Source organism: Nymphaea colorata, chromosome 5, assembly GCF_008831285.2.
Source record: "Nymphaea colorata isolate Beijing-Zhang1983 chromosome 5, ASM883128v2, whole genome shotgun sequence".
In the NCBI taxonomy this organism is placed as follows: Eukaryota; Viridiplantae; Streptophyta; class Magnoliopsida; order Nymphaeales; family Nymphaeaceae; genus Nymphaea; species Nymphaea colorata.
In genome coordinates, this window is record NC_045142.1 from 11,319,740 (window position 1) to 11,391,828 (window position 72,089).

The 72,089-nt window shown below is 36.8% G+C and overlaps 3 protein-coding genes across 5 annotated transcripts; 1 reads left to right on the plus strand and 2 right to left on the minus strand.

Annotated features, from left to right (window-relative positions):
- The first annotated feature begins 22,958 nt into the window (after positions 1–22,958).
- LOC116254993 (dehydration-responsive element-binding protein 2C-like) lies at positions 22,959–26,272 on the plus strand. 2 transcript variants are annotated; one of them, XM_031630681.2, is made up of 3 exons: positions 22,959–23,298; positions 23,546–23,594; positions 24,851–26,272. In XM_031630681.2, exon 3 carries the CDS (start codon positions 24,999–25,001, stop codon positions 25,983–25,985), a length of 987 nt encoding a protein of 328 aa, XP_031486541.1. In that variant the 5' UTR covers positions 22,959–23,298; positions 23,546–23,594; positions 24,851–24,998; the 3' UTR covers positions 25,986–26,272. The 2 variants fall into 2 exon arrangements, with proteins under 2 accessions (XP_031486541.1, XP_031486540.1); XM_031630680.2 differs by lacking the exon at positions 23,546–23,594 and having other exon boundaries at positions 23,107–23,298.
- A 2,561-nt stretch (positions 26,273–28,833) lies between these two features.
- Positions 28,834–32,843, minus strand: LOC116253856 (uncharacterized). 2 transcript variants are annotated; one of them, XR_004172558.2, is made up of 3 exons: positions 31,951–32,843; positions 30,675–30,726; positions 28,834–29,233 (listed from the first exon to the last, which is right to left on the minus strand). XR_004172558.2 is itself a non-coding variant. In XM_031628819.2 (2 exons), the coding sequence occupies exon 1, from the start codon at positions 32,754–32,756 to the stop codon at positions 31,959–31,961; it is 798 nt and encodes a 265-aa protein (XP_031484679.1). In that variant the 5' UTR covers positions 32,757–32,843; the 3' UTR covers positions 28,834–29,233; positions 31,951–31,958. The 2 variants fall into 2 exon arrangements, 1 of the variants encoding a protein (XP_031484679.1); XM_031628819.2 differs by lacking the exon at positions 30,675–30,726.
- A 24,606-nt stretch (positions 32,844–57,449) lies between these two features.
- On the minus strand, positions 57,450–66,783 carry LOC116255160 (rhodanese-like domain-containing protein 6). Its single transcript, XM_031630927.2, has 9 exons — positions 66,502–66,783; positions 66,039–66,200; positions 65,455–65,560; positions 65,122–65,308; positions 61,099–61,180; positions 60,380–60,462; positions 60,155–60,287; positions 59,788–59,980; positions 57,450–58,271 (listed from the first exon to the last, which is right to left on the minus strand). Exons 1-9 carry the CDS (start codon positions 66,664–66,666, stop codon positions 57,490–57,492), a joined length of 1,893 nt encoding a protein of 630 aa, XP_031486787.1. The 5' UTR covers positions 66,667–66,783; the 3' UTR covers positions 57,450–57,489.
- Between the last annotated feature and the right edge of the window lie 5,306 nt (positions 66,784–72,089).

Below are 72,089 nucleotides of genomic sequence, written 5' to 3' on the forward strand. Positions count from 1 at the left end.
AAAGATTTATGGCATAATAAGATAATGAGAGGACAAATGTATGAGATAATGCTAAAAATAAGTATGAGATAATGTTTATAAGATAACAAAAAATTTATTGAGACAACAGACAAATGCATGAGATAATGCTAAATATATATGTATGAGATAATGTTTATGAGATAGTAAAATAATTTATGAGATAATGGACGAACGAATGTATGAGATAACGCCAAACATAAGTATGAGATAATATTTACGAGATAACAAAAAATTTATCAGATAATGAGATAACGGACGGATGCATGATATAAAGTTAAAACATAAGTATAAGATAATGTTTATGAGATAATAAAACATTTATACGATAATGAGATGATAGATGGATGTATGTATGAGATAACACTAAATACAAATATGAGATAACAAAATATTTATGAGATAATAAGATGAAGCTATAAGCAAGACAAAACAAAAACATTTTTTTACTGCTTAAAGAGGTATATTGGTCATATATATATATACATATATATTGACAAATTTTATGTTTATCGAATCCTCAAATCTTTTTTTTGTTGTTTTCGATTTTATCCTTATAAAAAGCTCCCTTTTGTGTTAATCATGAGTTTTTTTTTTATCATACTTAAAATGGTGCACAAAATTACATACACAGAGGTGGCATATAAAACCAGCTTTGCTAGTACCACTAAGCTTGGGCATTGGGCTGGCCTGACATCTAAAACTCAGCCCTAGGCCCAGCCCGGCTTAGAAAACTTGAGCTCGAGCCCGGCCCGGTCCCGGCCCAATTACATTAAAAAATATTTTTTTAATATAAAATAATATATATAAATAATTAATTGTAATTAAATAGTATAAATATATATAAATTAATAAAAGGTTAAAAAAATAATTATGATCCCATCCGGGCCACCCCGAGTCTCATTTTTTCGGGCCTGGGCCCAGGCCCAAGTCGGCCCAGGTACCGGGTACCCGGCAGCGGCCCAGCCCAGTGCTGAGGCTTAAGTGCCATTAAAACAGCTTCAGCTAGGTCTTGTACCACCAGAAAACGTGAAGTTTTTTTTTTTTTTTCAGGGTGAGTGGTTATCTTCACCACCTCAAAGAAAAGAAACTGCCTTCTCCCTGTGCCCATCACCCACAGGTTTCATACGTTAACCAACATCGGGACTTGTTAACAGCAACCACGGGATTTGAACCTCAGGCCCCATTGAAGTGGACTGTCTTGCCACCCAGTGCACTGGAACCCTCCAGGGTAAACTTGAAGCTTTCGTGTGAAAAGAAATAATTGCAAGCATTTCAAGCCACACTTTTTCACTGTTCATGCGACAAGCCCCTTGACTCCCTCTTCTGGCTCACATCAACCACTCTGTCAGTGTCTTTCTCTTTCTCTCATCTCCCTCGCTCTCTTTATCCCTCTCTTCTTCTTCCCCTGGGTGGTGCTTTTTCCAGCCATCTTGGCACCTATGGTAGTTTTTGCTAGTACTAAAATAATGCCTTTACATTTTTCTTCTCGCCTTTCTCGTTAGTTAATAAGCCATCATAAAAGCAACGATAAAGGTTTTAGCTTACAATGAAAAACAAAGAGATAGGCTTTATCCATAATAGACTTCCCAAGAGGCCATATTGTTTCAGTTGATTCAGCGTTAGATTTTCAAGTTTTTTAAATGCATTCCCTACTTTAGCCTCACAATCAGGGGTGCAGGTAGGTGGGGGCTTCGCCCAACGGAGCCTATTCTCTGAAAGGTTAATTTAATAGTTAAATTTAGGTGGATATGGGTCCTGTTACATATGACAGCCCCACCAGACTTAGGATACTGCTTTATGACCAATTGAAAATGTTTAGTGTCTCATGAAAAAAAAATCTGGGGGTGAACAAGGACTCATCTTTGATGCATAGGACTTCTAATTGAACAATAGAAACTGTGAAATTTGGCCAACAAAAAGCCTTTATTTAAGATAAGTTTTAAATGAACTTAGAAAAGTGGACATGTATGTCATACATAAGGCATTTGGTGAAGACCACTTTGAACATATGAAATGACGAAAGACTGACGAAAAAAAGCATCAATAAATGCCCAGAAAAGTCAATAAGCCTATGTTGGATGGAGGTGAAGCAAAAGAAAGAAAAATATTAATAGAGGGTTGTTTGGATGGAGAGAAAGAGTGGACGGAAAGGAAAATTCGAATTTATTGCATGCTTGGTTGGAAAGATGTGGCGGGAAGGGGAAGGAAATGAAGGGAAAATTAAACCTTTCTTCAATCCCTCCAAAGCTGAAAGGAAATGCATGGAAATGAGAGGAAATAATGAGAAATGACATATATGCCCTCTCTCTCTTTCTTGTATTTCCTTCCATTCACCATTACATTATTGCTTTCCTCCCTTTCAATGTTTTAATTGTTATTTATGTTGGTTAAATATTATATTAAATAATTAAATAAGAATGTTTCGGTCATAATATTTATTTAAAACTTTCAGGTAAATGGATGTAACAAATAACTATTAGTTCACTTGCCAACATATATTACTAATGTGTGCAATAATAAAAATTGATAATGAGTGTTGAGGGCATTATTGTAATCAAAAATAAATATTTTCTTCTTCTTTCCTTTATACAACTAAACAAACACGATTTTTGACATCTTGTTTCGTTCTTATCCAAAGTGGTCTCGATAACAGTTCATTTCATTTCATTTTCTCTTCTTTCCTTTTTTTTCTTTTGCTTTCTCATCATTTTTGCTTCATTTTTTTTTTCCTTTCCGTCCATTAGAATCATTTCCAAAAAGTTTTACTAATATTTCACGCCTAACGTCAATTGTGATATTGTTAGTAGAAGTATTACTTACGATTTTGTGCAACCGTCAATGTAGCCACACCTGTACTGACACATAAAGGGAATATCAATGGAAACTTGTCTTTTCTGGCATTATATTTTTGTTAGTGAAAGTCACACCTTTCTGACGTGTGCCAACTTCAGTTTGCCTTCTTTTCTGAAGTTTAGAGTTCAGTCGGTGAAACACGCTTTACTGTCATAAGTTGAATGCATGTAGATACTTATTTTTACTGACGTTTTTTACTAAATTCATGTCATTGAATGTAGACTCTTGCTGACGTGAATCTTCCCTCAGGTCAATAAAAGATTACTTTTTTGTAGTGGACAAAACAAGCTGACTTGTAGCTGCCACGGCTTCAGCGGATGTGTTGATAAGTGTGCAATATATATTATGATTGGGTGAGCGAGTATTTCAACTTACTACTAAACAAAAGGGTCAAAACCAACACCGTTCCCCCCAACCTTCCAAGTATAGCTTCGGTGCCTCTGGTTAGGTGTCTTCACTATACTTCAACTTACAGATCAATTCTCCCCTTTTACAGCACAATAAGTTAATGCACCAAAGATTTATCAGCATTGTAAGTTAGAAAATTACGGTTATTGGTTACCTATCCATTTTATTAAAACCTGTTTTTTTTTTGTGAACAAAAGGTTTATCCCTACTACTCGAAAGAAGCTCGATGGTCCTTTCATTCCCCCTACTTCTGAGGTCCTAGGCTGCATCAGCATCTGGGATGGTAGTGATATATCTCTCAACTTTGATGTTGTGTCTCACCACCTTAAAATGCAAGAACATAAGGCCCACGAGAATCAAACTAGAAACCTGCTATTAACAGCATCTTAATCCAACCAGCTACGGTATGCTCCTTGAGACAGAAAATTTTTTATTTAATACTGTTTTTTTAAGTCACCAATACACTTGGGGATCTAAGTCAGAGAGATGCAGCAAAATGAGATAGGTCAAAATGGTTGTCATATCTGTGTCAACATTTCAACATGTGGATGCTGGTATTGAGACGCACTTGAACATGCTTTTTAGGAAATGCATATTAGATTTTAGATTTTTCATATTGGTTTTAAAGTTTTGAATATTATTTTTGCAAATAAATTCTTCAATATATATATTTTTTTTACCAGTTTCGCATTTTTCTTACATATTTTGCACTAATTTTTTATATTCTTTATGGAATTATGCACACACACACATATAGATATACAGAGCTTGCCGTGTCTCCAAATCCACCATTTCTAAAATTGTTCTTCTCTCTCCCTCTCTTTTTCTTGTTCATTTTTCTTTTATTTGAGTCAATATTTTATTGAAAACTTAAAGAACCACTTTTCTTAAGCTAGAATACAAGATGCAGACCAAGCAAAGGAGATCCAAATACACGCGTAGAGAAACATACCTCTAGAGGAAGGCTAACGGGCCCTTTACGAAAATAGTGAATGTTTCAATGACTCTCCGCCCGCTTTCTAATTTCTTCCCACATGTAGTTGCAAATCCAAAAATTTGAAAACAAAAAAACAAATTTCTAAAAATGTATATATCACTTTTATGTTTTTGCAGAAAACCTACTTACCTAACTACTTTATCCGCTGCAAACCTGCCGGGGGAAGCTCCCATCATATTACTGAAAAAAGAAAAGAATAAGAAACATTTACAGTAACCTTACAAAAATAGCGTAATAGAAAGATGCCTAGCAAGGGCCACTACGTTAGCAGCAAGGTTACAGTGGGAAATGTGAAAAAAACTATGACGCATGTGCAATATAGTGTTGATGTAAATAGTTCAGAGAATCATCTTCTCCTAAACGCAGTGGATGTCCATTTGTTGATTCTTCCTCGAAGATCGAGGTGGTTGTCCATGGTTATGTCGGATTTACAGCAAAAAAAATTTCAAACCTGTTTAGAAAACCGACAGTGAGTAAATATGTGTTCACAGCTTTCCTCCTCCCTCTGACAAAGGACACAATGGTTGGTCAGCTGAACTCCAAAACTTTGAAGCGTTCTAGAGTCGTTAGGCGTTGTGCAACTACTAGATACAAAAACCAATTAGAGCTAGGAGGTTCTCTATTGTTCCACAAATTTTTCCTCCAACTTTCCTTCAGACCTTTCCTTCTAATCTTGTAGATATCGTGACTGCTAAAAGGGAGGTAGTATCACCTCCCATGAGAGAATATGTTCGCCCTCAATGGGAGTATTTTGTTTGAGCAAAAGAATCCACGAGGAACTGGTGCACATTCTAACATGATCTCTCATAACCATGGTTTGATAATAAGAAAGGTGCATGAATTTTTCCACCTTACCATAATGCTCACCAAAAGAGGAGTAAACTTATGATACTCATTGCTCAAGAATCATTCCAGAAACGTGTTTGTTGTCCATCGCCAATCTTCCATGAGATTAGGTGGCTGACTTCCTCCCAACCCCATCGAATTTCTTTCCAGGTAGCTGAGTCTTTGTCATTATATCTGGAAGTCCAAAGGCTACTGTGAGCCAAGTATTTGGTTCGAACTAAAGAGGTCTAGGTCGACTCATCTATGAACACCTTAATAGCCCATTGGATCATGTGCGTGCAGTTTATGAAAGAGATATCTTTCAGATTTGCTCATCCCTCTTCATGCGGAAGACAAAGTGTATCCCAATTACCGAGGTGGCAATGATGATCATGATCATCATCCCTCCACAGAAAGTTACACATTAAACTCTTGATTTTTCACAAAGTACAATTGGGAATCTTGAAATCTCTCACCCAATAATTGAAAGCCGGTAAGTAACTGATTGTATAAGGTAGAGTCAGCCTGCATACGAGAGAAGTTTCTTCCAACACCCGTTTAACTTTGAAGTCATCTTTCAAAGAAGGGGGTCACAAAGGTCCTCAGTCAATTGTCCTGAGAAGAGTGGCAGTCCAAGATAAGTGAGGGATAAGTGTTTGACCTCTCAACTTAAAATTCTTTGAATCTCCTCTGCGATGCAGTCTCTAGTACGAAAGAAGGTGAGTGAAGATTTATTGTGGTTAATCCTCAAACCAGCCCTTCCTTCAATCTCCACAAGGATAGCTGCAATGTGCCTAATATTCCTCTTATTTGCCTGAAGACAAAGGATAAGATCATCAGCATAAGCAAATACTGGGGACATGTGGCCAAGTCCTCAATGTTTGGGCCACTGGATGTGGCCTAGAACTTTCTATAGCATAAAATTTTGAATGATCATTTTCATCACCACTAGAAATAGGTAAGTGAATAGAGGATCATCTTGTCTCCAGCCCCTATGTTCGGCACAAAACCTACCTTCACAACCATTGACAATAACTACATATGTGGTAGTGGAAACACATGTCATAACTATGTCTATCAATATCTAAGAGAACCCTAAAGCGGCTAGAGCATTCTTCAATTTTTGAAAAGTCAAGTTTCATAATCACACACGCTCCATTGTGGTACTCTATAGTATGAGCTAGCTCATGAGCGATAAGAACCTGATCATCAATAAGGCGCAAAGGAAAGAAAGCACCTTGTTCTGTGCCTAATCGTCGGCCAAGGATATCCTCATACAATTGATCATCACTTTAGTAATGTTTTTAAAAATACTATTGCATAAAGTAATTGGGCAAAAGTCGCTTATATTGGTATCTCCGATAAATTTCAAAATAAGGACAAGATGTTCCCTATTGATTTTTTTAACAAGTCTACTCGATCTGAAAAAATCTTTGATAGTCTGAGTCACATCATTGCCCACAATGTCTCAATATGTTTTCAATAAACCATTAGTGATGCCGTCCGGCCTTGGTGCTTTGTCACTGCAAGACTCAAAAACAGCTCTACGGATCTCCTCAGTTGTAATGGGGTGGTCTAAGAATAGATTATCTTCTAGAGACACTTTGGGTCCCAAGGTACAAATTGTAACCCCCCATCATAGCCCCATCCGATTGATCATGCTGGTAAAACTCCACAAAGAAACTAGAAGCAACCTTCAAAATCTCTGCATGGTCAGTAGCTGCGATACCATTTTTTACCAGAAGAGAGGAGATTGTGTTCTTGGTCTTCCTATAGTTAGCTTGAGCTTGGAAGAATCTTGTATTTTTTATCCCCCTCCTGTAATCACTTTATTTTAGATTTCTGCTTCCATAAAAAATAGTCTTCTTTCAAAGTTTGTTCAAGTTCTAACTGAAGATTAAGTTTTAAGAGTCCATTAGTTTAAGACCTGCCGCTTGTCTGAGTAGAAGCCCCATCAGCTCTTTCCTTAAGCTAGTGATATGTTGCTTAGTATTCCCAAAAACATTTGTGTTCTAGTGAGCTACTTATCTTTTAGTAGTCTTTACTTTATTAATCAGTTGTATCATTCTACAACTCGGAGAAGACACCGCCCAAGCTAATGCCACAACATGTTTGCATCATTCCCGAGGGGTCCAACAGTTATAGAGCTTGGAAAGTCTTTCCCTCCCTTGTAATCTCCGACAACCATTGATACAAACCAGCAATGGGTTGTGGTCGGAGGTTGTTCTCAGGAGAACTTTGAGCTTGAAATTGAACTACGAACCACTGCTGGATCACCACGGCCCAATCAAGACAACATTGGATGTGGGCCTCTCCCAGCCGATTATTGCACCAAGTAAAACTGCGATTATCATTTTCAACCACTATGAAACCATGATTATTGATGAACTGATTAAACATATGACAACCCTATCTGTTTGGAGGCCTTCCAGTTTTGTCCTTCGCTTCTCTCATTGAACTCATCTCGCCCATAAGACAAACCGGCCCATCAAGGGTGCTCAACCACCAGTGACAATTAGAGGATCAAGGTGTCTTGTAGACCAGTCCAGCTGTAGACAGATTCCACACAAGATTAAGGGAAAAACAGTTTGTTTATGTTGGCATGTGACCCCAATCCACGTAGAAGTGATCCGAATTGGTCAAACACTTAGGGGTTTCCAACTGAAAAGAATGATGGTTAATGGCACACACATATGATAAGGATGTCAGCATCATGGTAAGGATCATTTGGAAAGGATCATGGCAAAAATCAAGATGATGGATTATGGAAACAGTTACAGCAAAATCAAGGAACGGTTTTGTTGATAATAAATATCTTGTAACAGCTCCTTAAAATAAGAAGTTATCTCAGCTGTAATGCCTATATAAGAGATTGACATACTTTGTCAATTTTAAGGCCGACGGCCTTCCGTCTATGATACCTGGGTGCGCCCAATTTGGACCCGCACCCGTGTCGACGCGGTGCGGGTGCGGATTCGGGTGCGGGTGCCCACCCAAAAGGGTCAACGTGAGTCAGGTGCGGTCAACGCACCTGACTGAAATCGTCCATTTTTGGACGCGCACCCGACTCGTGTCAAACACGCGTCGGGTGCGGTCAAACAGCACCTGCCCATTTCCGTCCAAATTTTGGGCGTTTTTTAATTTTTACTTTTTAACTTAGGGGTTAGGGCATGCTCAGCTTACCCGTTCTCTCCCTCTCACCGTCTCAACTTTCACGCAGCCGCAGCCACGATCGGCTTCTCTGTTCTTTCCCTCTCACAGTCTCACGCAGTCCTCTCGGCCTCTCTCTGCTCCGGTGCTCCGTGCTCCCTCTCTCTGTGCTGCAGCTGCTGCTCCCTCACCCAGAACTCGCTACTCCCTCTCTTTGCGACGCCGCTCCTTCTCTGCGCGCTGCTCCCTCACCAAAACCATGGTTTTAGTTGTGTTATGCTGCCGCCATGTTTTCAACCGCCGAAGGATGAGAAATTGAGAATGAGTTTTGTTCATGTTATACTTATACCTTTGCTGAAACCCATCAGCCATTTTTTTCTTCTTTTCTTTAAGTTTTTTAAATTTTATATACAAAAAAAAAAAGACATGCCGGAGGCGTAAGAGGCGCATCTGGGGAGCTCGGCTGTAGGAGTAAGTTGGGTTACTTACAGGTTACAGCTATCTATTTTGTGATTGCAATATCCCACAATTTAATAAGGCATTTGATGAGAAAAATACGTTATTTTAAAAGCATATTCCTATTCCTAACACACATGTTCTAAAAGTAAGACAACATAATATATATCGATCATTTTAAAATCGATTCATAGATGCTTCAGATTTCGATTTCATTCAATCAATTCTCAACGAATGCTTTAGCAATTAGCAGGCGACTTCGACTTAGAAAACAGGTTTTAATGGGCTTGTAACTACAGTACTAAATAATTAGAGCAACTGCCCAACAAGTTTGGTTAGATCTTGGATTTGAGGCAATTTGAGAACCTAACGTCCTTAGTCATATGAATTTGAATGAACTGAATGAGATTTTCACTAAATTGGTGGCTGAGAGACATCATAAACTACGGTTTGAATGTTGAATTGATGATATATATTTGTTGTTGAATTTTGAATTGATGATTGATAATGATATCATGATTAGCAAATTGCAATTTTGATCTTGTTGTTTAATAATTTTGTGGTTTATATTATTATATTTTAAAAATATAAAATACTCTAACCGCACCGCCGCACCTAAACTTTTTGAGATGTGCCGCACCGGCACCCGCACCCCGCACTCAGGTGACATAGCCTTCTGTGGGTAAAGAAAATATGTTCCACGTTAATCCCCTAAGCTTTTTTTCTGTTATTGCTTTATGTTTTTCAACATGGTATCAGAGCAGGATGCTTGAAGAAGAAGATCAATGCCTAAAGATGGCTTGCAGACGACCAAAGAGATCATTGCCTTCTTCACCAAAGCGAGGACTCGATCCTGTGAACAAAATCTTCAAGAATCAAGCTTGAGATTCTGAATTGCTGCCAAAGCATGATCTGCCTCCATAAAATCTCCATGGCAAATTTGGACTTTGTGAGACGCCATCCAATTTGAGGGAAGATGAAAAGAATGATGGTTAATGGCACACACATATGATAAGGATGCCAGCATCATGATAAGGATCGTTTGGAAAGGATCAAGGCAAAAATCAAGACGATGGAGTATAAAAACAGTTACAGCCAAATCAAGGAACGGTTTTGTTGATAATGAATATCTTGTAACAGCTCCTTAAAATAAGAAGTTATCTCAGTTGTAATGCCTATATAAGAGATTGGCATACTTTGTCAATTTTAAGGCCGATGGCCTTCCATGGGTAAAGAAAATATGCTCCACGTTAATCTCCTAAGCTTTTTTTCTGTTATTGCTTTATGTTTTTCAACACCAACAAAAGGATACTCGAGCAATACCGTCAAAGTGGTCAGACTCCAAATATCCCAACTCCTCATATTGAGCAGAGTGTCTATTAAAAAACATGCATCTAACAGTTGTTTATTTAGAATCATACTGAGATCATTGCGAGCAGAATATCTCCCTAAACCTTTAACATTCCATGAAAGAAATTTCATAAAGACTAAACCAAAGAAGCCAATAGAAGACCACAAGAGCGACGAATCTTCACTCGAATGAGTCATTTGGACCTCTATTCCTTGCTGGACAGTACTGTAAGCTGCCTCGAGCTCCCCCACTGTCTGCTCCTCTAACATCTATGTATCAATAAGATTGTAAGAGCCTCCTCTGACATTGTAGATGGTCTAAGAGTGTCCCCAACTGCCACATCATATTGAGGCGGAGTGTCATTTCCTTCAGAATATGTCTCACTTAACATAACTGCACAATTGCGAAGTCCCCACATACCCTGTCCGGCCTCCACTTGGGTGATAAGGGTAATATTATTCTGCTGGCGACCTGCACAGCCTTGCCTGGGCTCCCCGGCGTAGTTCATAATTTCAGGTGAGAAAGAATTTCTTATCTCTTGGAGCGGTTGCCTGCAATCTGAGGTATGTTCCCTTGAGGAGGTGCGGCATCAAGTTTGATTTTTGCTCAAAGAGGTTTGTGGTCGGCACTGCCTGTAGCGAGCTTCCCATCCGCAGCCACCACAACTTCCAAATCATCTAAGAGGAATTTCTATGCCCCAAAGTTTCTGGAGGATGAGAGTGATCTTGCCTGGCACCAAAACCGAGGAATAATTGCTGCACCGGCGAGGGGGAAGGTTGCGGCTGAGGTTGATGAATGGACGTGCACGAGGTTACCTGCGGTTCTTCACTTTTCTCTTTACCTCCTCCTTCAGAGACTTCCGAAGGGAGCTGTGACTTGGTGTCAATACAGCGAATGGGTTGAAGTTTGTTCCAGTTTCAGTTGGGAAAACATCTTTCCCTACCGTCATACCTGGCCTTCATTGCCTCTTCAGAATATTCACTTTCGACCAACCGAAAGTGAGTTTAGATTGAGTTTGTTTCCTATCTAAGAGGAGCCTTCACAGGTTTGTAATTTTCTGTATAGTGAGAGCACGACATGCACACCACGCCAAATCGGAGATGTTCTTCGTAGTATACTTCCTGAGTAATGGTTTTATCTGCCCATTACACAAGTTCGACTGTGGATTTGAGGACAAATTTCAGTGGGACCAAAATTCTTATGTGGGCAAAAGTCAGTCTGAGCATGGTCTTGGTTAGGGCATCCACCTCCAGAAGTTCTCCGCCCAAAGATTTGGCGACTCCACTGAGAAACCTATGATTCCAGAAAAACGATGGAAGGTTCGGTAGTCTAATCAAGATAGGAGGCAAACTGAGTCTTCAACATTCAATTGTGTTCCTGGGAACCATCTACTGGCGATGAATATTTTTTCATCCAGCTTCCAAGCTCTCCATTTCACAGCACCACCACGAGTTCTTCTTGACAGTCCATTTGCACTAGAAAAAAGCCATGGCTTAGCATCGAGAACTTAGGCTTTGATACATCCACCGAAAGGTACTTCAAACTATAAAATTTAGAACGAGAGAAACAAAGAGGGAGAGCAAGAGAGAGAGAGCACACAAGAAGTTACGTGGTTCGGTCAAACTCGACCTACGTCCACGAAGCCTTTCCTTCTCTACAATTCTGAAAAAGGGAATACTCTCTTACAACCACTAAATCTTGATAGAAGAAAGAATACTAAATAGAAATTTCAGGTTGGTCTGTCAAGATTCAAAAATCTTGGATCTTGATTACAAATTTGATTTTCTTTCCCTTTGGAATAGATTTTGGCATCTTCATGTGTTGGAGCATTTGTTGCTTTCCTCTTTTCAGTGTCAATTGCATTTCTTCTATATTTGGCTTGAAATTCAAGATTTGATTTACCTTGCAAGATTGGTAAGGACGTTGGATCGGCAACCTTATCACTAACATGCCCCTTCGATCCAACCTCCATTTCAAGGACGTTTAACATTTCCTTGAGATAATGAAATCTTGGCCCTGGTAACGGCTTAGTGAAAATTTCAGCTAATTGCTTTTCTGATTGAATATATTTAATCTCAATCGTATTGTCTGCCACCTTCTCTCTCACGAAATGATAGTCAATTTCTATATGTTTTGTTCGTGCATGAAAAAGTGGATTTGCCGCCAAATATGTTGCTCCAATGTTGTCTCACCACAAAATTGTTTTTGTTTAGTCTGAATTCCCAGATCTTTCATCAAGTTATTTAACCATATGACTTCTGAAAGAGCTGCAATGGCCTTGTACTCTGCTTCTATGCTAGATTTTGCCACTATCTCTTCTGTGCTAGATTTTGCCACTATCTATCGTTTGGTGGATTTCCAAGATATGATATTGTGACCAATTTTTGTAACATAGCCACTAGTAGATCTTCGATCATCCGGACACCCAGCCCAATCGGCATCAGAGTAGGCAGATAAAGTAAAAGAACTAGATTTTGATATCTCAAAACCATGTTGTATGGTGCCTTTAAGATATCGTAAAATTCTTTTAACATAAGTCTAGTGAGTTGAAGTCGGCTGGTGCATGAACTGACAAGCTTTATTCACTGCATAAGTAATATATGGGCATGTTAAAGTGACATACTGAAGTGCTCCTACAATCTGACGATACTGAGTTTCATTTTTCAATTTTTCCCCGTCAAATTTGGATAGAGGGACATTTGAGCAGCAAGCGTGACACAAGATTTTGCATTCTCCATGTTTGCTCGCCTCAAAATATCTCTGATATATTTTCCCTACGAGAGAACAATTTTGTCTTTTTGAAGTGACACTTCAATGCTCAGGAAGAAATGTAATTTTCCAAGATCTTTTATGGAGAATGCTTGTCCAAAGCTTTGTATAATCTTTTGAATCTCCTGAGGATTATTGCCTGTAATAATTATATCACCAACATATATAAGAAGAAAGTGATTGTATCTTGGGTTTTTCTAGCTAAGAGTGAGGTGTCAACTAATGACTCCCTGAACCCATTTTGGAGAAGATATCCTTTGAGTCTTTCAAACCAGGCCTGGGGCGCTTGCTTTAAGCCATAAAGTTGTTTCTTGAGGTGACACACTTGGTGAGGTTTTGTTGTATTCTCAAAAGCTGGTGGTTGAGTCATGAAAACTTCTTCCTTTAGAATCCCATGAAGAAAGACATTATTGACATCCAATTGGTAAATACTCCAACCCTTGGTCACAACGATAGCCAGGACTGCTCATATAGTGATGGGTTTTATCACTGGACTATATGTGTCAAAATAATCAATTCCTTCCCTCTAGCTATAACATTTGGCCACAAGTCTGGCCTTATAGCGAGCGATAGTCTCATCTGAGCATCGTTTGAAAACCCACTTACATCTGACTAGATTAACTCCCTTAGGTGGTGTGACAAGGTCCCACGTTTGGTTTTTATAAAGTGCATCCATTTCCCTTTGCATGGCCTCGATCCATCGTGGGTCTTTTAAAGCCTCCTCAAGATTTTCTGGTTCTCTTTCTTCCAGAAATGTAGCAACCATATAAGTCTTGGGTCGCCTAGTTCCATCTTGAGACCTCGTGATCATGGGATGAGTCCTGCTTGAAGTTTCAATGGTGAGAGAAGGAGAAGATTGTTCAATGACATTTTCTTGAACCCCACGATTAGGACTTGCATCAACTGAATTGAGCGAATGAATGTTTGGAGTTGGATCTTCTTCCCATGAATGAGGACTGGGTAATAATACATATTGAGGTCGATTTGAACCAGATCTGGTTTGCTTGGAGTTGTTTCCTTTTTGTGTCTTAGCTGGAAGTACGTCAAGATAATTAAAAATCCATTTTCCAACGTCCTCTTCAGTGGTTGGGGAACCAGATCCTTGAAATAAGAAACTTGTCTCGTTGAAAACAACATGTCTGCTAATAAAGACCATGTTAGTGATTGGATCTAAACATATATATCCTTTATGACATGTCTCATATCCAAGGAAGACACATGCTTTGGATTTTGGAGAGAGTTTGGAGTCTCTATATGGCATAAGAAAAGGATAGCATGTACATCCAAGAACTCGAAAATAATCATATTGAGGGGCAGCGTTGAAAACAATTTCAAATGGAGATTTATTTCCGAGTTCTGGACTAGGCAATCGGTTGATGACGTGAACGGCTGTCCTAAATGAATCAACCCAAAAACGTTGAGGGAGAGAGGCGTCGATCATCATACTTAACCCTGTTTCAACAACATGGCGATGTTTTCTTTCCACAATGCCATTTTGTTGAGGTGTGTGGGGGCAAGAAAGCCATCTTTTTGTCCCATTTGTAGTGAGAAAATTTGAGAAATTATTGCTTAGAAACTCCCCACTAGAATCGCTATGAAAAATTTTTATCTCATATCCTCATTATTTTTCCACAAGCATCTTGAAATTTTGGAAGTATGATAACGTGTCAGATTTTCTAACAAGAGGAAAAATCCAACTAAAACGAAAGAAATCATCCACAATCAAGAGATAATATTTGTAGCCTTCTCTAGAACACGTTGGGGCAGGCCCCCAAAGATCCGCATGAAGTAACTGAAGAGGATGAGTGCTATTACTTAAACTGAAATCAAATGGCAGCCGATGCATCTTAGCCAAAACTCAACTAGATTAGAAATCAAATTTATTATCATCCAAAGGCACATAATTATTTTTCTTAAGCAAATTCAATGTCTTCAAGTGAGAGTGACCCTACCGTTGGTGCCAAAGATTGGCTGGAAGACTTCTAGAATGTTGCGTAATAAAAGTACGTTTGGATTCCTTGTTGTCTTCATCAGCCCATACGTATAGACCATCCTTAGTTTTCCCTTTCTGAAGAGCTGCCCCTGTCTGCAAGTCTCTAACAACAAACCCATTAGCATCAAAATCTACCGAGCAATTGTTGTCTTTTGTAAAACGAGAGATAGATATAAGATTTTGACTGATTGTTGGCACATGCATAGCATTCTTTAACCGAAAAAACGAGAGATTGAATTGAGAAATATATTACCAATATGAGAAATCGTATCCTTAGCACCATTGCCTACAAGAACACCTTTTCCACCTTGGTAATCGACTTTGTCTTCCATGGAATCATCACTATGAGTCACATGATGGGTTGCACTGCTATCAGGGTACCAAGCATTGTCGCGGCCACCATTCAAGGCCATGGCCATAAAAGCCTTTGGTATGTCATAACATGTCCGTGCAGTATGATTTCGACGCCCACAAAATTGACATATAACCTGCTGATTTTCAGAAGTCTTTTGACCTGAAGTGCTTCGTCCAGCAGGGTAAGAGTTCCTTCCGCGGCTACGACCACCACGACCATTTCGGCCACTATGAGCCCCACAACTGCCATAGTTTCCTCGACCACCAAAGCCTCCTCATTGAGTGAAAAAGGCTGTTGCTAAGGACTCAACTTGGGCAGGGATTTTAGGAGCAAGCAATTGAAGTCGACGCTCTTGATTGAGTAAGAGATCATGTAACTCAGAAAATATTGATAGTATTTTGGACATGGTGACTGTAGTAATAAAACTTTCATACTCACTCGATAAACCGTTGAGAGTATGCAAAACGAGATCTGAATCAGAAACAATTTCATTCACAGCTCGAAGAGAATCAACCAAAAACCTCATGTGGTTGAGATATTCTAACATACATTTGTCATTCTTTTTGGCATTTTGCAAATCTCTCTTTAACTGAAGAATATGAATATTTGAATGAGATGCATGGGCGTTAGCCAGGGCCACCCAGGCTTCCCGAGCTGTGTCATAAGAGATAATTTGAGTGAGTATAGACTCACTAACAGTTGACAATATCCAACTTAACGCAAGCTGGTCGGAGCATTTCCATTTGATGTACTCCGGATTAATTTCTGTGGAATTAGCATTCATTTTTTCTGGTGGAGGAGTAGAAGAGTCGTCAACATACCTCAATAAGTCCTGGCTATACATGGCACTGTGGAGTTGCGATTTCCAGAGAAGGTAGTTGTTTTCGTCCAACTTGACAGATACGAGGCTTGCAATAGCATTCCATTGAGGATTGACGGTTGCCATGGTAGATTGTTGAAATAATATCTCAGCAACGGATGCTCCAAAAATCTGAATGATCCTTAGATATAGACGATTCCAACGAGCCCTTGCTCCGGCGTTTTGTTTTGCGGCACTTCTAAAATGCCGGCTTCTCCCTCTGCGCCCAACCGGGCTCTGATACCATGTAAAATTTAGAACGAGAGAAACAAAGATGGAGAGCGAGAGAGAGCATACAAGAAGTTACGTGGTTCGATCAAACTCGATCTACGTCCACGAAGCCTTTCCTTCTCTACAATTCTGAAAAAGGGAATACTCTCTTACAACCACTAAATCTTGAGAGAGGAAAAAATACTAAATAGAAATTTCAGGCTGGTCTGTCAAGATCCAAAAATCTATTTTGGATCTTGATTACAAATTTGAATTTCTTTCCCTTTGGAATAGATTTTGGCATTTTCATGTGTTGGAGCATTTGTTGTTTTCCTCTTTTCAGCGTCAATTGCATTTCTTTTATATTTGGCTTGAAATTCAATATTTGATTTACCTTTCAAGATTGGTAAGGACGTTGGATCGGCAACCTTATCTCTAACACAAACCCCTCGTGATAAAACCAAAATCAAGATTGTATCTCCACCAATGAAACAGCCTATTGTTGTGAAAGTGAACGGGCGCTTCATCAACTCAATGTCTTCTGCAGGGATATACACTGTCGGTTGTCCGTTCTCATTGCTAACCTCTAGGGTTCACAGTAGGCCTCTAGGATATACACTTTTCTTTCTTTATAAAAATGTTTATGATAACTATAAAAACAAAAATCTTAAATGTATGTTGTGGTAGGAATGCATTAGATGAATGTTGTGGTATGAATGAGTCATTTTCTTCCAATCAATGCGTCCATGTATTCACCTTTACTTAATAGCACAAATGAGTACAATCACATCTCTAAAAAAACTTAAGCAAGATGAGATCGAGTTCTAACTAGATGGTAATTGAATTAGAGCAAAATCTCAAACCCACTTAAAGTCTTAAGAGAACACTAAACTGATTTCAAAATGATTTCTCAAGTTTTTCAAATGATATTTACAAAGACTTCCCAACTCTAGTTTTCCTCAAAATGTTTCACATTTTCAAGCAATTCTTCAAGAACCTTTTCAAAAAGTTTGAAACATCAAACTTTCAATATTCTTCCACACCGCATATGGAAAAGATGTTTAAGAAAAAATGAAATGCATCTATAATAAACATAGCTTTTGGAATGATTACCACCGGTAAAGGCACAGGGAACAGTCAATTCTCATACCGACGGGCGAGTCCCTTTCTTTTTTATTTTCAAAACAAAACTCATTTTTTCTGGAGCACTTCAAATACCAAAAATTTTGGGGATGCGGACAATCATGAAGTGTGTGTGTGCATTATATATATATATATATATATATATATATATATATATATATAATGGCTCCATGTTGTATTTGTTAGACTAGTAGAGAATTTCTCTTTTTGCAGTTGAAAATTGTTTAGTTTTCATTTAGAATTGTGCACCCGTGATAACTATAACTAACTACTGGTATTTACATCCAAATTATTGTTTTATGTTTTCTTATACTAATGTACAAATCAATATCAAAACCTTGGTTTTTCACATGTAGCTGTAAACTTTGACATGGGAAGCACTTTATAGGATACTTACATCCAAATTGTTGTACAGGTGAATGAATGATAATATATAACTATTTTCAATAAAAACAGAGGCAAAAATTGATTGTGTTACATAGAAATAATACAAAACTGCTTGTTTTAAGTAAGTAACATTTATTTTTTTGGTTTTGGAGTTTATAGATATATTTGTTTGTTGCATTTTAAGTTGTGATATTTGTATGCTCACTGTAATAGAAATTGAGCACCTTATCTGTTTAGGATAGATCGCGCTTGTGCTAATGACACAAGCAATTATTAAATGTGTCATAGGGCAGGTCACGCTTCATGTTCTTGACGTAGGCAATTATATAGGACATATGTCATTTCTATTATAATGTGGTTTACAAATATTATCTAAAGTATGTGAGTTTATACATACATACATTTATATATTATACATACATACATACATACATATATATATATATATATATATATGTATATATATATATATATATATATATATATATATATATATGTATAATATTATATATATAATGTATTATAGTTTGTTGGACCATTTGACCCACCCAAAAAAAAATCCTAGATCCGCCCATTCCCTTGAGGACTTATATATGAAATCTCTTAATTTTCTATTGCAGTTGTCTGTTTTGATGTCAAGACATTGAAGAAATGCCAAGCCAGCTTCTTTTATTTTGCTACCTAAATGTTTGGATATTTTTGTCTAAGTAAACAAGTTTGGGGGAGCAAGAGAAACGAACTTGGGTCATAGGCTATGACCACTTGAGCTTTTTGTGACAACATTCCGAAATTCACACAAGAAATGGAGAACAAACTAAGAAAATAAGTACGTGTTTTCTTTTGCTGGCTGTGTTTAAGAAGCTCACAAAAGCAGGAGTCTACCGACCCATCTCTCAAAAAAAAAAAAACTCAAGACTCCCCTAGTTTCCCTTGTTTTTGGGATCCGAAGTATCGGCATCAATGACAACAGAAATACATTTTTCAACTTGGATACCATGTTCCACCAATTAAAATACATAGGGATGACACTCCCGTCAGTTGAAGTAAGGGCGCCTTCTTCATGCACCCTTAGCCTAATCAACTATTATATGACCTTTGAGGCTAGTCTTCCTCTTATGTTCGTTATTCTCCAGTTCCTTCGTTTTTTTTTTTTTTTTTTTAAGTTTTCTAAATCACCATTCCAACAATTGGGTCAATTTTTTTAAGAGAGCTCTCGATCTCCATCTCTCTATTTACAGACACACACATATATATATATAAGACCACAATGCCCTAAAGATGGATGAATTAACTATATTTGATAAATCCAGATAATCTTTAATAGTTGCAAAAGATATTTAGGGGAAAAAACTTCTTAATATTAAAATACATAAACTGCAGTTGATATTATCTGGAAATATTAAAAAGTCTTCTTCCTCATTTCTTCGATGGCCATTGTTAAGCGAATTAATGCCCTCTTTGAAACTCGTCGCTCCATGAATACCAACAAGTTCTTGCAAATTTGTTTACGTTTTCAAAGGCCACTTGAATGCAAGCTTCGTGGTAGCTATTCTGACCACCAGTTCTGGTTCATTCCCGATATAATGGCCAATTATAATATCCTGACTTTTCCCGGAAAATGGCAGCTTCTGAACCTACCACATGTGCATGTTTGCTTGGTACCGAAGCAAGGAAATTCGACCGTATCACTTTATTCTTCTTATTCGTTTGAATTTACAATATAATTTTAATTACTTTAATTTTGATTTAAAATAAAAATATAAAAAGGGGGAAGTTATCGTATCGGTTAGATACTGGTGAGATACGTATCGGCTGATATCACGTGACACCACTTTCCTACCAGAAAGTCCACTTACCAGGCAAGTAGAGGCCCAACTAGCCGGGGAAAGAAAGAAAAGGCTTTTCGCTAGTTTGCCTCGTTCGTTCGGGCCCTGCTGGACCATTGGTCAAGTTGGCCTATGACCGGGTCCGTTTGTCAGGTTAGTCCAGGTCAGGCTCATTAAATTTTGCAATATTGCTAACCGGGTTGGGCTGGGCCAGGCCCTTCTGCGCTGATTTTGGTGGTGCACTCTTTCAACTTTATGGACCCAATCGAGCCTGGCCTGATCCGGCCTGGATGCTAAGCTTGATATCCAGCTAGCCCTGGCTAAACATGACTAGTTGAGTTATCTGAGCAGACATAATATTTAACAGCTTTAGGACGAGTAGGATGTTCAAGTAAAATTGGTCTCCAATTGAATGTTTAAAATAGTAAAATTAGTCTTGTAATCTAGTGATGTGGGGTGTAGCATAACTGAGCAGCAAATTGACTCATACTCAAACACAAGGAAGGAGCCAAGGGGGGCTCATACTCAAACACAAGGAAGGAGCCAAGGGGGGCTCTGGCTCCCCTAAAAAAAAAAAAAAATTATATGTAAGTTTTAAAAAGTTTTTTAAAAATAATATTTCGGCTCTTGTCAAAATTTAGAAACTTTAATTTACCTTCTCTCATAAAAAATTTTCGGTTTCACCCCTGCTTAAAAGATTCCATATTTGAATTTATTTCAACGTTAAAGTATACCGTAAGTCTTCTAAGTAAATATTAAAAAAATAATAATAATTGCTCCTTTCCCAATTACGGGGTGAAAGTATACGTAAGTCTTCTAAGTAAACATTAAAAAAATAATAATAACTGCTCGCTCCCCAATAACAGGGTGGCCGTTGTTTCGGTATATTCTTTTTAGCTCAAAAGAATATATATATACATATTCTTCTTCATGCTCATCCAAACCCTGTGAAAGAAAAGTGGTTACCATCTTCATCCTTATCTTTCACTCTACCAGCAAGCAGAAATGCATTTTTGAAATAAAATAATGTTCGTGACTGCGTAAATATGTTGTGCTACAAGCCCTGATTTTAAGGGCACGATTCAATCTGTGAGTCGCAATAAAACAATATTGACGGGCTTGGCGTATTGCCTGTCAGTCGACGTGTTTGTTTGAAACAACGAAAAGTTTTCACCCGGCCTTTTCGGAGCATTTGATCTCCCTAAATGTTCAACCTTGAAATGCTGCTTGTCCTACCATATTTCACCTTAAAATGAGGAGAAAATTTTTCCTTCCAAGAAAAAATGGAGACTATTTGTCACTATCCAAATGGAAGTTATCCAGGCGACGCTTGCCCCATTTCCCCTTCAATCAACTCCAAAATTTGGGGAACTAAAAGAAGGAAAGAAAGCCCAAATGAAGTTGATAATAAGATATGTCGCGAGTTATAGCCAGGTCAATCATTTGGTCAAGGCTTGCTTTATCAGATTCAAGTTTCTCAAAGTCAAACCCATAACGAGATTTGTGGAATGATGTCAACAAATCGGATTTGAACCACACGTATCCTTTATCATATCCAATTTATTGGACATTGTTCAAATTTGAATTCAAATGTAGAAAAAAGCTTCACATTTGAATCTATCGTTTATATTCACATTGTGAATCTTATGTGAATTTGAGTTTTTAGTTAACATTTAAATCCATATCTGACTTTTGAATAAACAACTGAATTTAAACCACATTAATTGATCTGTTAAGAATCAGGTTTTCAAAATTCATGGCAATTGGATAGATAGTTAGTTATAATTGGGTTAAACAACTTTAGACACATTAATGATGGTCCTAAGTGCTTCTTATAGGGATTGGTTCTTCATTTTTTGTTGTTGACATATAATCAAACAGCTTATCCAAAAAACTACTCATCACGTAAGAATGTATAACAAGGGAGACAAGTTCGACTCAAGCTTTATGACGTGACTTGAGCTTTATGAAGCAAGCTCGACCTGACTTTGTAAACTGAGCTTGCGCTCAAGCTTAACTTGTTTAAGCTCGTGTTACTTGATTCACATTTTTTTTTATTTAAATGAAAATGAAAACCACAAAAGTAGTGTTAAATGTCAAAAAAAAAATTATATGCCCCTAAAAATTAACAAACAGGGAAGACACTAGCCAAGTTGAGTCCGAGCTCTTGTAACGCAAACTCAACTCATTTATAACTTGATTTTAACTCCAACTCGAGCTCAACTCCTTTATAAAACGAGTCGACTTCAGGTGAAGCTTTCACAAACAAGCTACATCCCTAAAATCACGGCAACAATCCAACTTACAAATGAAAAACAGTGAACTTACATTTGGATTTAGAATTGTTTCTTAGATTTATATTCACCTTATAGATATATGGAATGGTTTTGGCATTTGGGTTATTAATCTTGGTTATGTAGATGTCAGAATAGTTTATACTATAATATTTTATCAATTTTTATACAAGGACTACCTTCGTTTTTGTTTCTACCTAACATGCTAACATATACCAAATTCATTTTATGGAATATGATTACAAATTTTTTCAGAAAACCATTTGTTTGGACACGATGTTGTCATCCAAACACGCCGTCATTTGTCTGGCTTTTCAATCTCTATTGGTGCGTTTGAGTGGTAATAACAAAACAATGCTTCGTGTAAAAAACAAGGGGAGTAGAGCTGGGTGACACGCTCTTCAAAAAGTGCTGACTTATTAAAATGGAGTTTTAAACAACCCCACTTTTGACTATATCACTCGTACCCATTTTGAACACTATTTTAAAGACAAACTAACGTTTTACCTTAAAAACAATCGTGAAATTCATTAGTTTATTGCATATTTATAAAAATATAAAACAAAAGAATGTGAGATGGGGAAACAAAAGAAAAGGGCGTATATGTGAACGAGAATGTAAATTTTATGACATTCTTCCTTCTCTTTTCTTAATTGGTTTGGAATAAAAAGCCACTAGCAAAGGCACATTAATCGGTTTTATAGACGGATTTATTCTTTATTTATATTTACATAGATAAAATCCACCGAAACTTTATTCTAAAGAGACGTCGATGTTGTCGTTGCTAAAAGAGGAAAGGTTGTGGTGGAGCAGGGGCTGGAGCTGGCGACACGAGCCGAGGAAGGTAATACTTGGTGGCGAAGCAACCGAGCTGTCTCGGAAGCACAACCGAGACCCTCAGCTGCCCAGAAGCTTCCTCGCCACGTCTCACCTGAAAAACGCTACGTGGCCCCTCTTGGCGTTTGCCACGTAGGCAAGCATGAGGTAGTCGTCTGGGTTTTACTCGAAGAGACGAGTCGCCTATAAATAGAGGAAGCCGAAGGGTTTATCTGGTTCCTTTGCGTAGCGAAGCAGCAAAACGCCTCTTGGATTATCTCTGCAATCAGAACACACAGGCTCTTCTTTCCTGCATCTCTCGTTTCCATTGTCTTTCCCTTTCCCTATCCGTCTCCACTGAGAAGAAGGGCTATCCAAGTTGCCCACGAGAAACTTACTTGCTGCCCAAGCACCAAGAAGGAGTGCAAAGAGAGGGGAGAGAAGAAGGAGAAGAATCTAGATATATAGAGAGAGCGAGGGTGCTTGTACGAACCCTTTTCATTACCTTGTTGAATCGAATCTTTCGGTCATGTCTTCGTCTTCAACCGGTCAAAGCAGCGCCACTCCAACGGACCCTCCTCAAAGGTACTCGACTCTCTCTCTCTCTCCCTCTCTCGGTCGTTCTGTGCTTCCATCTTTTATCTCTGTCTCTGTCTCTTTGTGTGTTGTGTTGGGTGAATTCGAAATGTTTTATGTCCTTTATGGCATTGTGGTGGTGCTTCTTGTGGGTGGGTGTTTGTTTGGAGGATCGTGGCTGGTTAATTTTCTGATGTGGTTTTCTTCTCCTGTGTTATTTGGTTTTCGTGTTTTTTCGCTGTCGATGAGGCGATAGAGGCGACCAGGCAAAGGGAGGAGGGGCCTTTCTGCTCGACGTCTGATGGGTAAGATGACTGTCGCTCTCGGGAGCCCGGTGTTGGTATCAAATCTTCTGGTTTTGCAGGGGAGTTAGGAATGGCGATTCTCCAGGCCTGCTCTCGTATATGCTCGTGAATGCAGAAGAATCAGTTCCCTGTGGCTTCTTTCCGTGTTGAAATTCTCTTGACGTGGTTCAATGGTCCAATTTGATCAGTCCTCGTCTCTTTCTTTCTCTCTCTGTCCCCCTCTCTGTCCCTCTCTCTCGTGGTGTTTTGAACACCATTTCTAATGCTTCTTCTGTATTTTCAAGCCATTATGCAGTATGGAAAGAGGCTGTTTCAGGTTCTTCTCCTGTTCCTTCCACTGCTGTTCTTAATCCCCGTATAAGGCGCCGGAGCTTTAATCCGCCGGTGTCCATTTCCGGTGCTGGTTCCGTTTCTTGGTCGTTTCATCATTGCCAATCCATTGTATAGGGGGAGAAAAGGGTGTAGGTTGTGCGTCTTGTTCTCCCCAATTCACTTAGCAACTATACTTTACGTTCTTGTTTGGAGTTTGAGTCGCCTTGTCTCTTCCACTTCTCCCCAATTCACGTAGCACCTATACTTCGTGTTCTTGTTTGGAGTTTGAGTTGGGAGCTAGGCTTGAGGGTACTTATCTTTGTTATATGTTCGGATACTTATCTTTGTTATATGTTCAGCATGCTGTTCTCTGTGCGTGGCAATGAGTTAGTTGCTTGTGTTTACATCCTCGCTTGGTTGATCTTGTGTCTCGAACGGGCCCCTGAAAGGCTGAAACCATTCAGTGTAAACGGTTTAAAGCTGTCAAACTCCGTGTTGACACTGATATGCTATGAGGTCATCGCGCTTGTTGCTTGTGGGATTATACAGCAAGAGAGAGAAGAAGAACCGGTCGTGTCTTAAACGAGCTATATTCTATGACATATGCATGGTGTGAAAGGAATTATCTTCCCAAAGTTCCTGTTGTGTGCCCTGATGTTTGTTGAATTGTTCTTGAGATGTATGAAGATTATTCTTGCCGACGCTTATGACCATGACATTCTCATGCAAGAATAATGTTTTCCAACTTCAACCATCTCATTTTTCTTTCCTTCCTTGCTAAGTTAATTTTCTGATTTAGGTTACCCCTCTTATGGATATACCCATTATCATAATGATTATGAAGCTTTGGACTTCTTCTAGGTTATTTGGTGATTCTGGATTTGAGTTGGTCTTTTGATTGGTTATTGTTGCATCTGCTGAACTGTTTTTCTACTGATCTTCAGGAGAAGAAGGACGCGCAGCAGGCGCCATTCGGGGGAGTCAGTGTCAGAGATTCTTGCCAAATGGAAGGAAAGAAACAGGATCGCGGAGACTTCGAAGGAAGGCAGACGGATTCGGAAGGCTCCTGCAAAGGGCTCCAAGAAAGGTTGCATGGCCGGCAAAGGAGGCCCTGAGAATCCCAACTGCATCTACAGGGGCGTGAGGCAACGCACTTGGGGAAAATGGGTTGCAGAGATCAGGGAGCCGGATAGAGGGAGCCGTCTCTGGCTAGGAACGTTCCCCACTGCCCTTGCTGCTGCTCGGGCATATGATGAAGCAGCACAGGCAATGTACGGTTCCTCTGCTCGCCTCAACCTTCGTGATTCAAGCGGTTCAAAGGATTCATCGTCTCTGACATCACAGACGCAAGGAGGGACGAGCATCTGCTACTCGGGGGAAGGCACCGTCTGCCACGAGGCTTCCTCCAGCCAGGAAGAGATTGGCAACAAGCTCGGCTCGTTGCTCCTCCGTTCTTCTATGAAAGACGGCAGAGTCCCTCCCTCTGGAAGTCCTACCAGCTGTGGCAGCGCAGCCAGGCAAGAGAAAGCTGAAGATGAAGGAGACACCAAGATGGGAATGGCGGATAAAGCACGGGAAGAACAAAACTTTGAGCCAGTGGAGGTGAAGATAGAGCAAGGGGATGACCCGCCATTGCTGCATAAAAACCAGCTGGATCTGCCCATACAGGACACCATGTTTGATATCGAGGAGCTGCTGGACATGCTGGACACAGGGCAGCAAGAGGTTAGCATGCCTGGTGCTGATATGGGTGCCAACTTTGAAAACCGGCAGCTGGAGTTCTCGAGCCCGGATGCTCTGTCGTTCCAGTTGCAGAACCCCGACGCCAAGTTGCTCGGAAGCCTGGAACATATGGAGCAGGCACCTGTTGGCATGGACTACGGGGACGTGGATTTGGAGAAGCTAGAATCCTTGTATCCTGGAGCACCTTTTCATGGGATGATTGCTCAAGGAGAAGGCCAAGAGCAGGGTTACGGCGTTGGCGACTTTGTGAATGGGGAATTTGCTTCGCCGCTGTACTTGCCCCCATTGTTCCCGTTGGACGACAAAGAATTATATGGCAACCAGAGCGGAATGTAGGCCTGAAATACATGCACTTTGCCCCGGATCAGTTGTTGGTAGCAGGCGGATCTTAGCCTTTTTTTTCTTGGGTCTGCTTCTTTCATGGTTTGGCATAAGGAAAAAGAAGATATGGAGGTGAAGATATTGGTAGAGTAAGGGGTTTGATGGTCTCATTATCTCTGCAACTTTGTTTTTCTTTCTTGCTTTGCATGGATTGAGATGGGGACGTGCGGATTCTCTCGCTGTACAAATACAAACTGTATAACAGAACATAGACATACAAAGGGTTTCATTTCATTCTTTCATTTTTTTGCTCTCTTGTTCCTTCCTTTCACCTCAAGGTCCGATGTATATATGACGGAGATGTTCTTCAAATACGTTCTAGTTTTACTTTTAAGCAGATGCCGTCTGTGGCTTTGTGCATTTGGAGTGTGCTTGTATTTTAGGAATGAACAAATGAATAGGCTTGGTAACAGAAATTTGCCTCACTAAGTTTGGTTTTCTTGTTTTATCTCGTTATTTCCTGTTAAGTCAAGCGCCCATTGGATCATCAGGCGGTGACACGGTTAGTTTTGTTCTTGTTCTTCTGTTCTTTTCTTTGTGTTCTTGTTTCTTTTTGAATAGATTGGAGAAGACACAAAATAGATAAAACTTAGTTCTAAACCTTCACCGCAAAAAGTAGTTTGCAGTGCAATGTCATCGTTTCCAGAGGATGGCATCTGCAAAAGTGTGTCAAATTGCTGCCGAGAAGCCATCGGCTGTACCCCCATGGTTTGAGTTGAAGGTTCGTGGTTCAAGAAGGCATAGCTCTGCTAATGGAGTGGGAAATCGGATGTCAAATTCATTTCAGACTGGCTCATTACGGTGCACATTTTATTGTTAAAATTCATACTTTGCTGTCAAGGAGTCTTGTTTCAAGATGGACGGGGAAAGGCCCATTTAGTGGTTGAGGCAACTCATAAAAGTTTAGTTATTTTTACATTAATACTAATATTTACATATAGGCTGCTTTTTAAATTTTTTTGATGTATTAGTATTTAATTAAGAATTTCAATGTATTTGATTTGAATCAGATATCCCATCTAATTAGGAATGTCAATGTATCCATTTGAATCGGATATTCGATTGAACCTTGAAAAACATGAAAGAAAATTAACATGCGATTAAGAAAGTGGATAGGTTTTGGATTTAAGAAAATGGCATTCGATCGTAGAAATATCAGATATGGATTCAAATTGGTTTTTTTTTAAATAAATATTCCATGTCTAATGCTTTTATATTTTTGAAAAATGGTCAAATTCAGTTTAAAACTCGGAATTGTGTCAGTTTCAAATATAAATGTTTGGACCAGATTCATATTGTAAAATTGGACGTCAAATTTATGATATGATTTTTCTTTAAATAATTATTGGTATATGTTATTCGAATCCAATTTGTTGATGGGCGATAGGTCCTAATAAGCGAGAAATTCGCTCGTGAGGGTTAATGAGTTTGTACCCTGCAATCTACCGTACGCACCGCAAGCAACCTGAAAGTTTGGGTTGGGTCGGCTGCCAGAATTAGAACCTAAGGAGTAAAGGTCCGTTAGGCCGTGGGCCGACCCAAACACTGCTCGAACGTTGTGTGTGCCATGGCTTCTGGAAATTTTGTTGCTTTATTAAGGAGGAAGAGTATTTTGCAATTTATTTAACAATTTCTTATTAGCTGTCGAGACCCTCGGCGTTAAAATTATTTGAAGAAGTCAAGCAGCCATTCACAATTTCTCAACATATCCACGCAATTTAAATGGTAAGAATGTCAACATGCTCCATTTGGATTAGATGTTTGACCAGACCGTTATAGATATGACATCCAAACAGGATTTAGATTCAAAAAGAACGACATCCGATCAGATTGGCTTTAGGATGTACATATACATCCAATCGATACAGATTTGATTAAGTATAGTTTTAAATAAATGTCATATGTTCAATGCTCTTATGTTTTGAAAATCAGCTGTGGGCTAGAGAGAAGGATAAGAGCTTAAGTTCTCAGTTGGATGGTAAGATGAAATACTCTTCAACGAAACAAAAGAAAGATGACATGAAAACAGCTCCATTTCATTCTTTTCTTTTATTTTCTTTTGTTTTTTCCTTTGGCTTCAATGTGGCGTGTATATATGATAGGAACGTTCTTCAAATAAGTTTTAATTTTACCTTAAGGCAGATGCTTGTATCTTACAGGAATGAACAAATGTGCAATTAAATAATCGGTCAATGATGATAAACTTGGTAACAGAAATTTGGCTCACCAAATTAGGTCCCGAGTTTTGTTTGGTTATTCCTGCAAGTCAAGCGCCCATTGGAACATCAAGCAGCCGTGAGGGTTACCTCACTGTACATCATAAAAAACAGAACAAGTGAAATGGACTCCAGCTTCAAGCCTGCTGGACGTCGACTTTGAGCCACTGTAGCAATCAAACACAGAGCAGACAATTTCTAATTACTTCTAGTTGGAGATGAGTATGCCAACTGAAATAATTAGAAGGGATCAAGTTATACCACACCGTGACTGTGACCAAAGGGGCCCATCAATCTTGTGCCTGAGAGAAACAACTGTGGTAGAAATTGCTTTTATAAGCGAATAAAAGGTGTTGTAGATTTCATTTTAACAACTTTTCATCAGCTATTGAGACTCCCGGAGTTCAAGAAATTATTTTCAGAAGTTAAGCAGCCTTCATAATTTCTCATCATTAAGCAGCTATTTGCACTTAAGATAAGCATGTTGTAAATTCAAAGTTAAGCACGTTGCTATAAATTACTCAAAAGATTACAATGATTATTTTTCATGTTATGGTTTACTTGACATGAAATCCGAGAAAACTATCTGAAAAGCAACTCAGTTAAGAATGTCCACTTGCAGTTATCTATGAATACAGAATTGGCTGTCCATGCAAACTGATCTCTAGGGAAACGTCAAACATTACATTACTTCAGATTGACAAAGGTTTAATGTAATGTGAGTAAGATCATCCAAGTTACATGCATCAAACAAGATGTATCTCTTCGCTGTTCTCTAGGGATGTAATTTTCACTCATGTCTTTGACGGATTGAATTCATGCTTCCAACTGCTCAAGCAAACTCGTCTAGGGAGGCAAAGAAAACGTCACCAAAACACACAATCACATTTCAAGCGAAGATCATTGTGCTTTCTTCATGTTGACTTATGATTGCAGACTCTTTGCAACTGATTAAAAAGCTCTAGAACCAATGCTACCCACCAAAATCTGCACAACAACGTCAAGATAAAATGTAACCTTCGCTATGCACTGGAAGATATTAACCATTATTTTGTGCACAAATCAAATTGCTCAGTGCAACAACTATAACAGCAACAAGAAAAACTATAGCACTTTGGTGCGCTAAGTAATGCCTTTCCAGAAGACAGGTGCACTCAGCAATGCCTTTCCAGAAGGCATCCAAATCAAAATTCTAAAGTTGTACATAGGAATGCAATAGTTCTAATTGAGAAGGCACCCAATGTTATACGCCCAATCTGACTGTGTGTGTATAAATTCAGCTGACTTCCTGGACAGGTACCAGCAACCCAGGTTTCTTACCATTAGGTAGCAGGTTCAAGCATTAAAATGGTGCCCATGTTGTCCAGGACTATCTATATACCAATTCAGTTTTACTTGGAGGGGGAGACAGAGAGCACCAGCAAATAACCTATCTGATGTCTTCACATGTTCTCCACAAAAACCATCCAAACAACGGTTAGCAATGGGGCACACCAACAAGTTACCCAATTGACTATTAACACAACCTCTCCCTCAGTCACCAGCAATCTACTTCTCTCTTTTTCTCCATCAGTATTCAGACCTCATATTATCACCGGCAACACTCTTCTATCTCTCCACTGCAGTACTCACTACACCAGTGACCTTCCCAACTCTCATCATCCGCATTTGTCGACCTCTCACTCTCTTGAGTGTGTTCATATTTACTAAACAAGCTATTTATTCATAGGCCATACCTTATATATACTATCTTATATATAGATTTGATGATCTGTCATATATATTAGTTTTATGGTAATCTGTGCTTGCTTTTTATTATTTATTATCTAATTGTAAGTTTTTCTTCGGTCTTTTTAGTCTGTTTGTCTTTTCCCGATCTGTTTGTGAGATTTTATTACATATATAATTTGTCTCTGTAATATGGACTGAGCAGGGTTGTCAGATTGCTCGGAGAAGAATCTCAAAACTTCAATTCCTGGAGTTGCATGACAAGCTCTAGAGAAAATCTGTAGAGTGTAAGAAAAAGCATGAAAGAAATTACCATGAATGATATTGGTCACTATTAGAAGATCATGCAAAAAATCGACCAGATCTAACGTCATTGTGTTCAACAACACATTTGCTAGGAATCAAACCTTAGGTTTTTCTGTTACGTATAAAGTATAAACACAGTTTGTTTCCATCATAAATTGTCCACAAATGTTCATTCCTCAATGACTGGAAACCAGCATGCTGATAAAGAAACTTAAGAAAAGCAACATTGAATCCACAGGATCCAATCCAAATAAAGAAGTGGACCTCTCCAGATGAAGATTTGGACAGGCATACATACACATGCCAGCACGTGCACAGACAGGAAGACAATAGACATTACTTATATGTTAGTAATGCAGTGGTGCTCCTGGAATACCTACACGGTTATTTATACCTATGTTGTTTCAAAGCCATGGCTTGATATTGTACTCGAGCACCTCGGGTACCTACATCCATGTTCTGATAAGTTAATAACCATAGCTAGATGTACCATTGCAATCAGAATTTATAAATACATTCAGATTGGAGCATGACTTATTTGAAATAAATGATGATCTAGGTAATGCTGTCTGGACATAAAAACACAAATTTTCAAGTATCAAAAAATTGACACATTGAGGGAGCCAGTCAGTTTTTTCAAGACATTAAGATATCCATATTTATGCTACAATAACGTGATGTAAAACTTGTGCGCTACCAGGAAATAATATGTAGAACAGAGGAACTAGATCCTGGCTTCTACCATTAATGTCTGGCTTTCTCAATGGATATTCACCATCGAGAAAGAGATAAACACAAAACTCAGGGTTTTCAGTACTAGTACAGGTCAACATCCAGTTAATTATTAGATTTTATTATAAGGTTGAGCAGAAGTGTATAACATTTACGAAAATATAAACTTTGTGCAAGTGGGTGTAGGTGCTCAGGAGCACCCTATGACTCTAAACCTAATATAATTTTCGAGTTGACAGACTAATTGTTTTCCACTCTTCATTGTTGTTACATTTAGCCAACACAGGATTAAAAATTTAAAAACCAATGGCCGAACATAATCAATTTCTCAGCATGTTGAGCATTAATACAATGAGCATGATATATGACTGTGCCTATCTTAGTCGGGCCCTTCGTCCTAAGTGGGTGTAAAAGCTTCAAGACCATGAAGTTAGCAAGTCATTGAGCTCGTTTTCCAAAGGGAAGTAGACCCAATGCCTCCTGCAAATTTTGGTGCAATTGTTTCGAGCCATATTTTACTAATCTTACAGAAGCCAAACCACTGACATATCTTACACAAAAAATAGCTAAATTCAGAAGGCACAGATGACAATGCAGCAGTAAGTCGCATGCAATTATATATCTACAAACATATTGATGCAGCAACAAGACAAGCATCAACAGATGCACGAAGGACAAACATAATCACGTAAAACAAGACAGTCAGAAACGGAAAACCATAAAACCGTCATCAAACTCCAGCATATCTTGCACGAACATGATCAATAAGCAGAACATTGGAAACTACATTCACTCCAGAAATCCCACCCACCCAAAAGAGAAGTTCGGCTAACATTTCTAAGAGCAACCATTAATATGTACCACAAGAAGAGCCAAAAGAAACGAGAAAAGAGAAGGAAAAACAAGAATGGGAAAAGAAAACAAAAATGGAGGCCTACCATCCTCGTCATCGGAGCTTCTCCTTCACCACGTGCTTCTGCGCGGCCTCCCTGATCTTGTCCACATACCCTTGAATCGGAGGCGTCAACGTCGCCATGTACCGATTGGCAGGGAAGGGCGTGAGGTCAGGGACAAGCGCGGCCTCGCGGAGATGGTCAGGAAGCGCCGCAATTGCCTCTTTCTTGAGCTTCAGCAGCGTGGATTCGGCGGCCTGACGCGCCCTCGTCTTCCTCATAAGGACCCTGCTGTACTCCTTGGCGAGCCTCCGTCCGTCCTCGACGGTGAGCTCGTACTTGATAAGGTCCTTCTCGTCGATCAAGCCCAAAGAGATGGGGTCCAAGCCGGGGGTGCCGATCCAGGACTCACGAGTCCACGGCGGTGTTGCCGGAGCTCCGTCGCTACCTTCTTTCTTCTTGGACTTGGCCTTGGCCATATCGAGCTCGCGCTGGCGCTCCTTGCTGATGAGGCCAAGCTTCTCGCGCTCGGCCTCGCGGCGGCGCTGCTTCTCGGTGAGGTAGCGGATGGGGGTGGGGGCATTGAGACAGGACTCAGCCAGTCGGCGTAGGCGCTCGGCCTCGCCGCCTCGGCCGCGGCCCTCGGAGGGGGGTGGTGCGGCGGCTCCCTTCTTCTTGGTGATCTTAGAACGCTTCAGCGGCTGGCCCGACTTCAGCTTGCCTTTGCCCTTAGCAGTGCCGCTCACGCCGGCCCGGGGGATCAGAAGGGACGGCGGCTCTGTCGGAATGAGCGCCGGCGGCGGAGGGCGGAGAGAGGCTTTCCAGAGAGAAATGGCCGCCCTGCGCAGCATCGTTCGCCTCTCTTTCCTCTCTCTCTCTGTCTCTCTCTCTCTCGCTGGCGCGTACTGGCGCAGCCCTCGCGGGTCGGGCCAGTATCAAATGCATGTGTTGGTAAAATATAATCTGGATTTGGATATTGTATGAATTGGAATTACAGCCCGATCAAATGCATGTCTAAATCCAATTTCACTGCGTAAGAGAACAACTTGTCCAATAACAAACTTACGTAGCATGCAGCCATGAAATAGCCGAGATCTACAACTCACGTATTATATTTTTTCTAAAAACATCATTGATATTTTCGATTGAACTCCTACATTTTTTTAAAATATGCTTTTATTTTATCAAAAGTTTCACGTTCAAAAAATTTTCAGAAGCACGCCCGATTTAAAGAAAATCTTTCGACAAGATGCCCGATCGAGCTGTGAAAATTCGATAATCAACTCAAACTTTTTAAAGAATCTAAATCAAAACATGCTGATGTTTTGATAAATTTTCAAAAGCACATTTTAAATTTGGAAAAAAAATCATGGGAAATACACTTAAATTGATTATCTGAGCAATTTATTCAACTTTTGAATACACCTAGGCATCCTTTGTTTAATTTAATAAGTAACGTTAGTAAAAACACCGACCTAATTAAATTAGATACTGTTAAAAAAATATTAACCAAGATGTAGTTACGCAGATATGAATCTTGGATAGTTACTCTGATATTAATCTTGTCTGGTATAGCTAAGGCAAATACAAAATCATTATTATTATTATTTTTTATTATATTGAGATTAATTTACTATTTTATTCATTTTTTCTGATTAGCCCAACTGAAACTAGTAATAACCTAAGGTTTGATTGTTAGAAAGTGGTTTCCCACTATTAACTGTGTCTTTAACAATGTGAAGACTTGAATTGTTTGTTGTTTTTAAAGCCTTCGGTTCGGACATCGAGAAAGAAGCACGAAGCATTTGCTTATCAGGCCGCAGCTCCATTTATATCTCCATTTTCTTTTTCTTCTTAGCCGCTACGTTTTTGGGGGCGTTTAGATGACACTTCCATGTAACCAAGGGCCTAGCTAAAAATTTTTTATGATGAGAGTTAAATTAAAGTTTTTAAATGTTGACACAGACCGAATTTGGGGGTTGCACGTGTACGGACCTTTCCTTTGTTTTAAGAACTCATTTATCATGCTAAAACGTGTTTTAAACCCAAGTCACATGTTCGAACGAATCGACAACCATTCAAACCTAAATCGGGTATAAAATGAAGTTGACCACCCATTTGTAACAAAAAGAAACTGTTTTATATCATTAAAATTTAATTTAAAACAAAAAAAAGTCACGCGATCACACGTCGCAATGCGCAACCACGCGGTGCATGCGAGCGCGTGATTCGTGCGTTGCAAGCGCAGTGGCGGGTGCAAGCGCGATATCATGCATCGCAACACCCGATCGGGCGACTGCGCGTGCCACGATCGAGCGTGTCGCGGTCACTCCCAGCACACTCCATGGAGGCGCTCCTGAAATGCCTTCTGGGCCTGCCTTGTGCGCAAGCCCCATTTTTCTTCAAAAATTAATTCGATAGGGGCATTTTTGAACATTTTAAGTAGGCATTAGCCCTGCCTACACATCAAAGCCAATCATATTAAGTCAAAACTTTTTTTTTTTCAAAAAAATTGAAAATAATTCAAAATTATTTGAAATTTGGATGAGAATATTGTGAAATTCTAAAAAAAAATTAAATTTTGAGTTTGACTCCAAAACTCTCTATAAAAACTTCCATTATCCTCTCTCTTGTGCATGAAGAAACTCTAGTGCATTTGAAGACTTAGAGTTTTTCCAAGCTCTCTTCCTCCATTTTCCCTCTTTTTCATCTCAATCTTCTTCTTCCCCAACTTGGAGCAAACTTCATCAAGTTACAACTGTTCAAGAGAGTACTCAAGATCTCTTGGAGGTCTCCTCTTCATCATCTTGAAGATTCATTCAAGGTGAGACCAAGATTATTTCAAGCAAAAGGTGATCATTTCTCCTCAAAATCGTTTTCATAAAAGGTATGTAATCAACATCTCACTACATTCTTTCTTTTATTTTTTTTTTTCTTTTTTCCATCTCTCATGGCCATATGAGATATCATTCAAATATCTATTTTAGAGTCAATGAGTTATGCGAGAGTGCACCGGGAGCATGAGAAGATGAGATGATCTTTCATTTTAGGTTGAATCATATTTTTTCTTTTATTGAATGTAGCATTGTTTTGGTTTTTTCATTTTCTCTCTTCTTTATCTCTCCATGGTCATACAAGATAACCCTAAAATATCTATTTTAGAGTCAAGAGACTATTCTTAAGTATACCAGGAGCATGAGAAGGTGAAGTGATATTTCATTTTATGCTTGAATTATGTTCTTTCATTTCTTGAATGTAGTCTTGTTTTGCTTCTCATATTTTTCTCTCTTCCTTATTTCTTCATGGTTATATGAGATAGCTCTCAATCTTTATTTTAGAGTCAAGACGCTATGCTCGAGCGCACCGAAAGCATAAGAAGATGAAATAATATCTTATTCTATAATTGAACCATGCTCTCTTTTTTTTTTGAATATTGCTTACATATTATTCCAGCATAGTTGTTCGATTTTTCATTTATATATGAATGAACAGTGAGAATGAGAGTATAATTTGGGATTTCTCTTTATTCTTATGTTTATTATTTTGAGGTTGGGACTTGTCCAATTCGAGAAAAACCCTCACGAATATGTATACATTAATATGTATGTTCATGTCATTTGATGCTAGTTTCTTTTTTTAATCATCATATTAGGAACCCTAATGAGTATCTTATCGTGTGGTTTGATCTTCTTCCATACCCAACGGTAGAAGAAGCATATTCCCTTGTAACAAACCAAATAATAACATTCTATGTTTATTTATAAATCATATTTTACAAAAGATTTTCGAAAACAAATACTTTCTCTAATGTGGCTTTGAAGACTTAGCTTAGACTCTTACATGAGTCCAAGCTCCCCTCCAGCTTATATCAAATTTGAAGTCGGTTATTTTAAGTTTTTTTTTTTTATTTCTAATCTCATTAAGACACGTATGTATATATATGTTATATACATATATGTGCACATGATGATTCCTTCATCTGTCTCTCTCTATGTTTCTACATTTTATTTTACAAATTTTCATATACATATGAATGCATATATACATGTGTTCTATTTTCTCTCTCTAAAAGCTTTTGTTTATCTTTTCAAGATAAATGTTTTCTCCTACAAAATTCTTATATATATCTTTTTCTTTCCCTTTCTATTTAAGTTAAGATTTTATTTTCAAAAGCTTATACAAATATGTATACATATATATAGAGAATGTATATATTCTCCTATTTCAATATCTTTCTTTTAGTGATCTTTGAAGTCTTTTTTTTTCTCTCTCTTTCTTTTTATAAAGAATATTGCATCTCTTCCATTCCTTTAAACATTTTCCCATGATCTTTTATTTATCAACTTTATCAAAACCAAGACTTAAGTAGTGACCCAATATTGGATTCATGTTTGATGGTTTATAACCTCAATCCATTTTCAAAAAATTTTCTTTCTTATATATGATAATTATCAAAACAAAAATCTTATATGTATGTTATGGTAGGAATGCCCTTATATGAATGTTATAGTAGGAATGAATGATTTTCCTTTCCAATCATATAGGATCAATGCATTCATGCATTCAAACTCACTTGATATCACTTATGATCACAAGCACTTCTCCAAAAGAATTTAAGCAAGATGAGATAGAGTTCTAAATAGGTAGTAACTGAATTAGAGCAAAATCTCAAACCTACTTAAAGTCTTAAGAGAATACTAAAATGACTTCAAAATGATTTCTCAAGCTTTCCAAATAATATTTACAAAGATTTTTTCAATTCTAGTTTTTTTCAAAATATTTCACATTCTTAAGTAATTCTTCAAAAACCTTTTCAAAAATTTGAAATATCAAACTTTCAATATTTTCTACACCGCATATGGAAAGAAATGTTTAAGCCAAGATAAAATGCATCAATAATAAACATAGCCCTTGGATTGATTACCCCCAGTAAAGGCGCGAAAAACGGTCAATCCTCGTACCGACAGCTGAGTCCATTTCTCTCTCATTTTGAAAACAAAACTCATTTTTCTAGAGCACCAAAATTTTGCGGATGCGAACAGTTAGTTTATGCAACAAATGCAACGGCTCATTGGGCTCATGTAAGGCAGATATTAGGCTATCTAAAATGTACTAATTCTATATGATTTTGAAATATCTGAAATCTAAATCTTTTCTTTTGACTGACATTTTATCTTGGAGATATGCAAAACAACAAACAGTGGCAATATATAAAGTTGTTGCAAGCCCTTCATTAATGGATATGATGTTGTTGGATAAGCTATTATAAGACTTGGGAATTCAAATTGAAGAAAAACTAGTATGAGGTTGTTGCAAGCCCTTCATTAATGGATATGATGTTGTTGGATAAGCTATTATAAGACTTGGGAATTCAAATTGAAGAAAAACTAGTATGAGGTGTTAAAACATTGGAGCCACATACCTGCCTGTTAATCAAGTATTTCATCCCTACATTAAACACATTGAAATAGATTACATTTTATAGGAGAGAAGGTTGCCAATAAAAATCAAACAAATAAGGACCCAATACGAAGTGGCAAGTATTTTAAAAATATTACCTGGACCATGATAATTTTCTAAAAAAAAAAAACATTGAAGCTTGTTCATATGGAGTTTGGATTGAAGGGGAATGGTGAAAATATTGTTTCCAATCATGCATCTTTCATATCAACGATGTCTTTGCAAGTTATTGGCAACAACTTACCAAAATGTATGATTGGAATGCTACGTGTTTGCCCAGATCAATTGGAGATATAAACCTCCAATGAAAGCAGCTGCGAGTTAAGCTTCCCTCCTTTAATTGGAGGTATAAACTTCATGGATGGAAACTATAATGGTAAACCTCAAGGTTGGAAACCAAGCAAGGGCAACAATACTGTTTGAAGATAATGGTTATGTAAAATGGAGAGAGAACAACAAATGTATCAAGCTAAATCCAAAATTATTGAATCTTGATAGACCAAGCTACTTAATTTGCTATTTAGTAGTTTCTCTCATTAATTCCTCTCTTATGAGAGAGAAAACATAAGTAATTGTAGTATTATGTTGTTCAAACAAGAGGATGGAGTTGATCTTTGTGAATGGAGGTGGTACTAGACCAACTACATAATTTGGCTGGTATTCTTCTTTTCTTCTTCCCCTTGTGCTGCACTTTCATAAGGTTAGTAATTGCCTTCAATTACTAAGCCAAATGCTATCTGGACTCAATCTTGCTCTAAAAAAGGAAGTTTAGTGGTTCATGCAAAACAAAATGGATCAAAGAGGAGGAAGGCATTTAATGTGGTTTGATGTGAAAAAATGGCTATATCTATTAGTGGCGGAGCCAGGATATTTTGGCTGAGGTCTGATGCGCGGTGGCCCATGTAATTTTAAGTCATCACAATGCCACTTTTTTCTTTAATTTTTCTAATGTTTGATGGGCTGGTGCGGGCCAACTATGTACGCCACTGATAACCATGGAGAACTTTCGCCTATTGATTATATATTGTCAACAATGAGTGATTTCTTATTTATATTACATTTACAATGACCATGAGATTTTCTTGATTACAGGAGAAATACCGGAATAATCGGCAATTATTTTGCTGTGACTACAATAAACTCTTTCCCTATCATGCATCATTTGCATAGCTGTGGCCACATCAATATGATGCGTGATCTGCATGGCTAGCTGCATCATAATCTTTGTCGCTTAACGTTATCACTGGAGGCGCTATGGTCTTCATTCCTTGATGTATGTTCGGCTAAATCTAATACGAGTTGTGTGAGTTGAGGTAAGATACGCTTACACTTTTTAGTTTGTCTGAGCTGAAAAATTGAGAATTTCCTATGGGTTGTCACTTCTTTACTTTTTGGCAAGAAACTGGTTATATGTGCAGGTGCACAAATTTTTAGTATGATGGTATCTTAATGACAAAAATGCCTTATTAATAAAAAAACCTTTTAGTAAAGACAAAAAAGAAAACCAAAAAAGTTAAAAGACCAAAAAGTCATTTTTTAAAATAATTTTCAAAATACCCCAACTCCTACCCTTTTTTTTTTTTTGAGGAGGCGGGCACACGCAACTCATTCTGGTATTGGTACACTGGCTTAGGCCAGGGGCCAATAAGCGGCTGGTGTTTGGTACAAGTGGTAGGGTGCTAATCCGTTGCACATGCCAAAGTAAGTATAGACCTTGGACTATGTTGGTACCAATATGCCAACGGCTAAGGCCACACAACTCATTCTGGTATTAGTACACCAGGCCAGGGGCCAATAAGCGGCCGGTGTTTGGTACAAGTGGCAGGGTGCCAATCTGTTGCATATGCCAAAGTAAGTATTGGCCAGGGACTATGTTGGTACCAATATGCCACCGGCTAAGTAAGTATTGGCCAGGGACTATGTTGGTACCAATATGCCACCGGCTAGGCACGTAACTCATTTGGTATTGGTACACCGGCTTAGGCCAGGGGCCAATAAGCGGCCGGTGTTTGGTACAAGTGGCAGGGTGCCAATCCGTTGCACATGGCAAAGTAAGTATAGGCCCTGGACTATGTTGGTACCAATATGCCACCGACTAGGGCCACTCAACTCATTCTGGTATTGGTACACCGGCTTAGGCCAGGGGCCAATAAGTGGCCAGTGTTTGGTACAAGTGGCAGGATGCCAATCTGTTGGACATGCCAAAGTAAGTATAGACCCTGGACTATGTTGGTACCAATATGCCACCGGCTAAGCGAAAGTCTCCCAACCCAAGAGCAGTTTCTTTGAGTAAGAAGGTAAAAAATAAAATAAAATCTTTTGACCAGATTTAGCCATGAAGTAATTGGGTCCGGGCAATGAACGATTCCTCGTGAGAAGTATCAACTCTTGGCCAACAGTTGCTTTGTAAGAGCAAAAGCAGTTTCAGTTTCTGCGATACTGCCTTTTCGTTATTGCTGTTAGGTTTTATTTGAGCTGATCTATTAATCTATTGGTACAAAGATCGGTACAAACCTTCGCAATAGAAGTTGGTTACATGCACAAGCTCATGTGCATGACACATTCTCCCTGGGAGTGAGCCAAGGGAACACACAGGAGGGGAAGGAGGTGTGGGCAATTGCCCACACAAGGCCACAAAAATGGTCATTTTATATTGAAATTTCATGGCTGTTTTTGAATTTATATATAGGTGCCCTTTAAAAATTTGAAATTATATAACCAGTGTCATGTTGTTGAAATTTTCTAGCTCCACCCATGGAGACACATGTCATGCACCCGCGACTGTGCATAGTGCACATAACTCTTTCTCTCTCTCGTTCGCAATTCATTGGGCTCTACTGCCTAATTTTCGTCATATCTGTTTCTTTTATTTAAGTTGAGGTATAAGCCAATTGTTAGTACTTTTTTTCATCCACAGAAACCTCCACAATTCATTGCGTACATTTCCCCATTCCCCGGAAATGGAAGCATATATATTTCTTCATGAGTGAGTGCGCACGTGAAAACAGCTCAGCAGATCGACCATAAAAACTACAAGAAGATACTTGCCAGTCAGTCAACTTAGAAAGTGAGCAACCAATTAAGTCTATAATTGCACAGTTCAGTCCTTCTTTTGCACCTTATTAGCTTACTTTATACCTAAGCAAGTGTTTAGTCCACATTTGGCTGTCTTTTGTGCTAGTGTGGGCTTTAAACATTTGAAAATAAAACGAAACCAGATCTAATCTATAAAAATAGTGGAAAGGGTGTGTCACGACCAGACTGCTGGTTGATGGATTGACTAACCTCCAAGAAAGAAAGAACGCGGGAGACGGAATGGTTTGGTAGGCCTTAAAACTTTTCTTGATCGGCAAGCATCGTCCTGTGGTCCTGTGACTCGGTGAAGATATATATAAAAAAAAAATCACATGCGCTATACTGTGTAAGAAATTTCGTGTGTCAGTATATAAAAAATAATTTCGTGTGTGAGTATGGTTAATGACAAAAATACCCTTAGTTTGAAGAGAAAAAACAAGTTTTTGTCTTTTGATAAGATTAAATGGAAATAAAAAAATGAAATGACTACAAAAAAGGACACGGTTTTTTTTTTTTAAATTACAAAAAGCTTCTCCTTTTTCACGCAACGTTTACTAATTCAAAATCAAGCACTCACTAAGCAAATGTGAGGCTTTGCAACATCCACCAACTATGTACTCAAAACGTCTTGATCAACTTAGTGTTGGCTGTACAATTAGTTTTGGGCTGGACAACGTACAATGAATCACGCCAACTCGAGTTTGATTAAAACTCATCGGTTAAGCTTCGTTTGAGCTCCACTCATTTATGAATGGGTAAACAAGTCGAGTTTGATTTACATGAATTCAACTTGATTAAACTCAAGTAAGTTTGTTTAATCTAGGCTATCTTTTTTTTTTTTTGTTTTTTTTAATTTTCAAACTTAAAGCCAAGAAAAGAGATAAATGAGTCTAGTTTCATTTACATGATTCAACTTATTAAACTGAAGTAAGTTTGTTTAATCTAGGCTATCCTTTTTTTTTTTTTTTTTTTTTTCAAACTTAAAGCCAAGGAAAGAGATCAAATTCAATTGGGAGTTGGTAAACAAGTTTAAATAAATCGAGCTTGAGCCAAGATTTGATCTATTAAGTGGAACTCGAGCTGACCTTGTATAACTCGAATTGAACTTGAGCCGAGCAAGATATGAGTCAAGCTGATCAAACTTGATCTCAACTCAGCTCGTGCACAGCCCTAATTTGGTTCATGCCTAGAGGAAAGGTCGGTTCTTGGCTCAGTAGTATGTCTCCTGAGTAATTAAATTGAGATAACTGAAAAAGAAAAATTCGATTGATAGTTGAAATTTTGTCGAATAAATAGTATAATGTCTGCCAACAAAAACCATAATGCTCAGGTCTACAATACCAATGGCACCGATGAAATTTATTGAAAATATGATTTATAAAAAAAAGTTACGTTTAAAATAAATAGATCTATCCAAATTTATTCTGACAATTAAATTCGTTGAGAAATCAGTATTATCTGTCTTTCTTATATATTGATGTCGTCCACGGTGGATTTCAAGAAGGAAGTGGGGAAAATTTACAACAGTACCTTAACTTAGACAATATTGTCGAATAATATAATATATTTTACAGTGGAATAACATTTTTTATAATTTCACGTTTATTGCTTCAGCAGCAAGCTATTATTACCATCGTGTTTTCTAATTGGCAGCCTATTCATCTCTCTCTATCTCTCTCTCTCCCCCCCTCCTCCCCCCTCCCTTGTTATATTTGCCGTGACAATAACATGTCAAAACAGTGTAAAGAAATCAGATTGTATAACGGAATCAGTGAGACTGCCGATCCGGTTAATCTATCAGTGAATCGGTTCTGAACCATCCAAAAATATTTTTATTATTTATATAGATGCCAACTAAAAAAATAAACGAATTTAAGTGCATTAAAAAATTAGTTTGCCACCGATTTGATTCGAATTGTGGTGTGGCTAACTCGGACCGATTCTGATACCAGTGAGTGAGAAATTAATCGTATCAAAATACCTAGCCATCACAGAAAACAAAGAAAGTTTCCTTCTCAGGAAACAAAAAAGCAGCTCACTACTCTATCTATATTGAATGGGGGAGTGTGGCTGGTGCCCAAGTCCTTAATTTGAAAATAAAGGACTGAGCAGTTTTGAGAAAATCGAGTATGAAAAAAAATTAATATTTGATTAACCAATCAAATTCGTTTCAGATTTTTAAAAATGACATTGAGTCGAATTCAGATATGTATAAATATTAAATCAGATTTGGATTTAAATTTGGATTCAAATTGGATTTAGTTTTAAATAAATATCGTTTTTCTAATACTCTTACATATTGAAAATCGGTCAATTCAGTTCAAACTTTAGATTCAGATTTGGATATGAATACAAAAAGTAGATTCAGATCCAGTTCAGATTGTAAAATTGGGTTTTAGATTGGGATATGACTTTTGTTCATTCATATTTGAATCAGAATTCAAATATACAAATGTCAAAAAAGTGGAAACTGTTAATAGTATGTCCCGATTCAAATATGATCCATTGACATACCTGCAGAAGAAAATTGAATTACCGATATAAATTGGTTAGATGCGATCTCAGTTCATCTGGTTAATTGTCTGTAAAACTTATCAGTTACTATTTGCGGCACGAGAGCATATTATTTGGCTCCTTGGGACCATAAGTAGGTTGCTTCATATTGCAACACTCGTACAGTGTAGGTGAATGGCTTCCACACGCGAAGCACAGTTTCATTCTCATTACTTCGTCGCTCCATAAATCCAGACTCCATGCTCCACCAGTTCTCTCATCTTCATCTTCAGGGGGAGGCATAACTGCAAGAGTGAAGAACCAGCCCATCTCCCATCTCCGCCATGGCTCACAGAACTCTGCACCAACTCACCATTCTTGTGTGCCTTTTCTGCTTGCTTAGCACAGAAACTGTGGGCGCCGCTCGTCATTTCCTGCTGGGCGATGCCCCCGCCCCTAGCCTGCCCCCAGTGCGGCCAAATCCAACATTTCCGAACAAGCAGTCGACTCTGCCTTCTATTCCTCCGTTGCCTTCAATCCCCGCAATCCCTGAGATCCCCGCGATTCCGACTATCCCTACCATCGCTACTCTTCCAGACCTTCCTTCGCTTCCCACTTCGCCACCACCATCATAAGAGCAACCCTCTTCACTTGCATGTCATGGTTTGCAATTCCTGGTAATAAAGTTGTACTGCTTTTGAAGCAGGAGTTTCGTGTTATTCGTCAATGCGATACAGTGTTTGTGAGTTGTTAATTTGGAGATGTAATGTGTTCTTCCGAGTCCTTGGAGACATGATGCGTGGTTTCATGATGTCCTGAGATATTGTTTCTTTTTAAAAGTTTGTGAATTTGTCTTTGGATTTATTTCTCAGACTGCTTGTTTCCTTTGCTACTGTGTTTGTGAGTGTGTTATTTTTTGTCTTTAGATCCAGCGAAGCAGCTCCAAAGGCCAAGGGGGTGCCAGCTTATTCACTTCCTTTTTCAAAAATAAGTTTTGGCGACACTTTTTTTTTTTTTTTATCATTCAAACATTTCTAAAATAAACCATTTTTCACCTTAAAAATTGGTTTTGGGATATCATCCAAACGCCCCAGCCTAAATATTTTACCCATTTTTTCACGAACCAATGTTTTAATACATGGCAGAGAACAAATAAAAATGTTAATATGTCACGAAGAATTTATAGAATTCTTTATTTGACTCCAATTCTTTATTCAATTAGCGATTGATTGGTCCTTCAGCCAACCGGTCCTGCATTACATTATATATACTTTGCCTAAGAAAAACAAGAAGGGAATTAAATTCGTATTGAATACGATCTGGTTCTTGCTCACTGTTGCCCATACTTTTGCTTGCGCTCTAAAGCATCGATCAGCTGAGGAGATTTAACATGGCTCCTTACGGTGAGCAATATCGCTTCCTTGCCTTTTAATCATCTCCAACATTCATTTATGGGTCCATACTTGTTGGTGTCTACTTGCCCTCCCTCTAAAAACATGTGAACTTAAAAAGGTTTCATTTTTCTTAGATAGAAAATTTGAAAAATTATATCTTGGCCCTTATTAAAATTTTGAAAGTATAATTTGCGCCTCTTTGAAAAATTCCTGACTCGAGGCCCATAAGATTCCACCCACTGATAAAAAGATTGTCACCATCAGTAAAGAATATGTTTGATTCCAAGACCCAGTTGCTGGCAACTATTGCGATGCCATATGAGGGTGCTGAGTTTCATGGTAAACAGAAGATGCATCTCGCAATTGCCAGTAACCTTCAGCCTTTCTCCTACCCTGCCCTCTTGAACAAAAGGCAAAATAGACCCCATGGACAAGGGTCATCGGCATCTTACAGTACAGTAATCATGTAGAAAGTTGAAAAAAAAAAATCAACCAAAATGCAGGTATGTCAACCGATCAAATTCAAACAGGGATGTACTCTTAACCATCTGTTTTTTTTTTTAAGTTCACATATTTAGTTCAAACTCAGATTCAAATATCAATGGAGAAAAGACAAATCTGAATCCGAAAATTCGATTTCACAATCCAAATCCAATCTGAACCTGAACCCGAATTTTAAATGGAATCTAGAAGACTTTACAAAATGTAAGAGCATTGGATATAGGATATTTTGGATATAGAATATTTATTTAAAACTAATTCTGAGCTGCATCCAATCCAATCGGATATGTATATCTGAATCTAAATTCAAATCTGATCAGACCTCATTTCTTAAATCTAAATCCTATCTGATTTTTTTATCAAATATTTTTTTTTTTCATATACGATTTTTTGGTTCGGTGAGATTTTTTATCTAAATCGAACATATTGACATTTCTAAATGCAGCAGATATATATATATATATATATATATATATATATATATATATATATAGAGAGAGAGAGAGAGAGAGAGAGAGAGAGAGAGGGCCCAAAAGAAAGTATATTTTACACCAAGTTAAAAATCAAACGAGTTAAGCAAATAAATACCAATATGAACAGACACTTGCATGCTAAGAAGCCATGTCCAACAAAAATGGAATGAAGTATTCACTTGAAGTGGAACTTATAAATGATAATTTACATTACCTGAACAGGTTTTGGGTCAAAGGGGAGAATGACTACAGCAATTTCTGGAGATCAAGAAGCAACAAAAATTCAAATAATATTTTCGTGACCTCTAACCCGATTAAACATTACTTATGTTGAGCACTTCACATTTACATTTACATCAGGAAGCCAATCAGCTGAGGTTGAAAGAAAAGCAAAAAATTATTTCTAAAGAGAATTAAATTAAGCAAACGGTATTTGCAATGGGCACAACAATTGTATCCAGTAACTAAGAGAAGCACATCAGGGTACCACCTTACTGATACAACTCCTATGGATAATTGCATTTTCTTGGGCATTTTCTGGTTTTGACATGAAAGGGACTGCAATTTCCATATGATTGGCATAAGGAAACAAGCAGCACTATGCAAGGAAAGGAAACTAAAGAAACAGAAACCTGCTTGGAAACTTCAGCCTAAATAAACATTTTAGCAAATGCAGTTCAATTGGTTTTGCAGTAGACACATAGTTTATAGATCACCAAAAAAATTATCAATAGCAAATATTATTGGGAATGTCATCCGTGAATGTACCTGGAAGAAAGTATGGTTCTGCAAGTCTTTGCATAATGCGTCTAGTTGTTCCTTTGTTAGCACCGGTTACAAAGTGCATATCAAATAGCTGGAGCAATTTGCGAGAATAAAAGCATGATCCCCGGCATAACTAATTAGAAATGAGTTAAAACAATGAAAATAAAATGCAAGAATAAAAAAAAGCCCAAATCCCAAATCAAGCAAACAAATAAGAAACCTAAATTAAAAGAAGAACAAGAGGAAGAAGAAGGGGAGAAAGAGAGAGACGCTGACCGACTTTTTTAAGATCAACGGCCACAAGCTGGTGAGGGCAAACTCCAGACGGGCAAAGCGCCACCCACATATCTGGAAACTCTTCTCACTCGCGCTACAAAGCTTGCATGGGAGCTCTTGTAACAACCGTGACCACAACCCAGTGGTAATTATATAGTTCACATAACTAGTAAGTTATTTCTTTTGGTTGAGAGACGTGGGGTTTATCCCGCAACTCAACATAAAGAAATTATTTAGATCCTTCTTGGATGTTCTATTTCACATTCCTGGATAGATAATCTGCATAGCAATTCTCGTTAGTCTTGATTAATTCAATACCGAAATCAAATAATTTTATGTTGTTTACCAATCGTCTTATTTCTTTCTTTACAATTGAATTTTCTAATTTCGCATTTAACCAGTATTTTACCTACATATTATCAGTTCTTACTCTGAATTTTGTGTATACTACATATATCTCAAAATGTAAAAGTGCATAATATAGTGCTAATAATTCTTTTCGATTAATTTCCTACTTAACTTCGTTTTCTTTAAAACTTCCTGAGTGGTATCTACAGAGATATTCATTTTTATCACCTTCATATCTATATTTTAATACCGATCCTATAATCCATACAACTGGTTTTTGTTCATTTGGAAATTCAAGTTTGGGCAGATTTTTACAAACTACTTTTATTTGCTCAATATGTTGTTTATCTTCTTCATTCCAGTAATATTTCTTATCCTTTTTTAGTTTTTCTTGAAGTGGTTTACAGTATTTTGCTAAATGTGGTATATATTCTCTGACTTGGTTTACTAGTCCTAAAAAGGATTGTAATTTCTTTTTAGTATCTAATTCTTGTGTTTGTGCAATTTTTTGTATTATATGTGTTTGCATTTTTATTCCTGCTTTATCTGTTTCTATTCCTAGAAATTCTATTTGCTTCTCACATATTACTGCTTTGTTTTTGCTTATTGCTATTCCTACTTTGATTGCATAATTTATAAATTCTTTCAATAATTTGTAATGATCTTCTTGAGTATGATTGAATAATAATATATCATCTATATAAATTACACAATTTCTCAGACCTTTAAATTGTTCGTCCGTGAAGCTTTGGAATCTTCTTGGGGCATTTTTGTATCCAAATGGTAACATTCCATTCGTAAAATCCATTCGTTACTGAGAATGATGTTAATTTTTTACTTTCTTCTTCGAGTTTTAGATGGTAAAATCCACTTTTGTAATCAAATTTACTAAAGTATTGATATTTCGATACTTGTTTTAGTTTTAATATCTTGTTTGGAATAAGGTAGTTATAAGTTTTAACTTTGGCATTTAGATTTATATAATCTATAACTATTCTAATTTTTCCTCTTTTTTGTTTGTTTGTTTACAATAAATGCTGGGCTATTGTGTTTTGAGTTTGATTTTTGTATATATCCTCCTTTTATTAGTTCATTCAGATGTAGTTCAAATTTTTTAAGATCATCTGGTATATATTTCAAGCATGGTTGTGTTATTATGTTATCTTCCTTTATTAGTTCTATTCTTACTACTGTCTTATGTTTATTCCAATGTTGTAGTGGGTTTTCTGAGTATAGTTATTCTAGTCCATTTTGTATGTTTTCTAACTCGTTTCTTTCATAAACATTTATAGTTATAGTATTTATCCTTTCGCGTGTAAGTTTTTGTGTTATCTTACTATCACCTTTAATCTATGGTGTTGTTTTTCTTTCATTATTTTTTACAATTAAGACATTAATCTTTTCTCCACAAGGTGTGGTTAGTATTAAGTATTATCCGTAATGTTTATTGGTAAATAGCTATTTAGGAAAGGTCTTTCTAATATTATATCTTTCTTATGTAGTTCAAACACATATGTTCTATTGATCTTAATGGTCTTTCTTAGATTTGGATATTAACGTTTTTTGATTTGTAGCTTATTATAGCCTTATCTCCATTGAATCATCTGACTTCTAATGGATCTTCTAATTTTTCCCATGCATTTTTTGGTAGACAATTTTTCTTGCATAAATTTATTTGTGCTCCTGTGTCAATATAGGCTGTGTAATATGATATCCTCTTGGTATAAGTTTTATTAATATATATATAAATTTATCTTTCTTAATGTTCATTATCACTCTCGCTTGTATCCTCATAGTTATATTGTTCAAATGCTCTATATGAGGTATGTGGAATCCTTTTATTTATCTCATTTCAATAGGTCATAAATTTCCATTCTGCTACTGCTTTAGCTCTTAGATAATTGAAAAAGTTTCTTCTATAATCTTTGAATTTTCTTCTCATTACCCTTTTTCCTAGATTTCCTATAAATTTAAGAACATATATATATATATATATTCGGAATAATTTTTCTACTCTATTTCGTACAAAAAGTCTAGTTTGTTCTTTATATGCTTTTACACTTGTAGTTTGAAACATTTTGTTTCTTCATATGATATATCTGACATTGTTTCATCTGATTCTATGTTTCTAATTTCTCTTAGCCATTGTACATGCACTCTATCTATTAATCGATCAATAAATTGTCTTGCAATAATCATCTTTTTTAACCATATGATCCACTTATTTCTTGTAATAATTATTTGTCTTCTATCTTTCCAATTTATTAGTGTTATATATGTTAATCCTTTTCCTAATTTGATCATCATTCCATTCCGTTTATTATATTTCTCCACATTATAGCGTCATCATAATCATAATACGTATTGTCGTAATCGGTTAATTCATCATCATAGTCATTATAGTTATAGTTATATTCATATGTTGTTTCTAGTGCCAGTTTCTTTTCTTCTATTTCGTTTCTGATATTGTTAATGAATCTATATACCATTATGTATAGTTTAAGAATTTTTATAAGCTTTTCTTTTCTAAGTCTTTTTTCCTCTAAAGCTTTGTCTAACGTATTATTCATATCTTGTTCAAATTTTCTTTTACTTATTTGGCTAATCATCTAAGTTTTTTGGGATTATTATATGTTTTCCTAGATGTTCAATTTCCAATATATTCTTCTCTATTTTGAATTTTTCGTATTTATTTAACCATTTGTTTCCTAATATTATTCCTTTCAGGTTATCATGGTGTAGTGTTTGTATTTCAAATTCTACTTCGAACATATATTCTGTTATTTTTATTTCTTTGCTTTTTTTTCCTAGGCTTTTAATTATATTTCCCTGAATGTCTTTGTACAGGTGTTCACTTGGTAATACTATATCGTTATTTTTCATATCGGGTGTAATATAGTTATCTTCTGATCCTTGTATCTATAAGGATTCATTTTGTCATATTATCTATAATTTCTTTTATATGAAATTGTTTCTGATAACTAGTTGTTCTTGATGTGCTCACACTTAGTTTTTGCTTAATAATTTGTAATTCGTTTTGTTCATTTTCTAAATAATAATGTTCATCTTCCTGTATTACTGTGATTAGTTGCTTGAAAGGGTTATCTATCTAGATCGTATTATTATCTTTTCTTTTGGCAGATATTTTATGTTTGTTGGTTACGACATACATATTTTTTCCTTTAATAGTCATTACTTTACATACTTTTTCTAATTGTATTCCTGATAATTTCCAGTATAGCACTAGGCTTCGGTCTATGTTCTGATCCATTAAACCTATAGTATAATTTGGTTTTATTGTAAATTTTAGTTTTTTGTGGATTAAGTTTCCTTTTATTTTAGCTATTATTGCTTTTTCTACTGGGTAAATTATCCTATCATCTGATAAGTATAATTCTAAGGGTGTATTTATTCATTCTTTAAAGCATGTCTTTACTAGAATTTCTATTCCTCCAAAGTATACATATTTCATGGGTGTTTTTAATTTTAGTTGTTTTAACTCTTCCTGAATACCTTGTCTGCTGATTAGGGGTACTTTTGTTGTTCATACAGCTTGGTCTATGTCTATAACATGTTCTCTTTGGTTAATTATATAATATTCTTCTTTATTTTTCTTTAGTACATTTTTTATAACTGAGATTTTTCTGATAAGAGGGAATTCAAATATTTTTTCAATATTAATGTCAATTTCCTGTAGTTATATTTGTTTAAATATTTTATCGTCAAATATTATTTTTTGTATTGTACATTCTTCGGTCAAGTCTTCTTGGTATCGAATATTCTTCTACATTTTTTTGCATTTTTTGTAATAGTGTTTAAGTTTCTTCTACTTTTTATGCTTTTTGTAATATGATTTACATCATAACTGGGGTGTTGTATGTTCTTCGCAACATTTATATGGTGATTGTATTATAAGTTTAAGTTTTTTCGATTTTACATATTCTTCACACATTGTTTTAAACCACGTTCTTATAAATTCTATTCTTGATCCTAACGTATCTTCTTTTGGTCTATTTTCTTGGAAGGTTTTTATCACTTGTCCATAAATCACTGATGGTAATTTTGAAAAGAATAGGTCTAGATACATTGGTTTTTCTTCTGTAGTTATACTTGTCTGATGATAATATTTACTGAATAGTTTGTTAGATTTATTATGTTTTGTCTAGCAGTTATTTTTACTTGGTCTTCATATATTTTGTCAATGTTTGTATGTGAAAATTTATGCTTTGATTGATCCTAAATATTTTTCCAATATGTCTAATGAATTTGTAGTTGTCGTGCATTTACTATCCGTTTCTGCTCTTAGAGATTCTTTTGATGAGCTTGGTAGTTTATCAAACCATAAATATACATTTCCTACGAACGAATTTTCAATATATGCTGGTACACTTTTTATCTCTATTTTGTTTTCCGTGATGTGTTTACTCATTTCTGCTTTCCATATTTGTAGTAATACTAATATGTTATTTGTGTTATCTAGATTTAATATCCCCTATTTCCATTATTTTTGTTTTGGAATCTGGATTTCCAAATTCTTTCTCATCTTTGATTTCTACGATAATCATCATAATGTCTGTTTCTACTTGGGTTTCCTTTATAAGTTCTTGATCCCGTTTGATATTCTTCCTTGATCTTAATTCTTTCTTTAAGTGTAGTATTCATGTTTATTTCCATATCTGTAATTTGTTCATCTTGTTCCTGATTTACTATTAATTCAGTGTATGTCACACTTGGTTCATAATTTTCTGTTTTGATTTCGTTATTAGTTTCTTATTTTTGTATGTTATTAATTTCTAACATATTAAGTTCTTTTTCTTCTTGTATACTGTTTTGTTGTTTATTCACTTAGTCTAACCTTTCGTTTACTTGTTTGAATTTTTGGTCAATTTTTTCTATTAATTTTTCTAGTAAAATGATTACTTTATCCATTTTTTCTTCCAGACACACTAGGTAACCTTGTAACAACTCTTTTTTGTCGTTAGAACAACCTTCATATTCCATGTTTTTAGTTTAGGCTTAGGTTTATTTTCTTTATTAAGTCTTTTTATTCTGTCTAGTACAGTTTTTGTATTCATTTCTTCTTCGTCTAATATTAAGTACATACCATCTGTATTTATTTCCAGAAATTTTCTATTTAAATTCTACATTTCTATCCAAAAATAAATGTTTTTTTTGAATCGATTTCGCATTCTGATTTATTCATATAAATAACTCTGTTATTATTCTTCCAATAATTAGGACTTGCTTATACAAGGCTGTTAGGTACTTTATTTCTCTTTTAACTATCTGGTTAGAAATATAAAGCTTTTCTGGTTCATGTTCTACTTTCTGTATCTCAGGTTTTCTTTGGTTCATATTTATCAAAATATCATTCAACTGGTTACTTATTCTTTTCTGATTTTTCAAAACTATTTTTATATCTTGTAAGAGTTTTTCAAAGTCAGTTTTGTCCATATTTTGTGAAGCGTTTTCCTGCCCGATTAGTGCAAACATTCTCATTTTCAAGTATGTGCTTTGTGTCCTATAATCTATCGATATACCAAACTGAAATAACCCTTATTCTCTATATGATTTTTCCAGCTCAAGAATTGCTTTTGCTGTGTTCCCCTCATGACATGACCATCTCACTTTCCCCGATCGGCCTCTGCCTTTGTGGGTACTCGTCTGGGGTCTTTCCCTCTTGGGTTACACATTCAAGCGCCTCCTTTGCCAGAGAATCATATAGTCGAATGTAGGTGAACTTCAATTAAGCAAATAACATAAAATAAAACTACTCTACACATGCTTAGAAATCAAAAAGTTAGCACATGCTCATGAGGAAAACTAACACTTTATTCCATAACTAAAGCAAACATACTTACAGATAGTTCATCAATCCCCGAAGAGGTTGACGATAGTTTGCTACTATTTACCTCTGGAACAAGCTCCATAAGGCTTTTCCTAACTAGAATACTTGGTTACAAGGCTCTGATACCAATACTAAAGAGGCAGAAGGCAAGAGGACATAAGGAGTGAGGAGAATGAAGAGAACAAGGAACAAGGATTTGTGTAAGGATCGAATGCCATTCTACTCTCTTTTTATGCTATTTATAGACACGGTTGGCGGAGATCTGCGATCGAAAATTGCTGCGGCCGAATCTTGATGGATGCCCATTATCTCGAATCTTTTGTTTAGTCTCCATCATCTTTTATTCTGTCTACCATTGTCTCGAATCTTTTCTTTAGTCTCCATCTTTCGCTTTATTCTATCTGCTATTAGTCTCCATCTTTCACTTTATTCTGTCTACCATTAGTCTCCATCTTTCGCTTTATTCTGTCTACCATTGTCTCGAATCTTTTCTTTAGTCTCTATCTTCTTTTTGCTTTTGACTTGAACCTTCTCTTTAGTCTCTATCTTCTTTAGTTCCAATCAATCACAACTTTTCCATATTAATAGTAGTGATTGAAGTATTGATCGAAACATATTCCTTAGAGACTTACTTCGCACAATTCTTTACTCTTTGCACATTATATGCATTGGTGTTTTGGGTATTTCTGCATGAACTGGTAATATTCTTTCAGATTTCTGGTTCCCATTAATGGTCCCTTGATAGCTCTTGTTTGTGGTGATAGCTCTTGTTTGTGGTGATCTATCTGGCATAATTAGAGTTTCTAACCACCTTAGAATTTCTTCTTTGCTTCCTTCTTTGGTTTTTAAGGATAGAGAATATATTATCTGGCCGTTCCTTGCTTCGTACATCCATACGTTGAGTTCTTCATATTGGTGAAAAAGTTCTTCAAATATGACTTGTAAATCAATGGGTCTCTTTTTGGCAAAGAATTCTTTAATCTCTGGTAAAAGTATATCTTCTTGTTGCTGAACTTCTGGCTAGACTAATTCCTTTGTCAAGTCGATCTTTATGACATATATAGCTAGGATTATTTTATCTTCGAAAACTTCTGCTTGGGCAGCATAGATTCTCACATAGATAAGTGGTGCTTTTGTTATCTTCAGATAACGTTTTGCTATTTTGCATAGTTTTGGAATTTCTTCTAGTTCTTTGACATTGTGGGTATATAAAGTATGTAGCAATCCATAACTATGGACTATTTTTACTATGTTTGGATCGGTGTTGGGATAGGCTATCATCTTATTTATCCCTGGATATGGAATGGTGATATAACCTTTTTCTAGTACTGTATATTTTTTCTCTTTGGTTTTTGTTTAAGAAATCACATACTTTCTTCAGGTTTCTAAGATTGTTGTTAACTATTATAGACTGGCTTTCGGTTTTCACCTTTTGGATGATTTCTAAATAGGTTTGTGTCTGAGAAGGTGTGAACAAGTTGGTTTTGATTGGTATGAGAGTTTTCTGGAATCACTGGTTCAAATTGATATTTTTGAATCTTGGTTTAAAGGATATACTTGGTTCTTCTTGTTTTGTTGTTTCCAAAGTTTTTGGTTCTGGAGTCTTTGGTTTGGTTTCTGGGATTTTTAGTACGGATTCTGTCTAGAAATTCTATTTGCTTCTTACATAGTACTGCTTTGTTTTTGCTTATTGTTATTCCTGCTTTGGTTGCATAATTTATAAATTCTTTCAATAATTTGTAATGATCTTCTTGAGTATGACTGAATAACAATATATCATTTATATAAATTACACAATTTCTCAGACCTTTAAATTGTTCGTCCATGAAGCTTTGGAATCTTCTTGGGGCATATTTGTATCCAAATGGTAAAACATTCCATTCTTAAAATCCATTCGGAACTATGAATATTGTTAATTTTTTACTTTCTTTTTCGAGTTTTAGATGGTAAAATCCACTTTTGTAATCAAATTTACTTATGTATTGATATCCTGATACTTGTTTTAGTTTTAATATCTTGTTTGGGATAGGGTAGTTATAAGTTTTAACTTTGGTATTTAGATTTCTATAATCTATAACCATTCTAGTTTTTTCTCTTTTTTGTTCACTATGTTTGTTTACAATAAATGATGGGCTGTTGTGTTTTGAGTTTGATTTTTGTATATATCCTCCTCTTATTAGTTCATTCACATGTAGTTCAAATTCCTTAAGATCATCTAGTATATATTTCAAGGGTGGTTGTGTTATTATGCTATCTTCCTTTATTAGTTCTATTCTTACTACTGTCTTATGTTTATTCCAATGTTGTAGTGGGTTTTCTGAATATAGTTGTTCTAGTCTATTTTCTATGTTTTCTAACTAGTTTATTTCAAAAACATTTATAGTTATAGTATTTATCCTTTCGCGTGTAAGTTTTTGTGTTATCTTACTATCACCTTTAATCCATGGTGTTGTTTTTCTTTCATTATTTTTTACTATTAAGGCATTAATCTTTTCTCCACAAGATGTGGTTAGTATTAAGTATTTAACTGTAATGTCTATTGGTAAATAGCTATTTAAGAAAGGTCTTCCTAATATTATATCTTTCTTATGTAGTTCAAACGCATATATTTTATTGATCTTAATGGTCTTTTTCTAGATTTGGATATTAACGTTTTCTGATTTGTAGCTTATTGTAGCCTTAGCTCCATTGAATCCTCTTACTTCTAATGGATCTTATAATTTTTCCCATGCATTTTCTGGTAGACAATTTTTCTTGCATAAATTTTCCTGTGTCAATATAGGCTATGTAATATCTATTATGATATCCTCTTGGTATAAGTTTTATTAATATATATATAAATTTATCTTTATTAATGTTCATTATCACTCTCACTTGTATCCTTATAGTTATATTGTTCAAATGCTCTATATGAGGTATGTGAAATCCTTTTATCTTTCTCATTCCAATAGGTCATAAATTTCCATTCTGCCATTGCTCTAGCTCTTAGATAATTAAAAAATGTTTCTTCTATAATCTTTGAATTTTCTTCTTATTTCCCTTTTTCCTAGATTTCCTATAAATTTAAGAACATATATATATATATATTCGAAACAATTTTCCTATTCTATTTCATACAAAATGTCTAGTTTGTTCTTTATATGCTTTTACACTTGTAGTTTGAAATATTCTGTTTATCTGACATTCTGATTCTATGTTTCTAATCTTGTACTGGCACTCACTCCTCAAGAAGCACCAGTGGCAGTATATATATTTGGCGCTACACCGTCACAAAGACGAAAATGCAATACGGACCAATGTTTTAAAACCCAGTGACTCGGGACTGACTCGGCGGTTCTTGACTCGTGACTCAGTGGGTCAACTCAGTGACTCAAACCGAGTTATGTTAATTTAAAAAAAAACAATAAAGTTTTTTTTTTTTAAGGTGATTGGTTCTTTCCACTGCCCTAAGAGAGGCCATAGGCCCCCCCCCTTATGCCCTCTCTCTGGGTTACCGAGCTTGCTTTGGGGCCTTTTACGGGCCAAGGACTGAGTGCGTTTGGAGCGGGCAGAGCATATCCTCCGCGCCAGTGCGCTACAACCCCATTGTCTTTTAAACATAAAAAGATTGTAAAAATGACTTAATTTCACATGTATCATTAAAAAAAAAAGTCGAACTAACTTACAGTGAAGTCACAACTAAGTTTATCCTCTATAAATTGTTGCAATTTACTAATTTAGCATTCAAAATAGAATAGAAATTAAGAAAACTCAATCAATTTCTTTAAAATTAATGTTCGGCTTTAACAAACTGAACTTGTATCTTTAATAAAGTAACAAACAGAAGTTACATCTTAACATGCATCAACTATAAATAGTAATAAAATATTGAAGCATGAAGCAAAACGAGTCACCTTACTTGGATGACTCGTTAGGGGGCAAACCGAGCCAAGTCACCAGGTTGACTGGGCAACTATTTAAACCCTGATACGGACCATAAGTTGCGCCCAGCTGTAACCAGGACTGCTTAGCGTGCGCCTCAAAGAGTCTTTCCACTGACCAGCTGATTAGGCTGAAATTGTCGAATTATATAATTAAAATTTTCACAGATAAAGTGAGAATTGTGTAATCAAACATAGAATTTTGAGCTGAAAATATAGATTCATTCTTGAATCAAAATTCTAAAATTGTGATTATGCCCTACATGGTGGAATTATAATTCTAAAATTTTAGAATTTTTTCTTGTCTCTGTAAGGTACGTGTCATAATTTTAATTTGTTTTATCGAACACATCATCTTCAAGTTTAGAATTAAAATTCTATACTATCAAACACAAAAGGAAACTAGCACTGGAATTTTAGTTTCAATTCCAGTTTAAGGTGGAATTTTGTTTTTAGAATTTCTAAAATCAAAATTCAAAGCTAATTTTATTTCACCCTTACGTGTGTAGTCTATATCTGAGGTCACGACTTACAGAAGGATGCCACTATATTGAATCTCTCTCTCTCTACGTGAACAGGCTATAGAGAATGGCAGGCGAACTCAACGCTTGATATTTCAGTGAAGCCTCCGTTCCGGTTATCCTTTACCATCCACGCTACCTGTCGAGTTTCCTCAAGCATGACCTAGCAGCAAATGCTTGTATCACAGTTAAGACCATTTTAATATGTTCCCAATTTTTTTGCGTTTGCTGAAATTGCCAATTAATAGTAAACTTAATTGCAAGACATTTACATGGATTGTTAGGCAAACCAATGCGAATGGAGATGAGAAAGGAACGAGAGCCTTCGTCAACTGGGATGTATCAATTCTTCACATTGCTTAGGAATTAACATTGACATGCATGCCCAAAAAACGATCAAATCATGGATGCGACGAGACTACAGTAGTAAATGTTTGAATGTGAAAAGCAAACGATTGGTAATATTTAGGTATGACAAGCAAATCAAATGGTAGGCGAGTTTATATAAAATTACTGAAATCGTTGAAGGAAGTTTTTTATCTGGCTGATATACGCAGCCTCCGTAGGAACAATGTGACCTGAATTATGTTCCAGAACGACGGTACAGGCGGGATTAAATAAGTTTGCTAACTTAAAGCTCGCATCACGGGAAATCTGCTTGTCCTTGGAAACTGTTCCACCAAATATGTGAAGGGAAGGACATTCTATAAGTCCCTTAAATACAAAGGCTGGTGTACAAAACCCTGAACACAAAATTGCAAACTTGAAATCTATGTCAACATCGTGTGCACGTCGAGCACAAAGAGTGGCAGCCATTGAAGCACCTTGAGAGAAGCCCATCACCCCATCAAATGGGCCCATCTGACTAAAAGTTTTCTTTAGAAAATTGTAAGATTTTTCCCATCCTTCAGTTTGTTTCTGGTACTGAGATGGGTCAAATGGCTCATTAGCTACCTCCCACTCTGTCGAAGTGAGGTTCTCTTGCTTTTTCGTAACCAACCATGCATATCTTCTACTGGCAGTTGACTGAAAAGAATATGCCAGAGGAGAACTACTGGATGCAGCAGCTCCATTTTCCGCAGGAAATTGAGCTCCTTCCCCGTTCAATTGAGTAGGATGAGGTTGAACAATAAATGGCAGTCCATGCGGTGCATCAACGAAGACAAATTCAGCTAGATGCTTCAGTTTCTTCATGAATGATCCCAGTCTTCCCTTGAATCCTGAAGCATTCTGCCGAAATCCATGTAGGCAGAGTATTCGCAATTTCTGTCGAGCCATGGAATCTAGAGACTCTGAAAACAAGAAAAGGCTAGTCAAAATGTAAATCCTAAAATCAATGTCATCAAAACTTTTTTTGAATTGAATCGGAAAGCCTAATGATTCAATCAATCAGTGAATTTAATCAGAATCAGAATCATATGTGAATCAGACCGATTAAAAAATGTGTTTTCAAATTAAAAAAATCAAATAAAAAAATCAGAAAAATAAAAAAATATGGGTAAAAGCATAAGCACTCAAGAACAAATAAAAGATGATAAAAAGTAACATACTAAGTGAGCAAATGAAGCAAGATAATATTAAAGCTCCCACTTATTTATTTATAGGCACCCTAAACGCAAATTCGATATGCCGAATGCCGCTCAACAAGAGGCACCTATGAATTGTGAGACGAGCACAAGCATTTTCTCCAGATCTTTTATCAGAACTAAATAAACAGTGAATGCCAAACGAAACACTGAACAAAGTACTCCTACTTTGCCTAGAAAGCAACACATTGGATAAGTGCACTGTTAAGCTTGCCATTGGTTTAACCGTTCCAAAGGTTTGAAAGCAACATTTTTCTCCAAACATCTTATTGTGGCTACAGATTTACAAGAGGCAACAGTACATTACCTATCCTCTACTAAAGGCTTCAGCTGATAAAAAGACTATTGAAGCCAAACCCTCACCTTAACCAAGTTCGTAGAATTTTCATAACACCACCAATACCTACAGTTTCAAAAACCTATGCCCACCAGGTTCTAGAAACATTGCTCTTTCAGATCCAACTTCCGGTGATGTGTGTGAACTTGACAATTGTGCCACTCATGAAAGGATGACAAAGGGAAGTGCGACGGTCAGCAAAAGGATTCCTGAGGAGGCACCACACCTCATTTGAGAGTGTGTGAATTCTGGTCCATAATGACGCAACAGGAAAAGTGCTGACTGCAAGGAGAACAATAGCCAGTGTCTCCCATATCAGCGATGCTGATATAATCGAAGACAGCACCTCAATCATCAACAAGAAGACGACTCTCTTGCTGCTTCACATTCTCCCTGCCATTCTTGCCCTCTTCTCTTTTCCCCTTCCCCCCTTTTGAACAAAAAGTCTTCCAAGGAAAGAGCCAAATGACGAAGGCTATAAATTTCTCTTGATCCCCTTCTTTCTTCATCCTCTTTTGGACGAAAAAATCTTTTAAAGAAAGAAGCATACAGCGAAATCAATGATAAATCCGACCTCCTATATGTTTGCTGCTGAGAGCAACTCTCTTATTAGTGCTGCTTCACAACTGCACCTGCATTCACACCCCCACCCCAGATGCACCGTGACATAGCCTGACCTACCCGATTGCCCTGCCACACCTGTGTCTCTAAAAAGGCAGACATGGGTACGGCAGGGCAAACCCCACACTCTTGTCACTTATATGCAAGGCAACTAACTTGGACAACATAGTGTCATACCATCAACGGTTTTAGATCAAATGGCTACTAATATCAGTCCAGCTAATGAAAAGATGAATCAAGTCATTAACGCAATACAAACCTTACCACCACATAGGCCAGACGGCTCAGGCAAGTATTTTGTCAAACCACAAAATGTAGCTGATTCAGGCTTCATTTCCTGCAGTTCCTCAGGCATTGATTCCATCAACAATGTAGTATTTTCTTGTAAGCAAGTCGATACATTTCCCTTCCTACTCGTCTGACATAGTTCACAAATGTAGATAGCACTGCCATTTTTCTGCGCAGAACATAATAGGAGAAGAGTCGGACACAATGATATACCATGCAAAATGCCCTTAATTTAAAGAAAAAAGAAATAGTATTTGGCTATTTGCTCTTGGACAGCTCTCAAACCTGAAGCCAACACATTCTAAACTCACTAGCAAATAGAAGGATAACATGTGCCCCATACCTGGCAGTTCTCACAAACCAAAACTAGCATTCTACAAAGATGGCAACGATGACGTGATGAGTAATCATCAAATAGGGCACCACAAAGTAAGCATGAGCCAATAACATCTGTATCAGAACTTCCAACAGAAATCCTGAAAAGTGCAAACACATTTGACAAAGGTGACACGATCATTCCCAAAGTTCACTCGTATAGCAGAACTAGCTGTTGCATTGCAATACATACCTGTGATCAAAAACAAAATTCTTCCCTTTGAAAAAACCACCATCAGGGAACTGCTCCAAGTACCTCTGTATTCCACCTGACAACTGCAAAAAGAAAAAACAAGCATCATGGTTTGGAATCTGGCTATCTAGATAGTCACCTACAAATTGTAACTAAAGTGTCCTAGCAGTGTAATCTCACCCACAAATAACTGCCACTTCCCCCCGCAGAATCATGTCACTGAAGGAAAAGCCTTGCAGATTTATCTAAAATGTCTAGTTTGACTATCTCACAATCACGTTTCTATTTTGTTCATAAAGTTCAATATCATACTTCCCCTTTTATCTAACCACACAAATTCATCATCATGAAGATCACTTTCCACTTTTTAGTTTCCATTACGACACCTACTTCCCACTGTATGCAACTAAAAAGCACTCAATTAAAAGCTTTTAAATTATTCACAAACTCTAGCTGCACTTCAACATGTGCAAGCCCCTCTACTGAAGTCAATCCAATCTAAACAGAATGTTAATTTGAGATAGTTCTAAAAGTAGATGTTCCAATAGTTTATCAGTTGGTGACTTGGGAAAAATACTTTTTGAATGGGCCTCTAGATTTGTATTTCTGGTTCTAGCAGCACAAAAGAATAATTTATCTTCTGCCAGCAGAGTCCAAAGAGTGTCATAGAGCAGATGACAACAGTTGTTAAAGAACTACAAAAAGCAGAAAAGTCAAACCTGATAAACATTCTCAAATCCAGAACCCTTTGTCTTTAGGTATGCAGATGCCATTTCACAGCGTATACCTCCAGTGCAGTACCTAAAAAAATGTAAATATCACAATGAGTAGCCAAGAAACATGCAGTTGCTCATGCTGCCACCTATGTCACATGGGTGCAAGGTGCGGGTGCTGGTGTGGGTGGGGGTGCCAGTGCGCGATGTGGCAAGTTCCAAAAAAAATTGGGTGCGGGTGCGGCAAGAGCTTATATATATATATATATATATATATATATATATATATATATATACACACATTATATATGTTATTTTCTATATAAGTAATTTTATTTGTTTATATTTTTAAACTTTTTTTTATGAAGGTTAACTTGATCTCATACAAAATTCAAAGTTTTATTAAATAAAATAAGGGGGGGGGGGGGGGGGAGAGAGAAGAGGGAAAGACAGGAGAAGGAAAAACAAATGAAAAAAAAAACAAGAGAAAAAAAGAATGGGTATGGCAGCGGCACCCGATTCGGTTTGACCGAGTTGGGTGCCATGTCGGACTGCACCCGCACCCATAGTTGGTGCACCCGTGTGACTTAGGCTGCCACCCTTTATTGGCATGCAATAAGCAATTCAAAAAGAAAAATTTGTCTTTGCAAACAGACCCACAATTTGGCAAGGACATAATGCATTATATTAAAAATTCATATGTCCCTATGGACATGGAAATGACACCACTACTATTTGGCTAGAGATAATGCATTATATTAAGTTTTTCCCTTCATCTTATGAATTAAGGCATCTGACACAACATTAGCTTTTCCAAGGTGGTAATGAGAGTTTAAGATCATAGTCCTTAAGGTGTTCCATCCACCTCCATTGCCTTAAATTTAGTTTCATTTGCAGGATAAATAGTTGGGGATTTGTCATTGATAAACATCTCATTCATCCCCATATAGACAAAATTTTTATATCTTCAAGGCAAATACGACTGTACCTAGCTCTAGAGTCTAGACTACAAGTATGATTGTTCCTCTCATGTGTGCTATGCTGCCAAGACATGTAGGCAACCACATCACTATGTTGCATCTGTTTACATCCATAGTTTATGCGAGAGGCATCGTTTCATCCTGCAAATTCTTTCCACACAGAGGGTAAGGTCAACATTGGCGCAGTAGTCAATCTATGCTTGAGAGTATGGGATCTCTACTCACAATCCTTTGTCCACGCAAATTAAATCTCCTTCTAGAGCAACTTAGTCATCTGTAAAATCTTCAAAAAGTCTTAAAGGCAGCTCTAATAATAGCCTAAACGTCTCCAGAATGATCCTTTAGTGCTACCAAAACATCATCATGAATACAACTATGATTTGTCTAGACACTCATGAACTAAGTCACCTCGGTACTTCAAGAAGGTCCACGTACCCGTGTCACCGTACCAGTACCCAAAATGGGTACTTGGACACACTTGGGTACCTTTTAAATCAAAACTGATCCAAACTACTCAAATTTACTTGATCTGATTTTTTCCTATTTAATTTTCATTCTGCTTTTAGAGTTGTTCATTAACATATAATGTTTTCATTATATCATTTGTTTAGTAAAATGTTGCTTTCATTTTGATTTGTTTGTGTTATATTGCATATATACATACACATATCCTACTGCACCCACATTTTCTAAAGTTGATGTGCCCATACCCATATCTCCATATCCATACCTAAACCGTATTCATACCCATGTGACTTAGCTAAAGAAAAATCCAATTCAAGTAGTCCATGAAATTTGTTGATGTGCTTGTCAAGCCAAAGGCCATCAGGTAAAACTCATAATACCCATATCTATAGCAGTTGGCTTTCCCACATTGACTCAGCATGTTCTCCCTGATCGACTAGTCCAAGGCCACATAGTTGACAATGCCATGGACCATGTACTAGTCAATCAACTAAATTAGTTAGTCACTAATAGTCTAATAGTAAAAAAATTGTCACACTTTTTTTTTCTCTAAGAGTCGAGTGCAGCCTAAGGATCCTTAGCAGCTTTTAGTCGTCAAGGTCTTTTATCTCAGGTGACTTTGCTATCAAGGGACTGCTTGCGACTCTAGTTTATCAGCGGCTAAGGCAAGACACAAGAGTATTTAAAGCCAAGGCCCTTCTAATACAATGTTTGTGTGTGTGTGTGTGTGTGTGTGTGTGTAGGAGCTGAAATACTTGGACTCTGTCCAAATCCAGACAGAGGAATTTACAAATCCTATACATACATACATATATATATATATATATATATATATATATATATAGACATACACTGACACACAAAAAGTGGGTGACTATGTTTATTCATAAAGACATCATTATTTTTACCTGTTTAAAGTTTTAAGCATTCCTAATTAGTCTTTTAGGTTCTTGTCTGATTGGTGTTAGACTTCTGATTTTGACAACTTACTCATCACTTGTACACACCTATGTGACTTAGATCATGATCTTAAAAGCAAAAAACATATAACCAAGAACTGTAAACAATACTATTGGAAACATGTAGTCATGTACAATATAAAAACACATGAACAGAAAAGCAATCATGACCATATATGGAAGTAGCTAATGCTAACAGCACAGTGTGTAAAGACATTTGTTTGGCTGTGAATATGAAGCTTCCTTAAGTGTCTTTTGATATTGTGTTGATACAAGATATACATGCTTAACAAATTGCTCATGGGATAGAAAAAGTTGTCATCCAAGCACCAAAATTAACATAGTTTCCTGTGTTAAATTCTATAGGGAAACATGAAAAATATAACCAGACCCATGTCATATGTATCTATGATACAGAATCGTATCATTCGATACATAAAACATAGGTATCTATGATACAAAAGCATAACATTCGATAATAACATATAGGTTTCAAAAAACCTATATGCTATCTACATCATACCCAATTTGATCCTATCAGCCTAGAAAATCTCGATGTATTAGAGTCTTGGGTTGAAAAAGAACCAACTGCCATAGGATGATTTTGATGTTCTATACATTAAAAGAGTAGCAGAGTTTGGTGAAGAAAGAGAGTCACCATATGTTGGTGAGGGCATCCAATTTGAAGGCATTGAAGAAATTAACGAAGAAAATGAGAAAGAAGATAAGGAAGAAGATGATGATAATGATGAGGAAAAAGATGATGATAATGATGATGATCACATTAATTGATGACAATCATGATAGTTGGCACTTCCCAATGAACAATTAATGTTGGAACTTCTGATATAATCTAAACCACTTTAAACTTAAAGCTTAAACTTTATGGATGCTTATTATGTTATTCTAAATCTTTGATTTCTCATTAATAAATGTGTTGTTGATATATTATGACTTATGAATGACAAATCAAGAATCTTCTTCATGTGTGATGAGCCTTTTATATGGAACACATATTTCCTGATTTTTTTTTGAATTTTTTTATATTTTCCCTGTTTTTCCCCCATTTTTCTCTGAAAATTTCTCGATTTTTTCTGATTTATTAATTTTTAGGAATTAAAAAATTAATTTTAAGATACATTCTGATAGGATGTACAGGTCAGCCTGATCAGTACATGTTATGGTACACCTTTTAAAAAAGTGAACCAGACCAAATGATAGGTTTCGCTTTGAGGCACTCGATAGCAGAAAACAACAAATCATGTTTCAACTTTCAGGTATACCCTTGTGAAGAAGAGATCAATGATAAAGCAGTTACCACTTTGGCCCACGATGGCATTGACTCAGGTAACATCAATCCATGCAACTAAAACTTTTTAGCCATGAGTGGCACCACAAGCTTCTCTTACAAAATCTTAACGTGTATACTTTTTGCTGAAAGCCAAATTAAAGTTTAAAGTTTTACATGATAGAAAAAGATTTGTAGAAAGGCCAAAAGGGAAACCAAAAAGCATAATATTACTTGATAAAAGGGGCCATTTCAACGAACATTTACAAACTCTAATTTATTGGAACAAAAAAGAAAACAGATGATGAAAGAATGTAAATGCACCAAAAAAGAATACATTAGAATGCAGTTTCCTTGCAGCTTGTCCGAATGTGCATCTATCCAAGCAGGCAGGTCGCTGTATTGCCTGATCCCTGGATCTAAAGTATCAACCTCTGCAGCCTGAAACTTCCCAATTCTTGTCTCATAGATGTTTCTTGCATCCAATAAAACATGTCCTTTATAAAATTTAGAGTCCTTTGTCCCTGCATCAAATCCATCATTAGCTTCACATGAAGAGCATATGAATGGAAGCTTAAAAATAAATCCGCAGGCGAATTTGTAAGGCCCTTTTCTGCAAATTTTGGAAGAACAAAGTCATACAATACAAAAAAGAATGCAGAAAACTGACCTGCATTTTGGATAACAGAATGAAACTCAGCTGCTGAAAGATGTTCTCCAGCATTTGAAATGGACAGTGGCCTCGGCAATGGATGAGAGCAAAGGGTAACTAATTCCTGCAGTAGACCAGAAGAATGAAAAAAAAAAAAAGCAAAACGTAGACAAGATTAATTTCATGAAGGAACAAAAGGGAGAGGCTCGCTAGAACCTCCAGAAGTTAGATTAAGAAAGAAATCCTAGCCAGAATTTAAAGAAAATGCTCAGTTCGAAAAAAAAATGTAAATGAAAACTAAAAAGGCAGAACTCATACGGCACAACAAAAAATAGTTTAAAAAAAGAATCACGGATTATAAAAACAACGCTGAACAACGAGAGAAGATGTTAGCACTTAGCACAGACCATGGATACCAACAACCCCGAGAACAAAGCTGAAGACCAGAAAAGGATTTGAACAATAATCACTACTAACCAAGGAAATCGATAAACGTATCATAGCATATTGCGACTTTCCATTATTTTGAACTCATAACAGGGCTCCTCTGAGTCTCCTAGCATGGATCTACCGAAACCAAAAAGAGAAAGAGGATACAGTACCTTGACGACTCGAACTGAAAGGGTAGTAAATCCGCACTCCGTAGCAACCCTATCGTCTGATGGTCTCCGGCAAGATGCGAGCTTGAAATCAGTTCCTTCGAACAATGAATACGACTCCACCGCAGCAATATGTTGCTTCAAAGAAGTCATCTTGCCGCCGACCTATAGGGTTGTCAACCACAACACTTAAGGAGAAAGGCAGAACTTAATAAGACCTAGCTATCGATCAGTAGGACTAATCACCATTCTTAGATTCCGAAGTTCCCAAACAAGGACCAAAAATGGATAAACAAGATTAAATCATAAACTTGAAATGGGCGAAGTTGAGATACTCATTCCAGCTCCATTATCATATTTCCAGTTCCTACTTTTCCGCATCAGGGGGAGTATCAAAAGAATGACCTAAAGAAGAGAAAACAATGAAACGGAGAGAAAGTAAAGAAAGGTGGAGGGGGAAACATACAGTGACATTGACGCCGGAGGGGGAGATGCGAACGCGGCCGAGGAGACCAAGGGACTCACAGTTGGCACGGAAGAAGAGAGCCATGGAAGGAACGTCGGGGATGGTGACATATCTGTAATAGAGGAGAACTCCATGCTCCTCCCCGCCTCCGCCCTGCTCTTCCATCGTCTCTCTCTCTCGCTACCCAGTAATCTTTACGAAATACCCCACCGATACGTGCAATTCCATTCCCTCTCCATATTATAATATTTCATTACAAATTCAGGGTCTGTTAGGTAAAGAACAACTAGTTTCTACTTGGGTGTCTACATTTAAAGGTGGAAAATGAACGAATGAGAGGGATAGGAGAAGAGGATAAATGAGATCGCGAAAACAAAGAAAACAATGATTCTCCAATCACTCCGAGATTGGAAGGAAAGGAAAATAGTGATCTGAAAATGATAATTCTATACTTATAATTTTGAAAATGATAATTTTATGATCAACATCATAACTTCTGCTTCGCCTTTTTTACAGAGGGCGACTTAGGTGTCATGCTTTTTCACATGTGGTGGTAAAAGGCTATAACAAATAACTTGCTCTGTTCTCGTCGGATCAAGGGGCTTACGGCAACCCCTCTTTTCTATGTTGTGAGATAGGCCCAATCTCTAACCCACTCTCTCAAATTTTTGCATATTAAGGTTATTATTGTAAACAAATCTAAATTTTTTGTTTTTTCTTTATATAGCTAGACAAACATAATATTTGTCCATTTCTTTCTTTTCATTCCTTTCTTATACAAACAAGTTTTATAGTGAACTTTTTTTTGTTTGCACTAATGGTCATTCTACATCCAATGCCAATAGAGTGGCATTGCATACAATGTCTAACATCTTCCACCCATAAGAATAAATCAAACAACACAATCTGATTTAGATTGAATGTTGCAAGAAAGACAACTTTGCTAATCATGTAATGTGCCTATTGCATGAGCAAAACACTCACCTTGCGCTTGCAATTCATAGTCACTTTCTACAAATCGCAAACGGCCAATTGACTGAGAGTTGCATTTCACCACTGTGCAATGGCTAACTATGTGTGACTTGTAACACTCTACAATCATGCAACATAAGCTATTGCACGAGGTTGTTGTGAGAGATACATGTTTGTGCAAGTTGTGTATTGCACGTATGTTTAATTCAAATTTTCCCTTATCAACATAAAACTTTTTCTTCAAGACAATAACAACTAGCTTCACATGACTTGCATTTTGCTGTTGTCCCATGGCTAACAATTTGTGACGTGCGACTCATGGTCCCATGCTAGTTAACTATAGCATTAATCCCTAAAGTAGTTTTTAATCCACCATTTCATAGCCACCAACTGTTTCCATAAAGGTAAGCCTCGAGTATTTTTGTTGATTCCAAACAATGTCAAGGAAAGTACAAGGGTACCTTTCATCTTAGCTAGCTAAAGGTTAGTCCATGGTAGTAAAACAACAATATTGCTTATAGCAAGTTGTTAATGCTGTTGCTCCACCCATCTTCACTCATGACCAATCTATGACTTCTGTCGCATATACAATAACATTGTCAAGGTATCATAATATTTTATTGATGGAACATCAATGGGAGCATTGAGCATTTTCCCTGTGAAGCAAGATAGTTTAGAAGGAACAAGACCGATACATTTTTCCTTTCTTATGGAGGTTTCCAAAGCCTTCTAAAGGAGCATGTTTTAGGTAAAAAGAGACCATCATTTACGTGTATAAAGTCCTCTATAGCACAATAGGATATTTTTGAAAATTGATAAATGATGATAGTGGTTGATGATGGAACTCTCTCTCCCTCTCTCTCTATCTCTAATTGAACATAGAGAGAAGAATGAAGTTAATGCCTTTCTTTGCACTTTTCTCCCTCTTGATCTTGATCGAGGAGTTTTCATAGTCCAACCATGACCTCTTGGAAACCTTCTTTGACCTCTTATAGTTGGAAATCCACATGAGAAGTGGCAAATGCATAGGACACAGGGAGGGTCACAGGTTTATAAGAGTTTATTGTAGCACAAAATGATGATGAGTTTTTGAAAATGTTGCCCTTCTCTAACACTAGATGCACCTACACTATGGTAGGCCAAACATCACAGTCATCCTTTAATGCATTGTGGACCTCTCATTGATCAATTTGTTGCTGGAATAAGAAAGGATAATGATGTGTATTTGGTAACATATGCACTATGGTTATTGCAACTACATTGTCCCCTTCTGTTAACATTACTTGTAGTTATAACCCATTCATTGCATCAAGAAACCATAAAAACTTACTGAGCACAAATTTGGAATATTTGATCATATAAAATGCACCATCACAATATAACTTTTGGTGTAGTGATTCATAGATCCAAACTATACAAAAGGCCATTAGTGAATGTTGATCTTCACAGTAGTTTCAAATACAAAAACATCATTGAAGCACTCTTAGGCTATATGTGATCAAGCATCTGCTCAAAACATGCTTGTTAAATATCAATCGTCCTAGGGTGCATACTCAACTTCTTTTACAAATAGTTTTCTATAACATAAGTTCACCACTTCATTGGAGTTGGTTCTTTAGGTCAGATAGTTTTGAAAGGTATACTCTCATGCCTATCATTCAACTTGCCAATGTGGTTATATTTCTAGTTTAGAGTAATATAAACATTAGATGATATTTTTCCAGTCAACATGGAACGGGCTTGTGTTATCTTCTACTGCAATGGGCACGTGTGAGTGATGCAAGACAAACCAAGAGGTAGTTGTGTTTGCTTATAACAGTCCAAAGAAAAAATATGCTGTTAAAAAGTCTGTTCACCACCATCCTTCCACCAGATCAACATCTTGAAGTCCCCCTAGTCTTGCTTTCCTTCAACTATCATGATTATCATTCCTACATTAAACCCATGGTGCAGAGCATAACTGTGTGCATCCTTCTCATCATTAAACTTAAATCCTCCATATGGCTTTTCCATTTCCTTTGCTCCATGGGCATCAGGTTTGGTTGCTTCTAACCAATGATACCAGGATCTTATGTGCTTTGTTTGTAAGTTCTTACATCTATAGAAACCTTTTAATACTCTACTTTATATGCATCAGGCCAAGTTACTCTATCTTTAAGTATCAGTGCATTGATGGGACCATTAGCTACTGCATGATATTACAATTTACATTTCACTAACATTTTTGACAAATTGATGCATATAGATTTTCTCATCTTGTTCAATGTCAACAGCTTATATAACATATTTAAAGGCTTCTTTTGAGACAATTCCACATCCCATAATAATAAAATAGCATTGGATGCAATGTCTAATATCTTCCACCCATCGGCTTCTTTACCAACAACATTTAAACCACACGATAGAGTCGAGCCAGATTGAATGATACAAGAAGCGTAACTTAATTTATGGGTCTTACAAAGATAAACTTAATTAGTTGTTGCATGATATTATTAGTAGAAGTGCATTTTTGTGACACACATTACATATACATTATTTACCAAACATTAATTCATCATTAGCACCTTTTATGTAAGACGTCAATAGCTAGTTTCTGAGACTTGCACTTCATTGATCTTCCATGGGTAATTATTTGCAACCTATGATTTGTGATGGCCATGTTAGTTACCTATTGTGGTGACCTCTAATGCAGTTTGTGCAACCTATCAATTAACAGCCACCAACTATCCTTATAAAAGCTCAGTCACAAGCATTTACATCACTGTTAAAGAATGTTGACAAAAGTACATTTTCCTTTTCATTTTTTGATGTTCATAGTGCACGGTAGGAAAAAAGGTAAGGTTTCCTACAATGAGTTGTTAATATTGTTGTTCTACCTACTTTCAAGTGAAGTCATACTTCTACACAATTGAAATAAACTTCATCAAAATGTCATAAAGTTGTGTTGTAAGAATATGGAGAGAGTAGGAAGCACACGCAAAGATTCATGATATTTGAGAGAAGTGGCACAAATGGATTTTTCCCTCCCCCATAGTAGTTTCCATAGGCTTCTAATGAAGGAATGTTTTGTCTTACGAGAGACAAAAGTATACATTTTTGCTAATGAGAGACCACCATTTGCTTGCATAAAGTCATCCCCATTATGATGGGGTATTTTTGAAAATTGGTAAATGATGATGGATTGTGGGGTCAGGTCATTTAAGGAATTGATCAAAATATTATGAAGATGAAAAAAGGGCATTTGCAAAATTTAACAATACATCCATCCAATTAGTTTAACATTAGAACAAGAATTATAGTTTATAGTAATGCATGAAAAGCATGTACTACAATTATTTAAGGGCCCCTCTAATACATTTTACGTATGCATTTGAGAATGCATCTTTCCTAACATAGGTCAAGCCTCGTTAGAAAAGTGCAAATTAGACTTGCTATTATCAACATGTCATCTGACTTGTGTTAATGGATAGGCTGCCTTTCTAATTGCAACTGCAATTTTCATTAGGAACACTTTTTCCAATGAAAAGCACTATATTGGAGAAAATATTTTTTCATTTATCAACATATATGATCTTGTGCTAGGAAAAACCTCACTTTTTCATCCCAGTTTTCTAGACACATTTGGTTCATGAGCTAGAAACCTTGCTTTTTTCCAAATGAAGGTTCTCTGTTCATTAAAACAAGGGTTCTATGTCCATTTGAGAATGCATCTTTCCTCCACTCTCCCATGAAGCACTTTTCCTTGCACTAAAAAGCCTTGCTACTGCATTGGTCACCCATATATCTCTCTACGTTGTTGGCCACTGCCTCTATTTCTTTGCATCATTGCTTGCATCTCCCTGTCTACACTATTGCCTGCCCAAGAAAAAGAAGAGGACTCTACTTTCAACGAACACAGGAAAGAGAGGACTCATGTAATTGATCACTGACTCTGCACCTTGCCTATTCTTCTACAGTTGATGACATATCTATCTACACTACCAAGAGGAGGAGGAGGAAGAGAGAAGAGGTGTGCTTCTTCTGTAGCAAAGGTTGAATAGGACAACATATTTTTTTCCTTGTCTCAGCTTGCCCTATTGATGCATCCTCTCATGCTGCTACTTTTCATCCTTTGATTCAGGTTCAAGCATGCTTATTCCAATTTTTGTGTTGTTGTTTCTTTGGTGAGACCCATAAGCTTCCTTCTTGTCAGTCCTTTGTTCTCTTCTGCTAAGCTATTTTAGGACTTCATTTTCATTTGGTAATGTTCATGAACAATTTTGGTTTTTTAGCTCTCTTGCTGATTGAGTAATTTCTTTGCCATGTCTCAATTTGTGCGTCATAATATTTTCAAGTGAATACAGGAAGTGTTGTTTCTAGTACCTCACTTGATATAATACTTGAATAAGTAATTAACTTCTATTATTCAGTTTTTTTGTACTAATTTGTTGCCATCGTGAGAGTTAAAATTGGGTTGAGTTCATAACTTTTGGAAATGAAAAGATTTCCTTACAGTCACACCCAGTTCTCCAATTGTCAAACCATGACTGTGAACTAACTATGAAGTATGAACACACACACACACACACACATATAGCACCGGTCTCCATGATCATGGAGCGTATGACTGTTTTGTG

Excerpts from the sequence above, each read along its gene's own strand:
- LOC116255160 (XM_031630927.2), bottom strand. The coding sequence starts at position 66,666 with ATGGAAGAGCAGGGCGGAGGCGGGGAGGAGCATGGAGTTCTCCTCTAT. Across the intron at positions 60,463-61,098 it reads GATTTGAGAATGTTTATCAG|TTGTCAGGTGGAATACAGAG; the intron begins GTTTGACTTTTC and ends TTCTTTTTGCAG. Across the intron at positions 58,272-59,787 it reads GCCGTCTGGCCTATGTGGTG|AGTCTCTAGATTCCATGGCT; the intron begins GTAAGGTTTGTA and ends TCTTGTTTTCAG.
- LOC116253856 (XM_031628819.2), bottom strand. The coding sequence starts at position 32,756 with ATGCTGCGCAGGGCGGCCATTTCTCTCTGGAAAGCCTCTCTCCGCCCT.
- LOC116254993 (XM_031630680.2), top strand. The coding sequence starts at position 23,243 with ATGTCTTCGTCTTCAACCGGTCAAAGCAGCGCCACTCCAACGGACCCT. Across the intron at positions 23,299-24,850 it reads CCAACGGACCCTCCTCAAAG|GAGAAGAAGGACGCGCAGCA; the intron begins GTACTCGACTCT and ends ACTGATCTTCAG.